General features: G+C 44.1%; 2 protein-coding genes and 1 pseudogene across 9 annotated transcripts; 2 read left to right on the forward strand and 1 right to left on the reverse strand.

Annotated features, from left to right (window-relative positions):
• Positions 1–1,619: 1,619 nt before the first annotated feature.
• Positions 1,620–21,733, forward strand: Prrg3 (proline rich and Gla domain 3). 6 transcript variants are annotated; one of them, XM_063279841.1, is made up of 6 exons: positions 1,620–1,757; positions 2,728–2,832; positions 6,279–6,316; positions 6,960–7,120; positions 7,506–7,576; positions 19,424–21,733. In XM_063279841.1, exons 3-6 carry the CDS (start codon positions 6,310–6,312, stop codon positions 19,533–19,535), a joined length of 351 nt encoding a protein of 116 aa, XP_063135911.1. In that variant the 5' UTR covers positions 1,620–1,757; positions 2,728–2,832; positions 6,279–6,309; the 3' UTR covers positions 19,536–21,733.
• A 4,630-nt stretch (positions 21,734–26,363) lies between these two features.
• Positions 26,364–27,986, reverse strand: Tuba1b-ps11 (tubulin, alpha 1B, pseudogene 11; annotated as a pseudogene).
• A 4,129-nt stretch (positions 27,987–32,115) lies between these two features.
• On the forward strand, positions 32,116–50,188 carry Cnga2 (cyclic nucleotide gated channel subunit alpha 2). Of its 3 annotated transcripts, none has more exons than XM_063279823.1 (7): positions 32,116–32,448; positions 43,327–43,587; positions 43,979–44,074; positions 44,931–45,101; positions 46,176–46,283; positions 47,706–47,812; positions 48,099–50,188. In XM_063279823.1, exons 2-7 carry the CDS (start codon positions 43,475–43,477, stop codon positions 49,496–49,498), a joined length of 1,995 nt encoding a protein of 664 aa, XP_063135893.1. In that variant the 5' UTR covers positions 32,116–32,448; positions 43,327–43,474; the 3' UTR covers positions 49,499–50,188. The 3 variants fall into 3 exon arrangements, with proteins under 3 accessions (XP_063135893.1, XP_063135892.1, NP_037060.2); XM_063279822.1 differs by having other exon boundaries at positions 43,359–43,587; NM_012928.2 differs by having other exon boundaries at positions 32,140–32,448; positions 43,452–43,587.
• The last annotated feature ends 21,014 nt before the right edge of the window (positions 50,189–71,202 follow it).

Below are 71,202 nucleotides of genomic sequence, written 5' to 3' on the forward strand. Positions count from 1 at the left end.
ACATCTTCTAAACTAGCAGTCAAAGTTGTTCGTGATGGCCTTGGAAGGCCTTGCATGATTCTTGCCTTATACTAGAACATATTAGATGAAACTCTGCTTTGGGGGTGCTTAAACTTGTAAATCTGTCTATCCAGAACAAAACAGCTCCTCCTATCCTTCAGTTTTCAGCAGAAAACTCTACTTTAGGGGTGCTTAAATTTTCTCCATAGAGCCAGTCATCACTCAGTAGCCTACATATTTGAATTCCTGCAGAGGGCTTGTGAAATGACCTCGAGGTCGTAATGTATGTTTAACTCAATACCATGTGCATTCTTAGGACCTGGAATAGCACCTGGCATATAATATCACTGGTCAATAAAAGATATATGGCTTTGGAATATCAGAGTAAAGCCCCTAAGTACAGTGATGAGAATAGAAAAAATTTTTTTTCCGTTTTCAAAGATGGAAAATGAAGTTCAAGATGTTGGCAAGGTTTGTTCCTTTTTGACATCTCTCTCCTTGGCTTATAGATGGCTGTCTACAGTGTCATCATATGATTATCCTCTGTGTGATTATGTCTTAGGTACACATTGTAATAAGGATCCTAGTTACACTGCATTAGTGCCCACCCCAAATTCACCATTTTACCTCAGTTTCCTCATTAAAGACATCGTCTCCAAAGACAGTCACTGTCTGAAGTAGTGTGGCAAGGGGAACCATGGAAAGGACTAAAGGACACAATTAAAACTATAATCTAACCAGTATATAGTGTGTACAGGGTGAGAATGTGCAGAGAAAATGAAGTAAAGATCAGTGCTTTGAGTTGAGGGTGAAGTGAGGCTTGAGAAGGATGGGCAGGAAGACTCACCAATTTTGATAAATGGGTGTCAAGAAAATAATTAATGTACCTGCCATAGGACAAAATGCAAGGTGGAGTAAGGGAGACAAAAATTGGGGAGAGGAGGGGATAAGATTGGTGAAAATGAAGGACAGGAAAGGACAGGGTGGTCAAGGCTGGCAGAAGGAGAAAGCAGGTCCAAACTCATGGTGGTGATTTTATAGTGAATCTTGACTCTAGTTCACTACTTCTGATCTACCAGGACTTAGCAAACAACTGTTGTGGAGAAGTCTCTGTGCTGGATGCCAGTGATGTAGAAAGATACATGGTCCCTGGTTCTAAGAGAGTGGATGCACCCAATGCACAGAATGCAAGCCAGACTTACTGTGTCTTAAGCTCATTTGTAAACACCAGGCCCCATTTAACTGATTACCTCAATGATCTTCCGAACAACACTTTGAGCAGGCACTCTTAGTCTCATTCCTATTTGGCAGATAAACAAACCGAGGCACAGAGATACCAACTGACTTGCTGAAGAGCACAGAGATATAAATGTGTGGTCCTGCCAAGAGGTGGATCAGGGCCATGCTCTTGAGGTCCTGTTTTTCCTCCTTCTCCTCTCTTGCCATGCACAGAGGCCTCATGCTTCCAGCCTCTGTAGACAATGTTAAGAATGGAATGGTCAATGTGGGAAGGGCTGGAAGGCTTTGCAAGACCTCACAGTACAGATCTCACTGGAACTGGGTAGGCAGAATGAACAAAGCGCCCTGATCCATAGTGGGAGGAAAGGCATCTGAGTGGAGAAGGAACTAGAGGTTGAGTGGAGAAGGAGCTAGAGGTTGAGTGGAGAAGGAGCTAGAGGTAGGCTGGCATTGCTGAAGCAAGCAGCTCAAGTTCAGGTGCTGGGAGGACAGTAGATGTCACATACTCTTTTGTGCAAGTAAGTACTCTCTACTCTGTCACCTTCTTTGGGGTTGTGTAGGCAAGGGCCTGGGTTTGAAATGAGCTCAGGAATATGCTGCTGGTCTGAAACTACCTTAATCATTTTCCCCAGTGACCATGACTCCATCTAACTCTCTTACCACCCAGCCAGAGCATCTCCACACAGTTGTTTGCACCAACCAAAGGCATTCTCACCCACAAGGCATCATATCTTTCTTCATGCAATATGCCCATGGGCATTGCTGACCTCCTGGTTTTCCAAGGTTTTTCTAAAGCTTACAGAGGCTCTCTCATGGTCAAGGAAGGCTCTTAGGGAACAGCTCTAGGGGTCAGGTGAAGAACAATAGGGTATATAAAAAAGAGAGAAGTGTAAGGTCCTGGGGCAACAGAGAATCAGCCCTGGAAGCTAGACCAATGGGGACCCTGGGACTTCTTTCCATCTTTGACTTATTCTGGCCCATTCCCATTAAATGCAGTGCCTAAGGGAGGATAGCAACTCTAGGCACAGGGTTGTGCTGAAAAGAGTCCTCTCTGTTAACCCAGAATGGCACACTGGGCACCTCCTATGCTTCCCAAGACCCATATCCTAATCATCTCTCTGGTCCAAATTCAATTCCTAGAACAATGCTTGTCTCCTACCAGAGCTTTCTCTAGCCAGGTAGAACCTCCCACAGCTGAGGTGTATTCACTCCTTGCAGGACTTTTTTTCCCCTCTTCTTTTCCCTCTCCTTCTAGCTGCAGACCAATGGGGGAAAAAAGCAGGCAGGATTCTTTCCATTTCTCAGATTTCTCCAGAGAAAAGCCTGCCATTCCCAGGCAGGGTGGGGGATGGATGTAAGTGAAGAAACTAAGGTCACTCAGTCATTAGCAGAAGGAGCAGGGCCTCAACTCGGCCTGTTCTTTGCGGACCCGAGGAGCCTCATAAGGCGTTCTGGGCCAACTGTCATGCTCCCCTCTCTTCTCCGCAGGTACCCAGGCTAGGCTGGCTGGAATGGCAGGTGAGCCTGGGTGGGGCCCAGGAGGCAGATCGGACTCTGCGGCTCCAAGACGCCTGGAACGCCGGCCTTGACAGGGCACGTAAAGAGCCGGGTCTTCGCAGGGTTTGCGCCACGAGGAGTCACCTCTGGGCCAGGGTGGAGGCCGAGGGTCCCCAGGGAGTCCCAGGCCCGCCGGTCAGGCCCCGCCCCCCAGCAGCACGGGCGCAGGCAGGGGCGGCGCCGGCGGAGTTGGGCGCGGGCGCGCAGTGCTTGGTGCGCGCCACCGCCCCTCCGCCCAGCTTGCTGGCCTTCCCCACCTAAGCCCTAGGTCGCTTCAGCCGGCCCCACCCCTTCTTCCTCTCCTGGCCCGGAGGCCTGGTGCGCGGTGCAGCGCGGCAATCGCGGCCTGGCTATCAGGGAAAGGCGGTTTTGGCGCTCGCAAGTGGCACGCCAGGCGCGGGGCGCGAGGCCAGAGCTGGCTCGGCTGAGTGCGGGGGGGAGGGTCTGGCGGAGCCCCCAGAGGAAAGCAGGGGCAGGCAGGGGGTGCCGAGGTAATGGGCAAGGCCTGCGCGCCTGGCTGCGGGGGGCGGGGGCTCCAGGCGCTCTTTGGCCCCAGGCCTGGCGGGCGATGGGGCGCCAGGGCCGGTGGGTGGGAAGCGGGACGGGGAGGGACTAAGGGAGGAGACCGCTGGGATGGGCCGGGGGCTTGGCCGACGGGGAGCAGGTGGGCGGGGACAGGGGCCCTGCTCAAAGAGGAGCAGCAGAGGGGTGGCGGGCTGCGTGCGCAAACAGGGCGGCCGCCTCCTGGGCCCGGAGAACGGTGAGGCCATTGGCTTGGATGCCCCAAGCCCGAGGGCACGGTTTGGTGTTCAGGGCCACTGAGCTGGGAGCTAGGCACTGTTGGGGAGGGAAGTTTATTTGGAGGTCAGGCAGGCCAAGGTGTTTGGATTCTTGAGTAGATCTTAGGAGAATAGTGTTGCTGGGCCAGAAGCAGGAGTTCTTTACAAGGGCGCTGGTGTCCAGCGAAGGTGGGTGAAGCCAGGCCCTTTCAGGGCCAGCATGAGTAGAAGGGGAACAAGAGACCCCAGAGTTTGAGTTGAAGCACAATTTGGGAGTTGTCTTGTGCTGGATTGATGAATCATGAGATTTGGAAATCGCAGAACCCTTTCCTGGCGAGCAGTTCTGAGTGATGGAAACCACAGGGGCCAGGATTTGGAGAAGTAGCTTTGGAGGCCAGGTCTTGGTACACCAGGTGCTCAAGGGGGCCATCAGTCCCTGTAGGAGGTACTTTGGGAGTTTTGACCCAGAGAACTGGGATTCAGAGGCCTCAGCCTGGGGTGGAGTTAAGGAAGGTCTTTGTGGTGGCCAGTTCTCTGCCTTCCTTCCTTTCTAGAATGTCAGGATTCAGCTGTGTTCCTGTGGGGAGTGGGTTAAAAATTCTTTCAGCATACAGTCAGCTGTACAGTATCCACCAGGGGCTGGAGAGACATATACATGCGTGACTGCAGCTGCATTTTCTGTCTTGGAGCCCTCGTGCTTCCTCACTGTTGCCATAGTAACTGCCTATTGATGGTGTATTTATAGGGGAAGAAGCAGGCACTACATTTTGGGGAGGGAGGGGGAAAAGCCCTCATAGCAGCAGCAACAGTGGTGGTGGCTACAAAATTGCAAATAGGGTGGTCAATGTCCTCTGAACTGTCTGGGGGAGATCCTGGCTTCTTTGAGGCTCAAAATGAACTAATGGCTTTTCCAGGCCAGGATAACACAAACTTGGGGCTATGATGTATGCGTGTGTATGAATGCACGGAAGTCCAGTGTTGGGTTGGGACCAAAGATGGCTGTATGTAAAATTCTTATGTAATTTTTCCGTGTATTTTTTTAAACTCCGCAGTTCACATAGGTAAGCAATGGGATGTGTTTGCTTTCTTATTAGTGAAAGCTTTGCTCATTCTTCTCGAACTGTGATGTGACAGCTTTATTTTTCTTTAACCAAAAGACCCTGTCCCTAATCCAATTCTTCCTGAATCCTTATTATATGGACCCCCTAGGTTTTTTTTTTTTTGATAGTACTCTTTTTGTCACTGAAACTTGAGGTATTTCAGTGAAGTAATCTGTTGGTATTTTTCCATTTGTTCTAAGGAGAAAGCCCCGTGATACAATGATAGTACAGATGGCTATTAGATCAGTTATTTCCCTATCATTTAAATTGTATTCATGGTTATATTCTCCTTATTCTTCCAGAGTAGAAGCCACATATTAAACACACCATAGGAATAAACTCTGGAATGATAAATAGAATACTTTATCAAGTTGTGTAGAGAAAAGCATATGCGCACAATAGCTGGGCTTCCAGAGCACTTGGATTTGGCCATCATTGTTAATACTGAACTTCCTGGCAGCCTAGGCAAAAAGGGTAGCATAATGGGTTACAAAGCTCATGTGTTTCACATCCCATTAGTCATAAAACATGAGCTTCTGCTTGGGGAGGGGAACTGAGGGGTGATTGCTCCCAGATGTTGATGGCTTAGTGCTTCCGAATATGTGTGAATATGTGTATGAGTAGAAGAGTAGGATTGTGTTAGCAGAAAAAGGCTTTATGGTGGTACTTCTTGATAGAGGCCTCTCCTCTAAGTTACCATCGCAGATTTATTGTATTGTGTTGACTTACTTGGTTGTCAGTTGTGATCCTGAAAAACAAACCCACATTCTTAGATATGCCTGGAACATGCTGTATGAACAAGCTATATCCCTAGACCTGTGTCTTCATGTTGATCTTTTAAATATGTCTACCAAGGTTCTCTGCTGCAGCAGTTTTTAATGCTAAGAGAAAAGATGTGCTTGCCTCCAGAGAAGTTCAACATCTTCTCTCTTTCTGGTGAAAGTGAGTTAAGCAGATTGTCTGAGTTTGGGCTCAGTGGATTGGACCAGGGAGTATAAGACTATGACCCTGCACAACAGATATCCATAGATTACTGCAGGTCAACCTAAGCTAGGCTGGGATATTTGAGATGGCTGTTGTTGCTGCATTAAGTTTGGTGTTCAGTGAGCATTTTCATCTTTGGAGGTGTCTAGGACTCATCTTCACCATCAAATTCAATTCCAGGTCTTGTCTCTATGTCAATTTGCTTAGCCTTGCCTCTACTTGACCTCATATCTGGGCTTGATTTCTAATCTGTATCTGGGTCCTTTCCATTAAGAAGGACAAAGGTTCATAAAGGTTCATTGATGGGTTAGGGAGTGTTAGCTCAGATGCTTTCCTTTCAAATTCACAGGAGAGAGAGAGAGAGAGAGAGAGAGAGAGAGAGAGAGAGAGAGAGAGAGAGAGAGAGAGAGAGAGAGCGCGCAAGGCTCTGCTGGGCTTTGGAGAGTGAGAGTTCTGGAGAGGTCTTTTGGGACAAAGCAGAAGCAACAGGAGTTAGGAGTGGCTGTATGAAGGTGCTGTGCCTTATGGGATGCTGCTTTGACCTTTTAGCCAGGTTGGTGGGAGGTCACATTCTATACCCCAGAGGGTTTCACCATGACTTTCTTTTCTCCCTTGACAGGCAAGTGAGACAGTGCAGCTGAGGAAGCATCATGGCTGGTGAGTGAATGTTTCTGGAACCATCTGAGTTGGGCAGGCTCATGCAAAAGCAACACATCCACCTTTTCAGCTTTTCTCTCCTTGAGTGGTTCTGGGGTACACTAATGCAACAGCTCATGGATCTTTGGACAGAGGCTTGCAGGCCAGACCTGGGAGCCTGGGCGTAGAGGGGCATCACTTACTGTGAGGAGGAAGCAGTCTCACCTTTGGTGATTGCTATCGTCCTCCAAAGTCACAGCTCATGCCCCACTTTAGTCTCACAAATGGCAGCTTGGAAGAGCTCTCATGGTAAGATCACTGGCATTTCTGTTTCAAGAAAGATACAGAAACTACTGGATATTTCTATATAAGACTACAGTACAGAGAATTCTTACTGGTCCTTCTTCCTATTCCACCTGAAGTTCCTTCTCAGTTGTGTCTCATTTTCCTTTCTATGGGGAGGGACCTTGGCCAATTTGGGACCCTGAGCTCCTGCTGGAGAGCACAGCATCATAGAAAGTCAGCCTTCCCATCAGTACTGCAATAGGCCAGGCTTTTGCTTGGAGTCCTGGCTCCAGGCCTGCAGGATTTGCCCTATTTCCTTCATTATTGGGCCAGTCTGGTTTGTAGGGACTGAATTGCTTCACTGTGGTTGTCTTCTCAGTGTTCCTGGAAGCTAAGAATGCCCATGCAGTCCTGAAACGGTTCCCCCGTGCAAATGAGTTTCTGGAGGAGCTACGTCAAGGCACCATTGAGCGGGAGTGCATGGAAGAGATCTGCAGTTATGAAGAGGTCAAGGAAGTATTTGAGAACAAAGAGAAAACGGCATGTACTCCCTGGGGCTGGGTTCTGGGAGGAGGTGCAATATTGGGAATAATGGGAATAGGTTTGAAACCTGGGAAGACTACCAACCCAGCCTATATTCTGCCTGTTGGAGCCCAAAAGGAATGCTGGGGTGTCCTTCTAGGTCTGTTATATGATTTGTGTGAACTTCCTCATCTGGGAGCTTTGTTTCTCAACGTTGGTGGATTTGTTAGACTCTCTGACAGTTCTCTCTGGCGAGTAAGATGGCTCAGGGTGGAGAAGGGCTCACAAGCCTGTCCTTGGTACAGGACTTGCTGGAGGCCTCAGATATCTAACACATGGATGTTAGGTAAGCATTTCCTGGTTCTGTCTTCCTCAGGATTGAGTGGCCCTTCTTCTTTTGCAGATGGAGTTTTGGAAGGGATACCCAAATGCAGTGTACTCAGTTCGAGATCCCTCGCAGAGCTCAGATGCCATGTATGTGGTGGTACCCCTTCTGGGGGTAGTCTTGCTGATTGTCATTGCCTTGTTTATCATCTGGAGGTGCCAGCTGCAGAAAGCAACCCGTCACCACCCCTCCTATGCTCAGAACCGGTACCTAGCCAGTCGCGCTGGGCACAACCTCCCCCGAGTCATGGTGTACAGAGGCACTGTGCATAGCCAGGGAGAGTCTTCTGGGCACCGTGAGACGGGCAATAACCCACAGATAGTTCTGGGGCCCAGCCGGGGAGGCAGAACAACTGTCAGGCTAGAGAGTACCCTCTACCTCCCTGAGCTCTCTCTCTCCAGACTATCCAGTGCTACCCCTCCCCCCTCCTATGAGGAGGTGACTGCACCCCAAGAGGCCACCAGTGAGGAGGCCAGTGTCTCTTACAGTGACCCTCCCCCAAAGTATGAAGAGATTGTGGCAGCCAGCCCCAGTGGAGACAAGTAGCTGAGCACAGGCCCTGGCCTGTATAAAAGCCTCTGCCAGAGGTAGCCTGCTTCCTTTTGGACTTCTGAAAGACTGTGCCACCACAAAACAGCCTTAGCCTCCTTGTTGCCAAATAATTCCCTAATTGTGGATTTGTAGAAAGTAAGTTGGTAGAAACAGTTGGTGTGTGTGTGTGTGTGTGTGTGTGTGTGTGTGTGTGTCTGTGTGTCTGTGTGTCAGGGGTCGGGGGAGGCATAGGACAAGTGCATGACCCCCCCCCATGGGAAGAGCTACAGACTTGAGAGTCCAGGTCTTCCAGACCTCCTCCACTGCCACCAAGTCCCCACTATCCTGTCCTCTCATTAGGGACCAGCTTCTCTTATGCCAAAGGACCCATCCCATAGCATTGATTGTGGTTAGAATGACCACAGGTTCATTCTAACCCTGGGGCTGTGGGACTGTCTGGGTACCCCTGTCTGTCTGGGTATCTAGGTCACAGAGAAGAGGGGGTCAAGCCAGCCATACAGTTTCTCTTTTCTCAACAGTTCCATTCTTCCTGTTCTCACTTATGAGAACAGAAATGATTGAACTAGGAACAAAACACAAATCATAACAAATAATGAACCATAGATGAAAACTATAGACCCTGGACCATCTGGAGCCCTCCAAAAGTCATCAATTGAACAGACCTTGGCACAGCCTTCCTCCAACACCCACCCCTATGCTCCTGACCAGGGTAAAATCTATGTGGAGAGCAACTTGGCAGGAGGACAGGGCAAGGGAAGGAGGAGGGAAGGGGACTGGGTGGCAGAGCTCCTTTTTCCAGACCAATCGAGGGGCCCACTTGAACTCTGTCATCTTGTTTCTGATGTGTACCAGCTGTGTTAAACCACTCCCCACTGGCATTAGCCCAGGTGTAGCCCTGGAGTACTCTGTTGTGGGGAAACTGATAACCCTTCCTTCATGGAGTCCAGGGCCCCTCCCTGGCTATTACAGACTGGCACAGAGAGCTCAAGATTCTTCCTTTGTGGGATTGATCAATCCATAGGATAGTTAAAACCATGAGCTCCACCTCCTTCCTTGGCACTGTGCTATCTGGCTTTGAAGTTTTAGGATATTTTTTTCTTTTTCTTTTTTTGTTCTTTCCTTCTTTCTTTCTTTCTTTCTTTCTTTTTTTTTTTTTTGTAAATAGGTGCATTGAACTTGAAATTTAGATTGTGATTCTCCTAATGATGGTGCCCTTACAGGAAGAAGTTCCGAAGTGTGTCTTAAATTTTTCTTGGTGGGGGAGCCCATGACCTAGGGTCTAAAGCCCACCTGGGGTTTGCTTTGCTATGGCCAGGGGCTGATCTGTTTTCAATGAGGCTTTGGAAGACAGAGGTGACTTGCTCTTTAACTGTTAGTGATAAAGTAAAAGACACTGTTGATACCATCTCTACCCGCCCCAACTGTATTCTCCTGGCCTCTATGCCAAATCATTTTTCCTCTGTGGTGCTTAAAAATATGTAGCACATTTTTGTGGGGCCCAAAAAGAGTGCATAGCGTGGGTCTGCTGGCAACTGCAATGGTTTCCAACCCACAGAGTTGACAAGCTTCCTTCTGTCTAAACAGCCATCCAAGGCAGACACTGAGATGCATTCCTTGAGCACAGTCCTGCCTTGAGGCCCCAGATGACTTCTAGAGGCTGTTCCAGAGCTAGTGACTTTCCCAGGGGTGTGTTTCTAGTCAGGCTTATATACTTGCCCCAGTGTGGCTGCCAGCTTGGATAACTCAACCCTGTGGCTCCCCTACCTCTCTGGCCCATTAGAGGCTGAAGGAGCTGATGCTTATGAAGTGCTTGCAGCACCATGGAACCAGTGAAGTTTGCCCACAGCAAGATTCTTTTAGAAATGAGTAGTAGCTGTAAGGGACTGGTTTTAGCAGAGGACTTCCAATGTCTCTGATGTTGAGTGTCAACCTGAGGAGTCAATCTCTTTCCATTTTACCTTTTGTGGGCCTTCCTCTCTCCCCAGAGGCTCTTCCTCCTTTCCCTCCATTTGGACCTCCTTCCTATGTTCCTTCCTGTTTTTATTCCTTTGTGTCTTTCCTCTTCCCCTTTCCTTCCTTCCAGTTTTTCTTTTATTCTTTCACTCCATTAGTCTCTTGATATTGCCTTTTCACATGAAGGGATATGGGGCTCAGAAGTCCCCTGCTTCTTTTTTCATGATAGAGATTGGGATCAATCTCATCTAGACACATTGGAGATTCATATTGGGAAGGTGAAAGCTATGGGGCCAGCCCAGCATTTCCCAGCATTTTGTTAAGCTGGTGCCAGACTGTGACCTGAGATACATGAAAACAGATTTACCCCAATGTGACTCATCCCCCAGGTAGCAGAGAGTCAGGCATAGGCTCCACTGACCAGAGTCGCAGAAAATATGTCAAGGAATGCTCACTGCCTTTGGCTTCTGTTGAGGTTTTGCTGTTGAGCTGCCTGGCAGCTAGAGGCTAGAGATATGTAGATAAGAGCAGGATCTGACTCCCAAGGCCTATAGAGAGTGACATGCAGCCCCTAGGGGCTGAGGACTGGATGTAGGGTGAGTGAGAAGCAGCTCCTTGGACGTGGCATGTGGGCTCTAGGTCAGGTGCTTCATAGCTCTCTTCCAGGTGACTTGTGCCAAGGCCTCTGCAATGGTTTTTACAGCATAGTATTTAGTACCTATAATGGGCATAATTCCTCAAGGTGCATACTTGGCTTTTATGAATGCCCTGTACATAACTTTTCGAACTCTGTCTTTGTATAGACATTGACTTGATACAATGCTAACACTCCAGTAGCCACATTTTGTTTAAGGTGTGTGTGTGTGTGTGTGTGTGTGTGTGTGTGTGTGTGTGCGCGCGCGCGTGCGCATGTGGGCACATTGTTTTTTCTCATTGCTTCTATGAAATGATAGTTGGTGTGTGATTCTATTTGTCCCAGGAGAGATCTGCTCTGAAGAAAACACTGTCTTCATCTGTGGGGCCTGGATTCTGTGGGATCCCCTCCCACTCACATGTCTTTTGGGCATGGTGACCCCTGCTTCAGCTCCTATTTCTGTAGATGTCAGCAACTAAAGGAAATCTAAGCACACCTGTGTGTGTGTGTGTGTGTGTGTGTGTGTGTGTGTGTGTGTGTGTGTGTGTGTGCGTGTGCGTGTGCTTGCATGATAGAGGGAGAGAGACAGAGAGACAGAGACAGACAGAGACAGAGACGGAGGCAGAGAATGAATATGTGTGAGACACAGACAGGTAGGGAATGAGTGTGTGTGTGTGTGTGTGTGTGTGTGTGCGCGCGCGCGCGCGAGTGCACGCGCACATAGATGTGTGACTATTGACTTTGAGAATGGTGGGGGCTAGTTATTTAGATATTTTTCACTAAAAATGAAAAGGCTTTAAAATATGACTGTCATTTGTTTTCAACCAAAACCCTTTATAAGACTTTTTAAACAAGAATGGCAACCCTGTCTGTCCCCTCCCAGACTGCCCATCACTTTGGGTTTTCAAAATGAAAGCACAAGAGAAAGAGTGGGGCGCACAGGTGCCTGGCATGTGCATATCCCTGCACAGCTGTGTTGCGCCCTGGCTGAGCAGTTCCACCCAGGAAACTGAGGCCTCTTCTGCTACTTGCCAATTCCACTGCCATTAGTGTGAATTCCTTAGGGTGCTCCAGCAAACAAGCATCTGCCCAATTGTTTAGATATTGTCTTTTTGGTAGTCCAAACATTAGGGATCAGGGACAACAGTGATTTTGTTTAAGCAGTTAGAGCCAGATGCTTCCTCTCTCCCACTGGATGGTAACTCCCCAGATCCCAGACAGAGTTGACAGATCTTTTGACAAGCAAATGGTATCCCATGAGAAAACCAAGAAAAAAAAAAAGAAAAAGAAAAACATTGCCACTGGATTGTCTTTGAATTCAAGTGAGAGGAAGATGGCAGAAAGAGGTTGAGTCGATCCTGAGCTGCTGGGCTGGGCTGCTTTTCAGCTTGACAAGTGCTGAAGCTCCATTCACAGGCATCACTGATTCCAAAACAGTCACATCTTCCACACAGAAATCTCCTAATACTAATCAGTATAATTAGCTAATTTTAGATTGCTGCAATCAAACTGCTTCCAACTACAGTAAAAGCCCATTAATTTGTGCACACTAATTCAGAACTTAGAGGAAATCCAAATTTGAGATAATTCACAGTAACTGCTCTTCTTGCTATATAAAAATATTTGAAAGTGTCTTCCCTTCATTCTGTCTTCATATGTGTAACAGAATCCTGTTTAAAATGGATACCCTTTTCAAAGGAGATGCTCAAGGTACCAAGGGTCCCTTCATTGTGCCTTCAGCTTGGAGTTTAGCAGTTCTTGTGTGTAAGGCTCTTTTTGTGCAGGGTGATCCCTTGTTCTCTCTTCATTGTGGGGATGTTAGATATTGCAGCCTTTCACTCCATGTCTGTGCTTATCCTGTGAATAAATTAGTGTGTAATCTTGACTGCAATTTAAACACAAGTATGTGTCTTTGTAAGTGTTCTGTAAAACAGACGTTGCACTAACTGACTGCCTGCTCTCACTCATCCCCGAGACTTCAGATGGTAGAGTGTCTCCTTTCCCAGGCTGTGGAAGGAGAAACTGTCTCTAGCAAGAATTTCTGTGACAAAGTCTCCAAATAGCACACACCCTTGGCTCCATGCCTCAGCAGTTGTTTCACTGTACTGCTATCTGACTGCTGAACGTGCCTGCCCTTCTCCAGCCTCCAGCGAGCATAAAGACTGATATCTAGGATTGGGACCAACCCTCCAGCTGCTTTTTGCCACCCAACCTGTCTTGCCTCTCTGATGCTGTTTTCCCAGGCCTGAATCCACCTGCTATTTCACTCTGTCATTGTGAATTTGTGACAGTGGCAACCCTGAGCTTCTAGAAGTGCTTACTGTGAAATGGATTAATTTTGGTACCATTTGAAACTGTGCTCATATTCATGTGTTGACTGATGTCAGCTGGGGCATCTGTTCATTCAGTCATATGTTGGGATTTCAAATGGGGCCTGGGGGCAACAAACCAACTTGCTTCTGACCTTTCTCAAGCACGCTTTCTGTCTCCCTTTTTACAATTGTTGAATTTAGCTGTTAATTTTGTCTCTTTCTGTTTAAGAATATAATGGTTAAAAATAAAGATCAAATGGCATCCAATTGTACCTTGTCCTGGTCCATCATAGATCCTGGAAGACTACCCATATTTGGCCAAAGGAAGGAAGTATGGTGGTCAAACTTGTGGAACCAAAAGTCAGATCGTATAGATAAGGAAACAGCCCAAACCAGTTTAGGAGCCAGTTCAAGCAGAGATAGTCTGGATTCTGAAGTTTGTGCTTACAGTGTGTAATATGATCTTCTGATCCATCCCCCTGTGGGATGGGGTTAGTAAGATCTGTCACAGATCTTGTTTAGCAACTTCCTAGTCACCTTCCTAGTCACCAGATTCCTGGTTAAGTGAAGTCTGGGCTCAGGTTTTGAAGCTCCAGGTTATTCTCCCCAAAGATAAATACCTTGGGGCTGCAGGCTATCACCTGCAAGGAAACTAATATATCAAGAGGCCCTGGACTTCTGAAGTGTCAAGAGGAGGACGCATAGGCTGTTTCTAAACTCTCACAGCTAGAAATTATTGAATACGTAATTTGTGATATGCCCTGTACCATTATGAACTGAACCAGTCCTCCCAAGACACGGCGTTTATTCTTTTTTAAGCCTTTTTAGATTTAAAGATTTTATTTACTTATTTCATGTATGTGAGTATACTGTCACTGTCTTCAGACACACCAGTAGAGGGCATTGGATCCCATTACATGGTTGTGGGTCACCATGTGGTTGCTGGGAATTGAACTCAGGACCTCAGGAAGAGGTTCAGTGCTCTTAATCGCTGAGCCACCTCTCTAGTCCTGACACTGGGTTTATAATCAACTCTTATTTCACATCCAAGGGAAGCATAGCCTGATTGGGCATCCCTTTGACCAAGGGCTTATGGGGAATAGGGGCTAGGTTCATCTCACAATTGTAGAACTTTTCTCAATTATCTTTCCTCATGCTATTCCAATGGCACTGTAGGACCTCCCTCAGAGAAAGGTCTGAGTTTGGCTTTCGTGTTGATTGTGCCTTCCTTCAGCATGTCCCTGCCTTTCCTGTTCTACTGTTAACCTCAGAAGTGCAGTAACCATGTAAAAGATTTTTCCACTTCATCCCTAGAGCATAGCATGGTGCTTGGCTTATAGTAAGTGTTCAATTAAAAGCAAATGTGTTGACTAGTCATGCTCTCTAATTAAAGTCTCAGTGCCATGACTTAACTTTCTAGGGCTGTCATCAAAAACCTGCAGGGTCTGGTGATTTATTTATATGAGAACTTATTTCCTTGCAGTTCTGGAGATCAAAAGTCAAGATGAATATCCCTGTAAAGTTTACTCCTTCTAAGGCCTATTTCCTTGAGTTATAGATAGCTCCCTTCTCCCTCTGTCTTCACACAGTCTTCTTTCTGTGCTTATCTGTATTCCTCTTTGGGAGGACCAGTCACGCAGGCTCAGGAGCATCTTAAAGAGTTCATTTTATTCACTTTATCACTTGCAAGATCTTAATGTTGTAACTCAATATATGAATTGGGGGTATGTTCAGTTCAGAACACTCCACCCATGACAGGGGGAGTCCTTGTGGTTTCCCCCAAACTTTAGCAAACCACACACACTCCAAAAAAGCAGTAGGGTGAATATCATGGCTTTTCTTTGATATTGTCTATCTGGCTATGTTCAAATCAGCTCTGGAACTATTGCTTTCCTGATACTGGTAGATACACCCAGGACAACTACCAAGAGTCCCCTGGGTTAGTGATGCTGGGAAAGGAAAAAGCTTTAGGATGATTTCTTTCCCTTGGGCCCCTCCTGGGATATAATGTGAGAGCCTAACACCCAAAGAAAAGACAAAAGGACCTTTCATGAGTTTTCTAGATGACAAATACTGTTTTCAAGATTCACAAGTGTAGGAACTCCGATAATAAGAGTGACTTCCTGCAATCTTGCCAAAGACTTCAAACTATGGGATTATTCAGTTCAACTAGTGTATTGATATTAAAAACAAGATTCCATTGGGGCTAGAGAGATGGTTCAGCAGTTAAGAACACTGGCTGCTCTTCTAGCTGGTCCAGGTCCAGGTCCCAGCACCGACCTGGTGGTTCACAACCATCTGTTCCTCCAGTTCTAGGGGATCTGACACTTTTACATTTTCTGGCCTCTGCTGGTACTATACACCTATGATGCATGCAGGCAAAACATTCATACATATGACATAAAGTAAAATAAAATAAAGCAGGAAACAAGACAGTGCTTTATATTAGGTGGGTGGTACTGTATCCCAGGAACTCAATGGGTGTGGCAGTCAGTGATGATACTTTAAAGCTGAAAGCACATAAAAGTTAGGTGCTGAGAGAACATTAGCAAGCTAGGCTTCAAGGTTCCAGAACGTATACAGTGCACCATGCCAGGTTCCAGCCACCATCGGCACTGAATACTGCTAGAAGTGAGACATAAAATTCCATAATTAAGAATAGACATAGAACTTGGAATATGGAGATGACCGCCAGGGCTGGGTATGGAGGTTCTATGAGAATGTCTTCATGAGGACATCATGATCAGCTCAAATAATTATTAGACATTACTGAGACAGAGAACATGGGAGTGAAATCAATGACAGGAGTATAATATATGAAAAACTCCAGGGTCTAGCAAGCCCATACTGTTATTAAGGAAATGGGATGCCAGGGTTGCATGAGGGAAAGTCCTGTACAAGACGAGCTACAAGGCCATTTAGGCCATGTTCAGAATGGATCTGCCCTAGTAAGAGTGGGAGGGTATAGAGGGGTGCTTTAAAGAGCAAGAAGACTTGTCCAGGTGTGCTCTTATCTGCTATATGGAGAATGGGCTAAAGAAGATTTAAAAAAACAAACAACCCACAAATGGCCAGGTAGGTAGCACAAACATTTGCAACCATCCTGACAAGAGATAGCAGCTAGAGGGGACAAAGAGAAATATAGTAATGGTAAGGTTTTGTTATGGCCAAGTGGCATTTAAAATGAACATTGTGAATATTTTGAAACCCCAGTAGGGTCTTGGGACCATGAATTTGTTACCTAAATGAGCCCGGTTGATTCTTTTGTTAGAATCTTTGGTTCACCCTGAGAGAACTATAACTATGAGGCAGAACCCTGAAAGGGAGCTGATAATTAGAAAAGGTAGGAAACATTCAGATTTAAAGGGTGTGTCCATTCACTGTGGGCAGGGTTACTGGAGGAGCAACAGGTTGGGGAAAACAGATTGGAGATTCATTGTGAGACAAGTCATGGGCATGACATGGAGGATGTGGAGCTGAGGAAAGCAACCTGGCTTGGGACTCCAAGACAACTCTGCAAAAAGGAGATTTATTTGCCCCAGAGGGACAGAGGGCAGGGAATGAGAGGTGAGAACAGAAGATAGGGAATGAGAAAGAAGATAAAAGGGAACAAGGGAGGGCAGAAGAGTATTTGTCCTAGGGAGTCAAAGGACTGCCCCTGGACATAGAGGAGAAAGACTTGGCCCATAGGCAAATGTTGGTTTTTAAAGGTAAAATAGGAAACCCCATGCTAGAATGAGCTGTTTAACTTTGATTTGGCATGTTAATTAGGTAAGTCAAAAGGTTTTTTTTTAAATTATGGTTCTTTATTGTTCCATCCTGTGAAGCCCTGTTTTGTTTAAATTTAATTTAATTTTACTTATTCACTTTACATCCCACTCACTGACCCCTCCTACTCACCTCCTCCCACAATCCTTCCCCCATGCCCCCTCTGCAACTTTAATTTTTTTCAAATCCTATTTTTATTGATGTTTCTTAAATGCTTTAACCTCACTTGTAGCCCACCACCCACCAGTGCTAGTGGAAAAGAAAGGATGTGGGGGAAGAGAACCTGTTTAGAAAGGTTCTTTGGAGCAACTTCTATTAGTGTTGTCTGGAAATCAGCAGTTTGGTTCACAGGTCAGCAGACAGCCACAGTTCAATCCGCTCGCAAACACTTCACAGAGACACCAGCAGTCCAGTTTGGTAGAGTCAGATTAGCAACAGAGGTAGCACTACCTAGCAGAGACAGCCAGGCTTCAGCCTGGAGGAACCAGGAGGAACACCAGGAGAAGTTCTTGTCTGTGCCTTTCTCGGGAAAGCGAAGATCAAGGAAGAAGGGAGAGCCATGAATGTTGCACAGCTAGCTCTATAAGCAGGCCTACGTCAGCCTCAGTCACTGTCCATTGAGTCCTGTTTATATCCCTCCAAACATCATGTGTCCTCCACGTGCTAAGCCTCAGCACGGGTCTTGCCTCAGCACATGCATCCAATCAGCTTGAGCCTGTAGAGCCCCAACAAAGGCAGCTCAACTATGCAATGCAAGGCAGACCAATGCATGTGTGTTGTTAGCAAAGAATCCTTCATCACATGTCCTTTCATGTGCTTGCTTTAGCAGAACATCCTCTCTCCTGTGTCCACTTCAGGAAAACACTCCTTCACATGTTTGCCCCAGCAAAACACCATCCAACACAACTGATTCTCCAAAAGACTTTTAAAGTTTCCACTTCACCCCTCCCCTTTTCCTCTGAGTGAGTGGGAGTCCCCTAGGTATCCCCCACCCTGGCACTTAAAGTTTCTGAGAGGTTAGGTACTTCCTCTCCCACTGAGGCCAAACAAGACAGCCCACCTAGTAGAACATATCCCACAGACAGGCAACAGCTTTTGTTGGGATAGCCCCTGCTCCAGTTATTCAGGACCCACATGAAGACCAAGGTGCACATCTGCTGCATATGTGTAGAGAGGCCTAGGTCCTGCCTGCGTATGCTTTTGGTTGGTGGTTCAGTCTCTGAGAGCCCTAAGGGTCCAGGTTAGTTAACTCAGTTGGTCTTCCTGTGGAGTTCCTGTCCCCTTCGGGGCTTGCAAACTTTCCTCCTATTCTTCCATAAGAGTCCCCAAGCTCCATCCACTGTTTGCTGTGGGTATCTGTGTCTGTCTGAGTCAGCTGCTGGGTGAGGCCTCTCAGAGGATGACATGCTCCTGTCTGCAAGCATAACAGTATCATTAATAGTGTTAGGAATTGGTGCTTGCCAAGGGATGGGTCTCAAGTTGAGCTAATTATTGGTTGGCCATTCCCTTAGTCTCTGCTCCATCCCCATATGCCTGCATTTCTTATAGGCAGGAGAAATTTTGCGTTAAAATTTTTGGGTGGACTGGTGTCTCTATCGCTCCACTGGGGTTCTGGCTACAGGAGGTGCTCTTTAGGTTCCATATCCCCAATGCTGTGAGTCACAGCTAAGAACACCCCCACTGATTCTTGGGCACCTCCTTTCTCCCAGGTCTCTTCCTAGAGATGCCCCCTACCTCCTTTCTCCCTTCAGTTGCAGATGTCCATTTATTTTCATAGCTATGGTAGCCATCTCTCCTGTCCTTCCCTAACCTGATCCTGAAGCCCCCAATCCCCTCCCCATACCCCTCCTTCCCAGTTCCCTCGCTCCATCTGCTTCCTATGACTATTTTATTTCCCCTTCTAAGTGAGAATCAGGCTTTCTTGATTGGGCCTTCCTTCTTGTTTAGCTTCTCTGGGTCTGTGGAGTGTAGCACGGTACCTGTATTTTATGGCTAACATCCACTTATAAGTGAGTACATACCACGCATGTCCTTTGGGGACTAGGTTTCCTCACTCAGGATGATATTCTGAAGTTTTCTTTATTTTCCTGCAAAATTCCTGATGTCTTAGTTTTCCAAAGCTAAATAGAATTCCACTGTGTAGATGGACCACATTTGCTTTATTCAGTCTTCAGTCGAGGGACGTCTAGATTGTTTCCAATTTCTGGCTATTACAAATAAATCTGCAATGAGCATAGTTGAATAAGTGTCTTTGTGGGATGTTGGAGCATCTTTTGGGCACAAGATGAGGAGTAGTCTAGCTGGGTCTTGAGGAAAAACTATTCTCACTTTTTCCAAGAAACTGCCAAATTGATTTCCGATTGGTTGTTCAAGTTTGCACTCCCACCAGCAATGGAGGAGTGTTCCCCTTGCTCACATCCTGGACAGCATGTGCTGTCACCTGAGTGTTTGATCTTAGCCATTTTGACCAGTGTGAGATGGAGCCTCAGGGTTGTTTTGGTTTGCATTTCCCATATGACTAAGGACTTTGAACCTTTAAGATTCCTCTGTTGACAATTCTATTTAGCCTTGTACCCCATTTTTAACTGGATCATTTGGTTTGTTGGTGTCTAGCTTCATGGGTTCATTGTAAATTTTGGATATTAGCCCTCTGTCAGATGTAGAGTTGGTGAAGATCCTTCCCCAATCTGTAAGTTGCTGATTTGTCCTTTTGTCAGTGTCCAAAGGGGGCTGTTGATTTCTGGACTTCAATACTTTGACAGCTTGACCTTGGCAATCAGTCTCAAGAGGAGGAGGTGGCCAAATAAGGAAATAGACTTTGGAGGCTAAAGGTAGGATTGTAACTTAAGGGTTTTTCAGCAAGGCAGAGGGAAAAGGGAAGCAGGGCAAGGCCTGGAAGAGCTATGCTTGCCAGAATGGTGATGGCTCAACCATACTGAGTCCTGAAGACAGGACTGGCCAGTTGTACTGGGTTGAAGATATGCTCTGGGAGGCCCCATGAGGCCACTGGAGCCATTGTCTTTGAAGGGACTCTAGCTGTCCTGAACATGGCAAGCATGACTTCTGTGCTAGGAACAGAATGTTTCATATTACATGGCTCTTTATCTATCGCTTGAAAGCTGAGCTCAGCAGATAGGCAAGAACAGTTACAGTTTGGAGCTGCTAGGATTGTGAAAACTGGGAGAACGGACTGCACAGTGTTGGGGAACTGAGAGAGGAAGGGTTGGGAGAAATATTTGAAGTGGTCTGGCATGGAAACTGGGAGGAGGGCTTGTAGGGAGGAGGGCTGGCTGGGAGTAAAGAGAACTGGTTATGGTTTGTAAGAAAAGGAGACATTAAAAGGAAAAAAGGAAAACCCACATTTTATGTGTGTGTGTGTGTGTGTGTGTGTGTTTCACATGTGAGAGAAAATTTCATGTTTGCTTTCCAAATCTGATGTATTTATTTCAGCAGAGTAACATATTATGAAACCAGTCCACAAATATCAGTAGCTTTTTTAATGTATCAATAACAAATACGCTAAGAAAGAAAAGACTCCCATTCCCAGTAGCCTCAAAAATACCATACAGATAATTTGACAAGATAGGCAGAAACACTTTTACCATAAAAATTTAAAATCCTGGTGAGACTGAAGAAGACACTAGAAGTTGGAAGACCTCTTATGCTCATGGATCACCCGAATTATTATCATGAAAAGGGCCCTGACACTTTTTGTTTTGTTCCCGCTGTTCCCAAAGACCTTCCTTCTCTATGTCAACTTCAGTTCTTTGCAGCTCAGCTCTGAGCCCTTTTGTTTGTACATCCTGTCTCTTTAAGGCTTCCCTGGGCCCCCTTCTTCCTGTCTAGTGGGGGTAGCAACCTGGGACTTGAAGAGTGACATCAGTACCAGCTGAAGAATTGTTTACTGGCCTATAAACTGCATTAGCTGCCAGGATGGTATGATCTGCTAGGTTCTTTTGCTTGAGCTGGGGGAGTGCAGCTCTCTAAGAGGGGCTGAGGGCAGGCCTTGGAGGCAGGAGGTCATTTCATCCAATGGCATTTAGGATTTCTCTCAAGACCTTTGTCTGAATTATTACATGGCATGATAATTAACATTGTAAGCTTGAAACTGCCTACTAGAATTACCTGGGAAGATAGATGGTCTCAGTGAAGGACTTTCTGCATTAGATTGGCCTGTGGATTGTCTAGTTTAAAGTAGTTTATGTAAGAATGCAAGAATCGAACTGTTGATATGATGTGATTAGCTGTTTGAAGCTGCTGAGTTGAATTCCTCCCAATAATGGACTCTAATTGTGAGCCAAATAATCATCCCTTTCTGCCTCAAGCTGCTTGTTGTCAGGGTATTTCATTTTCTGGGCAGAAATGAAACTAGAACATATAGGAACTCAAAAGAACTAGAACATATAGAACTCATATAGAACATATAGAACTCAAAAGAAGAACTAGAACATATAGGAACTCAAAAGAAGAAAGTGTTAAGATCACAATGGTCTATGAGGAGAGAGTTAGGGTCTGCTATGAAACCTGTTTTCTCCCAGTGCACATCCATGAAACCATAATACACAGTTTGAAATTCTGGTTTGGCTCAATCCTCCACATGAAGATGGGAAGCTGTGGTTTAGAGAATCAAAAGAAGCAGCTTATCCAAGATGCCCCACTGAAAGGATAAGAGTCACTTTCTGGTAACTGACTCCAGGCTTGGGTTTCTGCCATCTCTCACCACTGGCTGCCAAAGCAGGTGGAAACAGGAATCTGAGTAGAGAACTCAGTTTGTTTAACAGCTGGAAGAGGCTAATGACTAAGAGGTATTGTTGGAAGCAGGTGATGAGGCAGCCAACACAGACACACAGACACACAACACACACAACACACACACACAACAGAGAGAGAGAGAGAGAGAGAGAGAGAGAGAGAGAGAGAGAGAGAGAGAGAGAAACTTGTGTGGTTAGAAACCCTCTCTTTGTAAGAGCTTTCAGGGTTCAGCCTGAAACTTGCATGTAATTAACTTGATGTGTTTGATCCCAGCAGAGTACCACCTTAAGGAAAACGATGACACATTTCATATGAAGAAGCTTGGCTTGAAGGGAGAGTGTGCTTCACCCCATGAGTCCCTTTGTGAAAATAACATAGCTTGTATTTTAATAAAGATTCAAGCCCTCCAGCAGATAGTTCATAGGGAAGAAATGCAGATCAATAAACAAATGAAAATTGCTCAGGTTTATTCATAATTAAAGCATTATAAATCAAAGCAACAATGAGATAGATACCATTTTTTCCATTATAATGATGCCTGTTTAGAAAGTCCCATAATATCTTTTGTTCATTCTGCTGTAAAATAAAATAGGCATTTTATTTCCCTTGGTGGGTCCCACTTTGTGCAGTCTCCTTGGCCAGTACAAGTCAAAGTCATTAACACACATGCCTTTGAACCCCACAGTGTCACTTCCTCTTGTATGGCTTCATGCCTGTGAAGAAGAATGCCCAGAAACACCTAGGCTCACTGCTTTTTAGAAGCGAACAGCTCTGGACATTCATGGTGTTCACAGGTGAGGGGAGAAAGGTTGTAGGCTGAGTTGAAAAGAAATTTGATACTTCTGTTCTGACACAGCTGGGAAGCCCAGAACATTCTGTTCTCTTACAAAATAAGTTGGTTAATAGCACACTCCTCAGATAAAAGATTTTATTTGAGTGAAGTCTTTGCACGCTGCCAACTTAGATATCCACCTCTAAGCAAAAAGTGTTCTGGTCTCTTCCTTTGCATTTCCAGGGAAATCTGTCTAACTTCTATGCAAGAACCTCTTGGCTTCTTATTTGAAAGCCTACCATTGAAGCACTGGATTTCTGCAGCCCACTTTACACAGTGGCCACGGCCATCTTTCTAGACCTGGGTATGATGGGAGACTTGGAAGAACTATAGACCTTTGAAATTCCAAGATTAACACAGTAGACTCTGGAAGACTTTCAGAGTATTTGAATTAAACATTTAGGGACATTTAAGATGGAAATTATGATATAGCTAAAGCTACATAAACTTAGATATGTTCTATGTAACAAAATTAAAGTCATGCAGAAGATTGCGTCTTATCTCCCAGCCAATTTTGGCATCTAATGCAAGAGAAGGTACAGGAGAAGGTTGAGTGCTGGTGTTTCTGGGTGACCTTGGGAGCCCAGGAATGACAAAAGAAGCATCTCCAATCTTGCTTTGATTCAGGTGTTGGGTTGCTATGCCACCAGGGGGCAGTGCCTCCAAATTTACACAGACCATTGTCTCTGTTGCCAGGAAGCCCCAGTGGGGCAAGTTGAGTTGGCAGCCAGAGGTGAGGAGCCAGAGCAAGGAACCTTAGTTCAAGGCTATGTGTCAAGTCAGTGCAGCTGACTTCTGAGCTCTTCTCTCAATCCAGCCACCATGTAGGGAGAGAAAACTATTAGCTCCATTGTCTAAAAGACAGACTGGGAACAAACAATAGCATTGTTCTACCAATACTGAGATCTTGAGGATGAAGGGCAAGACCCGGTTGTCAAATAAACTACAGGATATCAATTTGCACTTGGATCCCAAATTAACGTGAATAATTTTGGTGTAAGTAGATTTCAAATGTTGCATGGAGCATGATACTGATGTTAATAATGACTTTTTGTTATCTAAAGTTCCAATTTATTCATTAGTATAGTTTTATTTGTTCAATCTGGCAACTGTGGTTGCACAAAAATGGAGACTCAGCTTCTAGCACTCCTGGGTTTTACTGAAGGCAATCAAGACCCACTTATAGTAATTTTGAGCTGAACAAGTGAGCTAGTGGGGGTAAGGGTTGCCAAGTCACATTCTCTATTTCCTCCTCTTCCTTCCTCCTTTTCTCCCCACCCCCTTTGTCTTCTCTCTTCCTCTTTCTAGCTGGGCCCAGCTGTGATTGATTCCTTTGACACATAACCTCTTCTTCCTTCAGTGCCTCTGGGACTTTAGAGCCAGGATTTGACCATTAATAATGATATCAGCCTACGGCACTACAGAGGAACATAGCAGACAGGATGTACGTGCAGATTTGTAAGTATATAGGAATTCTTTTAAACAATTGGCTCCTGGAACTTAAAAGGTGACTGGTGGGAACTCAGGCAAACATTGTTGCTGCAATCCTGGAGCAGAGTTTTGTCTTCTTCCTGGAAGCCTTAATGTTTGCACTGGATTCTTTGAGCAGATTGGTTGAGTACTAGCACCTGGCTGAGTGGCACTCCCTTCATGTAAAGTCCACTAGGAATATTAATTACAGTTACAGCATACCTTTGCAGACATATTGAGAGATGAGTGTTTGGTGGTCTCACTGGGGATCAGGACCTGACTAAACCGACACATTCAGCTGGTCTAATTAGTAGGAAAATTGAGGGAGTGCTGAAATTTACACCAGTGTACACAAGTGACTCTCTTATCCCTTCCTGCATCCTGCCTAGGATTAAGATCAGAGAAGGTCATTTGCTTTGCCTAGTGACTCTGCATTGGAGGAGGCAGGATGTTCTATACAGAGAATCTCCTCTGATAGAGGGCTATACCTTAGATTATTAGGCAATGCTGGGCTTGTGGGAACCATAATAAGCCTGGGACCTGACACTGATTTGGACACTTATGGATGCTTGGAACCTATACTGTCGCGTGCCCTATACTGTCGCGTGCCCAACGTCTCGCCAGCAAGAACGACGCGTGGACACCAGGATCCTTCTGTAGCAAAGTGTTTATTGCATCTTAAAGAGGAAGAGACCGAGCCCCAGAATGGCGCTGCTTATATACACCCTAATGTGGCGTGTCCACGCCTGATTGGTCGCTTACCCATGATCTCATTGGCACGCCCCGGGGTGGGCAAAGACTTGGCGCGAACACACTCTTGCACATGCGCACACAGCTAGTTTCCTGAAAGGAAGTCGGGCTGGCACAGCAGAAGCCAGCGCCATCTTGTAATGGTGAATGCTATCGCGGCTTTCCACACTGTACCAGCCTTTGTTTCTTCCTAGACCATGATGTAGGATGGGCCCAACCTACCCACTAGTAGCAAAATCAAGGGGTGGTGAATCAAGGCAGTTCCCACAAGCGGCAATTCTTGGAGCCCTATTTCTTCTCCTAAGTTGCTTACACAACAGCAGTAATGAAGGCCACCAGTTCCAACAACAACATACAGTGGGACCACAAGGTGCAAATCCAAGGATTGAGTGAAGAGAGGGAGACCTGGCTCTGCCTTCTTTTGACAGTATAAGTCCCTTGCATTCCTACCCCTGGAAGAGGAGCGCTTCCAAGTGTCTTCTCTGTGCCGTCTACCCTGAACACACTTATAAATGAATACCTGGTGCTGATGGCAAGAAGCTCCTCCGGTGTCAAAGAAGAGTTAGAAATGTCCACTTCTGAAAATCTGGGGACTGGAAACATTGAACAAAGCCAAGAACAGCTGGTGAGGCCAGGTGAGAATCCCTTAAACGGCTCCTTGGCTATAGTTAGTCATGTGGATCTATGTGTGCTTCTCCGGCATCCCACAGCTGTTGTGTATGCTGTTCACTTAGTCTGCAAGGCTATTTGGTTTGGTTTTTTTTAGGACTTTCAGTGTTAATTCCTGCTTCTGTCCTGCTATATTAGCTTGTTTGGGTTTTTAATCATCCATGGATCATTTGCTTATCTGAATTTACACTGATAAATTCTTTCCTTATTTGTATTTCCTATTCTCTCTTATACAGAGATAGTTGGTATTTGAGATTTTACCTGTTGATCAGGGATCACTGTACAGAATCCTAGGCCCAGTGCCCATAAATACATACTGAATTGTTAAATAGATGAATAGATAGACTGGGGTCAGAAGTGAGTGGGTACTGAATGATTTCTAAACCTTTGGGGCATTTTTCCTGCAGTCCCCAGTATCTAGGAAGTTCAGGCACAATGTTTAACAGTATTCACAGAAGTCTTTGTTCTTCTTTCTAGAAGTGACAGACCGTGGTTCCTGGTCTTTGAGGGGAATCCAAAGACATCCAAGGGCAGAGCAAAAGCCTGCTGGATCTGGTTCAGGTCAGTCATTTTGGAATATTACCGGATCTCATCCCAAGAAAGGGGTATTAATGTATGGTAGCTAGGTTAGGGTGGCGAATACTTAATTTTGGGGTTCCTGCCTGCCCCTGGTAGATATAGATAGAAGCTGATTGTTGGGAGGAGGAAGTAAATGAGAGCAGAATGGTCCACTGAAAGATCAGGGCTGTCTCATGCAATGCTAGGGCTTCAGGGCTGGAAATCTTCATGCCAACAAACATGCTGACTGGAGAATACACCTATAGTTGGCTCTCTGCATTCATAGGTCTTTCGTCCATTGAGTCATCCAACCATTAGTGGACAATATTTGGGGGTGGGGGTGGGGCAATTACACCTGTAGAGAATATATACAGACTTTTCTCTTGCCATGGTTCTCTTTACAATATAGCATAAAATAGCATTTACATTTCATTAGACATTATAACTAATATAAAAAATTCAATTATATAAGAAGATATGCTTGTGCTATAATATGACATTTTTTATAAGGGACTTGAGAATCTGCTGATTTGGGTAACCACAGGGCTGGGGTCTAGAAACAGTCCCCACGAGTACCAAGGAATGACTATACAATTTATAAATCTCCATGGTGTAAAGTGGCATCTTCTTTTTTTTTTCTTTTCTTACAGCTCTTACTTTGAGACATAATGGAGAACTTAGAGGTACACATGGAGAAGACATGATCACAGAAGGGAAACAGCACAGAAGCATCGATGCCTGCAGCTAGTGCTAGAGCTGGAGTTTTTAGTTTGACATGATACAGGGACTGGAGGAATGAACTAGTATTCCTCTCCTTCTTCCTCACCCTCACCCTCCACAGAATCCACACCAACCTCCTCATAATCCTTCTCTAGGGCAGCCATGTCCTCACGGGCCTCAGAGAACTCTCCCTCCTCCATGCCCTCACCCACGTACCAGTGCACAAAGGCACGCTTGGCATACATCATATCAAACTTGCGATCCAGGCGAGCCCAGGCCTTAGCAATGGCTGTGGTGTTGCTCAGCATACACACAGCTCTCTGGACCTTGGCCAGGTCGCCACCAAGTACCACAGTGGGAGGCTGGTAATTAATGCCAACCTTGAAGCCAGTGGGGCACCAGTCCACAAACTGGATGCTGCGCTTGGTCTTGATGGTGGCAATGGCAGCATTGACATCTTTGGGGACCACATCACCACGGTACAGCAGGCAGCAAGCCATGTATTTACCATGGTGAGGGTCACATTTCACCATCTGGTTGGCTGGCTCAAAGCAGGCATTGGTGATCTCTGCTACAGAAAGCTGCTCATGGTAGGCTTTCTCAGCAAAGATGACAGGGGCATAAGTGGCCAGAGGGAAGTGGATGCGAGGGTAGGGCACCAGGTTGGTCTGGAATTCTGTCAGATCAACATTCAGGGCCCCATCAAATCTGAGGGGAGCAGTGATGGAAGACACAATCTGGCTAATAAGGCGGTTAAAGTTAGTGTAGGTTGGGCGCTCAATGTCGAGGTTTCTACGACAGATGTCATAGATGGCCTCATTGTCTACCATGAAGGCACAATCAGAGTGCTCCAGGGTGGTGTGGGTGGTGAGGATGGAATTGTAGGACTCAACTACAGCAGTGGAAACCTGGGCGGGTTGGGTAAATGGAGAACTCCAGCTTGGACTTCTTTCCGTAATCGACAGAGAGCCGCTCCATCAGCAGGGAGGTGAACCCAGAGCCAGTTCCCCCTCCAAAGCTGTGGAAAACCAAGAAGCCCTGGAGACCCGTGCACTGGTCAGCCAGCTTGCGAATTCTGTCCAAGATAAGGTCAATGATCTCCTTGCCAATGGTGTAGTGGCCACAGGCATAGTTATTGGCAGCATCTTCCTTGCCTGTGATGAGCTACTCAGGGTGGAAGAGCTGGCAGTAGGTGCCAGTGCGAACTTCATCAATAACTGTGGGTTCAGTCTACGAACACTGCCCGGAGCACGTGCTTGCCAGCTCCTGTCTCACTGAAGAAGGTGTTGAAGGAGTCATCTCCTCCCCCAATGGTCTTGTCGCTTGGCATCTGGCCATCAGGCTGGATGCCATGTTCCAGGCAGTAGAGCTCCCAGCAGGCATTGCCGGTCTGGACACCAGCCTGGCCAGCGTGGATGGAGATGCACTCACGCATGATAGCTATGGGTTAGAAGGCGAGGGTGATAGAAGCAGACCACCGGGGCCCGGTTACCGTTCCCGACAACTAAGAGTCGAGGTAAGTAACGCAATGAGGCCGGCATCTTCTTTTAAATTACTTAAAATGAAGTTGAAGGTTTACATTCTTCTTCAGTACATAGCTTGGTCTTTCAAAGGATATCTTTATGTAAAGGTTCTACCAGATGATAGAGAAGTAAGTCACTGTGCTACCTTTGCCAAAGCATGCAAGGCTAGAAACTACCAATAGGCATAGTGTGAGTGGGTAGGAAAATGATATGACAACGTGTGACTCCTATGGGGTGCGCTGTTGATTCTGCCACAATGTGGGGGCTGAGCAGGTGACTTGGAATGGTGTTTCCTTTCTTTCTGTAGGGACATCAGGTGCAGATACCCTAGGGGCCAAGAGAGCAGAGCCATGGTGATGCCCATCTCCAGGAGTTTCCTGGCAACTTCCCTGGGGGGAGATTCCCTTATGAGCAGTAAGGGATGAATTGCCTTGTTCCTGGCTACCTAGGGAGGAACAAGCAGGGGGCAGGGTCATAGGGACTGGTGAGCATCCAGGTCAAGAAGCAGTTGCAGGTACCTGAAGTGTTGGGGTACTATTGCCATTTGGCCATTTGGGATCTTCATATGCTCTGGCAGACCCTCGCACTTCTTTACTACAGAAGGGAAAGACTGGTGTATTTATCCAAAAAACTTCCAGGCTTATCTGATTGCTCTATAAGTTGCCTATGACCACTAGCCCCTCTGACCCTTGTATCATTTTCTTCCAACAATCTGGAGGCAGATAAAATGGCAGAGATTTGCCTGGAAGAGCTCAATGGCCTGGAGATGGAAGTCATGAGAAGGCAGGTAAGCATCTGCTGTACATGTGGAGGAAGCATCATAGTGCCTTGGCAGCTATGAACAAAGCCACCCCCTGAATTTTTATAGCCCCTTTCATAATCATATCCTGTAACAAATGAGGTGGGGTCAGGCTCTTTTCTCTTTTTTTCAGGCCTCATGACTCGGGTACCTGTTTGTTGAATCCTTGATGTTCCTCTTTTCTGGACTCACTGGACAGGAACTGGGGAAAAGAAAAGGAGTTGGAGGGGGGAACAAAGGCAAGCAAGTTTTATTTTGTTTTAAGGTCATATTCATCCCTGACCCTTATGCATTGCCTATCCCAGAAGAGTGATTTCTGCTCACCAGCCCTGTGTTTGGTCCCTCTACAGATGCAAGTGATTTCTGGGTGGCTGTGTGTCCTTGAGGATCAGGATGTGACCTGGCGCCATAAGGAGGCTATGCTCTTTACTTTGTTGATGTCTGCATAGCCAACCTGTGGCTTTGGATGCACCAGTGAAGTTTCACATGGATCAAAACCCTGATGAAGACGTTCCCTTCATCCTCTTTCCTTTGTTCCCAGGGATACCCTTGCCTACTCCTTTCTATCTTCCAGCAACCCTTAGGTAGCAGTTGATTTATTTTACACTCTGTTCAGACCTCCTGACTGGAGATGAGCTTACACAATTGTGAGATTTTAGCTGCTGGAAGGCTAGGTAATCACTAGGTAGCATCGCACAGGTGTGTCTGGGTTGTGACTCACTCCTCTGAATGGATAGGAGGATGGTCCCAGCCCTGACAGAAACACCAGTGCTGTTAAATATTATCACTTGCCTCTGTCACCCAGAATATCTCCTCTTCCATCTTCTGTGAGCAAGATTTGGCTTTGTATCCCCCCCCCCTTGTTTGTTTCCATACCACTCAAGCCTTTGCTTGAAGAACATGGTCAATAAACACTTCATGACTGCAGCAAAACCTGGCACCAGGAGTTCTTCGTATAACATTTGCTTTTGGCAGAGTTAGGAAGGTGTGGGGGGCTAGCCCTCTGGTCCCAACCTGGGACTGGGTGCAGAAGCCCATCCCAGGGGAGAGATGGGCTTATGAACTAGATACCTAGAGGTCTTCCCATACCTGTCTATCCTAGAGGTGCCTTTTATTCTTCCTCATTCCTGTCTTTTTTTAATTGGATATTTTCTTCATTTACATTTCAAGTTTCCCCTCCAGAAACCCCCTATCCCATCCCCCGCCCCCTGCTTCTATAAGGGTGCTCCCCTACCCACCCACTCCCTCCTGCCTCCTCACCCTGGTATTTCCCTATTCCTCTACACTGGGGAATTGAGCCTTCACAGGACCTAGGGACTCCACTCCCACTGAAGCCTCTCAATGCCATCCTCTGCTACATATACAGCTGGAGCCATGGGTCCCTCCATGTGTACTCTTTGGTTGTGATTTAGTCCCTGGGAGCTCTGGTTGGTTGTTGTTCTTCGTATGGGGTTGCAAGACCCTTCAGTTCCTTCAGTCCTTTCTCTAACTCCTCCATTGGGAACTCTATTCTCAGTGCCACGGTTGGCTATGAGAATCCACCTCTATATTTGTCAGGCTCTGGCCTTTTTCATTCTGTCCCAACTGAGCTCCATAGGGAAAGTTCAAGGAAGAGAGGGGTATGACCAGACTGGCCAAACCCTACCCTTTGGGACATGGGTGCTCCTGTGCCTGTGCAGACAAGACATGTTTGCAAAAAGAAAGTCTGGTTGAAAATATGTTGTGAAACAAAGACTGCCTCCAGGGAGCAATTTAGCTGCGTTGCAAACAAACAGCCTGGTGACCCCTGGAGGAACACCTCCTGAGCTAGGTGAGCTCAGATCGAGTTTTTGCATGTGCTCTAACTACCTCTCTGCCTGCCCTGCAGGATGGCTGCTTGCTTGCTTCTGATAGGACTAGGAACCGGTTCCTTCTAACTGCCTGCCCCACCTAGGAGGTCTCCTAGATCAGATCTCAACTGCAGTCAAAGCTTTTCTGGTTGGCCTCTGTGACAGCCTGAGAGCTCGGCACTGAGCCACTCTGTAGGTTTCCTTAAGAGCTACAGGGACAAGATGACTTTTGATAGAATCTCCTGCTTGTACTTTAGGCTAATAATCAATCTGGATCATTTGCCCCCTGAGTATAGTCCCCTCTACCCCAAACTGTGACTTTCTGCAAGGAAAAGCAGTGTGTCCAGTGTGCATGCATGTGGGAAGAAACTCATTCCCACCTGGCAACAGGGGAGTGGACTCTTCTACAGCATGCTGCTAATCCTCACGAAAGTCTTCCATACTACCTAGCCTGGGATTAAAGGAACACAGCAGCTTCTTACTGCCTGGTAGCTTGTGAGTGTGTAAGGCCTAGTTTTTACTGCCTTCTGCATCACTAATGTCCAGAAGAAGGAAAGTGTTGGTAGAAGGCCAAGTGTCCCCAGAGAACAATTTTGTTTGGGGTTATAGGTTATACACTTGGTCTTTAAGGAGCACTTTCTATGCAAAACAGCTCCCTTGAAGAATGTTCATTCTAACTACCACTATTCTGTGGTGTGCTTCATTATGTGCCATCCATGTGCATAAAATATTCAATTGTGCATGCCACACATGAATATAGTCTCCTGAAAAAGGTAGACATTGGCTTAAAACTCGCTAAGTCCACCTGCCAAGCCCTTCCATGCGGCTTAATGTGTCCTGAAAACTCCCCATGCTGTTACATGCAGATTCTCTGCGTGCGTTTATTTGCACTAGGCTTTAATTTTAGAACATCAGTTAGAGATTTCATGGAAACCCACTTTGGAAGAGCCTAGTTGTCCCAAAACCACCTGTGCACTTGTGGAAACTGAAGGCTTCTAGCGGGGCCCTCCTCAATAGTGTGATTCTCAGTCACAGCCAGGCCTGGGCAAAAGCTGAAACTCTATATTACAACATTTCTTTCTCAGGTTGGCCTCTTAGCAGCTGGGGGAAGGAGAGAAGAAAAGAGTGGGTTGTGGGAAGTGGAAGGCATACAGTGGGGACCTAGTAAACCTAGGAACAACTTAGAATTCTGATCTCTTGAAAAGGAGCCAATGGCTTACTTGCTCCCTTTCAATTCCCAAATCCTAGCCCTTGTAAAGAGCTAAATCCATTTTCTCCTCTCTGGCTGTTCTTTCTTTTCTCACCCAGATTTCTCCCTGATTTAGCCTCCAATAAGGTGGGCTGTCTGGAACTCTGCCAGCACTTTAAGGCAGTGGTTTGGTGGCCATGAGCTTGCAGAAAGAAAGCTTTGTACCTGTCTGTGCAAGGGAGAGTCCCTAGGGAGCTTGGGAGGGGCCAGACAAGCAGCTTCCACAGACGGGCAGCCTAGTATCTAGTCCTCAGTTGTTGATAGCTACGTGTGTGCACAACCACATTGAAGATGGCTTCTCCAGGGGCCGGGGCACCCTGATAGGCTCTCAAGCTCACCTAGCTGTGTTATGTGCTCCATTGGGCCTCTGTCAGCTGCTATCAGACAGCGTGGGCTAGATCTCTGATTGGGAAGCTGCTGCTGTTTGTTGGGGTCTCAGAGAACCTTCCCTGGCTGGACAACAGAAGAAACAGGAAATCTCTTCAGCTTTCAGTGCTCATGAGCTCCCAAGAGCTTCTCTTTGATTGGAGCTGGTGTGGACAGAACAACAGATGTTGACTGTGACCTCAGGACTCTGAAACCATCTGACTGGTGAGCAAAGGTGGTGTGTGTGTGTGTGTGTGTGTGTGTGTGTGTGTGTGTGTGTGTGTGTGTGTGTGTGTAAAACTTTCCTGTGCCCATGGGCTGAGGGTTTCTATGGAATTCAGGACTGGAACTCATGAAGATAAAACCTGCAGACCTTAAAGCTGTGATTGACAAGGGCCCTCCTCTGTATGGCTCCTCAGCAGGGTAGAGGCAACTGGTTACTAGGGAAAATTTTTGAACCCTATCAAAGCAACCAAGTGAAATATTTGGACCCCTAGGCGGCTGGTGTCAGGAGATGTTGCACCAGACTTTCTCTGAGATATCTAAACTTTATTGTCTAACAGGAAGACGATGAAGAGAATGACAGAAAGCTCAGCTAGGCATGACTTTTGTAGGAGAGTGTGGAGCCTATACACCTTCCTATAATACCTTTCTCCTCTGTCTGTCTAGCATATAGCATTTCTGGGCCTCCAAGTCTTAGAGCCTGGGGAATATACAGCTTAGAGCTCTGTTGCTGTCTGTGCCATGGTAAGGGGAGGGATCATATGATATAGTGATAGTGCTGGGATTTCAACCTTTACGTTGGCTCTTGGAGGGTCACTCAGGCCTGCTCAATAAATCCTTAGATTAAAGCACATACTCCAGGCACCCCAGACTTGGGAGCAAGACTCTCTACCAGTTGGAGCATGCATCTGCCAGACCTTCTGATTGAGGGAAGGTTCTTGAGTCCAGCCATAGGCCTAAGGGCAGGAACAGCTCCCAAGGCTGCATCGGACTCCATATCTTTGTTTTGACTTTCTACCTGAGTCCAGGAAAGGATGTGTAGGTGCAATCCACATTAGACTGAAGCAAGACAAGTTGGCTAGTGATAGAATGCTTTTATTTCTGGACTTCCTGTCAACAGGACCTTTCTTCTTCCCAGATGAACCCTTTCCAATTTTCTCTGACTCTATTTTTTTAGTAGCTGCCTCCTTCAGGGAGAGTAAAACAGAGCTTTCATGGCACATATCTGTATGATTAAAATTGAGGTTCAACCGTAGTAGATCAAAAACAAGTACATCTTAGATCATGATTAGGAGATATTAAGTTTATAATATAGATGTGAGGCAAAGTAGACATGAGACAAGATGTAGAGCTAGAAAAGTGCAGAACAAGTTGAGAGAATTCGTTCAATCATTCTTTAACTCATTCATTTGTTCATTCATTAATCTACTACTACATTGTGTGGTTGTAACTGAAGCAGGTTTAAACAAAATAGGCTAAATAGAACAGAAATGTCCCCAATTTTAAAGGCTTCTTTTTAGGGTAAAGTTTTTCTGCATGGCTTTCCAAGTGGGGATGATAGTTGAGCTCAGGTGTGCATATATCAACTTACCCGTCATGGGAGGCGGAGAAAAGGAAAATCTGGGAATCTGACTGTCTAAATGTAGAACAACAAGGAGCCAAAGTCTATGTCAAAGGTGCAGATAAACTCTGAGGTAGCAAGTAGTCAGGAAAGATGGGGAAAAGAAGAGAGGTTTCAGCAGTAAAACAAGCAAGATTTGGGAGTTTAGTGGGAGGTATCAAATATATGGGTAAGTTTCTGGATTGAGGACATGTGAGGAAAGATAAGCTTTTCTCAGCTGATACATCAAAGACATAAGACAGGAACTTGATCTCAGAAATACAGGGTCATATCAGGTTGGGATATACATTGTCTAGGGGCCCATTGTCTGTTCCCAGCAGATATACATAGCCTGTAAGTACCTGGGGATATGAGGATAAGACAGTTTTCAGAAAACAATCCAATTGCTGGGGTCCAGGCTCCCCTTCGGCACGGTCTGCATAGCTGGTGCCAGGCGTATCACTCCACTCTCATCCTTTACTGTAAAGATGTGAAGTCTTGAAAAAGGCAGAGCAGACACACATTTGTGATACCAAAGAATCCTACACTAGAAGTGCCAGCTGCTGGTTAAAGGAATAAGCTGCAACTATATTCACTCATTAGGACTCTTTGACAAAGCCTACATGCTGTGCTGAGGGTTCGTTGTAAATAGAGTCAAGCAGTGTCAGTTTCATAGAAAGATTGTCTCAAGCCTGGTCTCAGAACAGCTAATAAAAACGAAGGAAGGCTCAACAGCATGGGCTTTCACCTGCCTAGTGGGCCCACATAATGAATACCTTACTTACCCTCCTTTTACCCTTAGCTCTCCTGGCTATCATCACAGTTGGACCCCAGACAATTGTTCCTCCTGGGTGGCAGTAACTTCAGCTCCACCCTCAAAGTCAACCTCAAGAACCTGCTACCCTTTGTAAAGTTTTGGCCCTAGCTTTCCCCTTGCTACTAATAAACAATTCCCTAGCATTATGTACTTTCCATGTTTGTCCTGTAACTGAATGTGCTTTCAGAGCCAGATTGTTAAGCTGTGACTCTGTGCTGTGGGTAGTATGACACCAGTCTATAGAGACTGTCATTAGGTTTAAATAAATTGATTTAAGTCAATGGCTTAGCACAAGGTAAATGTACAACAGAGTGACCTTGACCCTGAATTATGAGATTCCAGCCGCCTAATGGCAGATCCATTGCTTCTACTTGGTCTGCCATATAGTTTTGTGCTTGCCAACTTGCCTGATGCTCCACTGCTTACAGTGTAAATGATATGGCACTTGGTACCATCCCTTGCTCACCAAGGACTTTTCTACTACAATGACTGGGGTTGGCAGTTAATTTCTAGCTAAGACTTGGAGTTCACCTCTTTATGAAAGAGACCACAAACACTGTGGGAAATCTTTGTCTAGACCCAGTGTGAACCTGAACTAGAAGTCAGGGTAAGCTGGACTGTGAGAGAATCTGAGATATCTTGTCACTTAATGGGTCTTTTGAAATCTTCCAGAAGACATATCATGACTACTTTCCCTTACCCAATGGATCATGATCAGTATTTCCATTTTGTAAAAGTCTGTCTTCTGAGAGTCCACAAAACCTCATCAAGTTCTACTCTCTATGCCTCACTCCATCTGTTGGTCCCTATCTTCACACCACACTTCTTGAGTTCTCCCCTCCTTTCACCAATGTGTGTGACTTTTTTTCAGGAGGCAGTTCTAGCATTGGGTAAGGCTGTTTGCCACCAGGGTACTTTCAATAAGGATAGTATGGTCTTGATATGACCTTCACTATTGGACCTGGGAAACTTGGTAGAAAACTGGAGATATAGAGGAAGAAATTGAGCATATCTTTACAGAGTAGGTTGCATGTTATGCCATCCTGACGGCCAACAGTTAAAAATCTTGAAGTCCTGGCTACTCATAAATGTCTGCTTATCAAAGAGCTAAGGGGTGTGACCAAATTCACTGTAACTTGGGACAAGATTATACCTTCCTACAGGCAACTAGAGGAAAATTGTTGATTGAAAGTTGGAAGGGAAGCCTGAAGTTAGCAGAGACTCTTGTGTTATATTTACTGTACACATGATGTTATTTTTTTATGCTTGTCACTCAGTGTTTAATATACCTTATTTCACAAATTATCTTTTAAGATTTTCCCACTATCAATGAATTTAGACAATTTAATTATACTTTGACAAGGTGTAGTTTTCTTCATGGTGTGTGTGTGTGTGTGTGTGTGTGTGTGTGTGTGTGTGTGTGTGCGCGCGCCCGCGTGCATGCACTGCACTGGCATGTAATCACATGCCATTGAGCTTCTATCTGTACATTTATAGCTTCATTAAGTTTAAAAAGAACTTGGAAACTATTTTTCAAATTATCTCTTTAATTTCTTTCCCTCTGGGATCTTTATGGACACCTACAGCAGTCCATTGAACTTGCCCCATAGCTTACTAATACCGATTTGATCTTTTCTTGGATTCTTATAGCATTGGCATTGCATGACTTATTATAAAGCATCTAGAAACAGTTTAAAGTTGTGGAAGGGGCAGGAGAGATGGCTTAGCAGCTAAGAGTACTTATTGTTCTTATAGAGGATCCTGCTTCAGTACCCAGAACCTGCATGGTGCTTCACAAACATCTGTAATTCCAGTTTCCAGGGTTGCAACACTCTTGTCTGACCTCTGTGGTCACCAGGCATGCATGGCATTGTGAACATACATACATGCAAGCAAAACACCCATACACATAAAATGAAATAAAATAAAATAATTCACTACAAAACTGTTTAAAGAATATGGGAGAACCGGCATGGTTTATATTCAACTGCAGTGCTAGACCTTTCCTGCAAAGCATTTTCATATTTCTGTCAGTTGGGCCCTGGATCCAATTGCCTATGAGCATTAAATACCACTGTGGTGGGTTTTTTTATTCCATAAATTGTATTTGAAACCTCTAGGAGTCCTACAAGTACATTTAAACATATATTCCATATTAAAACATAAATTTTTGGAATATAGGTAATACAATTGCAATAACTTTCAATGTGTTGTCAATTAATTCACCAATTCTTATTCCAATGAATAACTTGTTCACTTCTCATTATGGAGAAATTATTGGCATATGTTCTCATTTTAAAGTGGATGTAATACATTATGAATTTTACCTTTTTGAATGTTGGAATATATATGTATATGTACATATATACATATGCACACACATATTGAAAAATATATCCCTTTGTTATGCAGTACATATTTCACACAGTTTCCCCTCCAATTACCTCTCCCTCAGATCTACTACCACTCTCTTCTCTCTTCAGAAAAGAGAGTGCCTCCAAGAGATAGCTAATTAGGACAAAACAAGATACAGTAAGACAAAGCAACTCCCCCATATCAAGGCTGGATAAAGCACAAATAATCAATAAAATTATTCTTAATAATATTCTGCTATTCACATGGATTGGTACCTCATCCAGTCGTCATCAGAAAGACTTCCTTGGGCAACAGATGGGAGCAGGTACAGATATTCACAGCCAGATACTATGTGGAGAGAGTCTAAATTTAAGGTCCCTCAAAACAGGTCCCTCCCCTCAGAGTTGGGGAAACTCCACTGAAGAGGGGGAGGGAAGATTATAGGAGTCAGAGGAACATGGATAACATGGCCCAACAAATCAACTAAGCAGGGCTCATATCAGCTCACAGAGGCTGAAACGGCAAGCACAGGACATGCATGGATCTGCATCAGGTCCTCTGCCTATATACTATGACTGTTAGCTTGGTGTTTTCCTGGGAATCCTAACAGTGGGAGAAGGTGTGTCCCTGACTCTTTTGGCTATTTTTATAACATTTTGGGGCCTTTTTGAAATAGTATTTTAGATGCTTGGGAAGAATGTAATGCATTTGGGTTTTACTTTTAAGAGTTTTCAATGGTATCACATTACTCAGTGGTAGGGATTACACATTCCTTACTGCTGATCAAGGCTCTTCTGGGTATTCTAATCAAGATACAACAAGGAATTAGCTTTTCCAATCTGACAGGTGTCATCATTCCCCATTTGAAGACTGAGACCTGTAATATTTGGATTTAACAGGACGATACATGTACTAAGCTGGGACTCTATTACATATTCAGCTCATCTACACTCCTCCCTCTGTGTCTTTCTATGTCTCTCTGTCTGTCTGCCTATCTGTCTGTTTGTCTTCTCTTCCAACATGCTGCTTGCTCTGCAGACCCTTGCTATTTTGGTCTCTTTGGAGTCTGCTCTCTCCTCAACCCAGGGAATCCATTAAAGTCCGCTTTCATTTCTTCCTCTATGTTATGGCCTAAAAAGATCACAGGAAAAATGAGTGTTGACTACAAGGCTTATTTTATTTGTTTTCTTCCTCCTAAGAATTACTGCTATTTGTTGCCTAATGTTTAAAGTCTTGCAAAATGTTGTTTCATATCTTTTCTTTTCTAAGTATGGTTGTTGCATTCTTGTGGGTGTACTCAATCTCTTTTACTCCATCTTACCCAATAAAAGTGTTGTATATTTTTTAAAGTAATCTATCTAATGTAAAAGAAGCATAAGGTGAATAAATAAGAGAGAGAGAGAGCGACAGAGACAGGAGAGAGAGACAGAGACAGAATCAGAGAGACAGAGAGAGAGGAGAGAGAGAAAGTTAAGGAATGAAGGAACAATTAATTAACCAAGTACCTAAAATCCATTCATTGGTTAACTACAATGCCAAGCCTTAAAGAAGTTGGTAAGTTGGATTAGGTTTATCATGATAGGGATAGTGATCTGGTGGTGATTAGAATGTGGAGCCTGTATGCTTTGAATGTGTAGTGGGGCAAGTGTAAAGGAATGGATAATTACAAATGAGTTGAACCCGTTACTAGAAAAATAGCTTTGCCTTTCTGAGATGCAGATTCATATGAGAAAATAGTGTTTGGAGGAAAAGATCAAGAGCTTGATTCTAGACATAATAATCCTAAGGTGCCTTTTCCACACTTAAAATGGTTATGCAGGTTTGGTCAAACTGAAGTTCAGAGAAAAGGCTGAGCTGGTATCAGAGATTTTCAAGTCATTGGCATTCAGCTATATTAAAAGCCACAACACTGGAGAGGAAATGACAGAGAGAAAAATATATGTTCCACTCACTGAAGAGCTGAAAAACTGAAGCTTTAGTGTTGAGAAGAGGGTGTCAACTCTTCAAAGAATGGGGGAGTCAGTGGGTAGGGAAGGAGGAGGAGGAGGCAAGGAGAGCTTATTGTTTCAAGGAGAGAGGGAATAAGTACTGACATGTTGCTCAAAAACAGAATAGAACATGAACAGAATGACTTTTTTTTTCTTTTTTTCGGAGCTGGGGACCGAACCCAGGGCCTTGCTAGGGCCTTGCTCTTGCTAGGCAAGCGCTCTACCACTGAGCTAAATCCCCAACCCCCAGAATGACTTTTAAGATGGACTGTGTTCCTTGGTTGTCTCCTTAGTTCATCTGTGAGCAACCCTGATGTTCTTGTAGACTCTGTTAGAATATCATCTCTAGCTCTAGCATCCAGCTCAGGGACTGTCTCCCAGTGGGTAATTGGTGTGTGTGTGTGTGTGTGTGTGTGTGTGTGTGTGTGTGTGTGTGTGTGTTAGATAAGTGAATGAGAAAATTGAACAGTAGTGAGTATTTTAGTGAGCTGTGAACCAGAACATCTAGCCTTGGTTTATGATGGATTTAGACTCTGTCTTTCAGGCTTTCATGTCACTATGTGATGTGAGTTTCACTCTGAAGAAACTCTGGAAATACTTTCAGCCAAAGTTCAAGAACTTCCTTGCTCCAGGATGGTTATCAATATAATCCTGGTTACTCACTTAGCAAGCTACTAGATGAGAAGAGGCCCAGAAGGACTTCATGATTGAAATTGGCCTTTTAAGAAAATGACATTAATGTGCCTACTCTAGGTTTGGAAAACACTTTTCTTGGAGATCCCACTCTTCACCTAAGATCCCCTGTCCAGCTCTTTTCTCTGCAGCAACTATGCCTTTCTTGCCAAGTTTCATTTTGTCCTTAAAGTCCTTTGAATTCTCTTATTCATTCTTATTGCAAATCTTTCCTCCTCCAAAGTTTGTAGCCAAGGCAGCTTGGCACCTACTTCATTTACAATGCTGGGGTTTGCAGAAATGAATTGTTTCTCACTACATCCCATTTCCACCTAAATCAGTCAGGACTTACTTTCTTTACTGTCCTTTGGTAGCCCTTCCTGATACACTTGCTAAATTTAATCTCATTTCTTCTGGCACCTGACCCCACATAACACACCCACTGTCATGGGCTCTACTTCTAGTGGAATTGGTCTCAAGCACAAAAATCAGTTTTCTACTGAATCCTTTCTCAAAACTGCTAAGCGTGCTTTGTTAACTCCTTGATGTAAAAAAAAATAAATTTTAACAATAGCAGCACAAAGAGAATCATTTTCAACCCTACACCCTCTTTCCATTCCCACTGTTTCTGTCCTTTCTCAGCCAAGATTGGAGACTTGCGATTACAGTTCTAGTTCTACCTCTTATCCCTCACCTCCTACTCATCACCTCCTGAAACAAAATGCCTTGATGCTGTTCTTATTGTTCTCTCACAAAGGACCTATCTTTCTCTCCAGCTTTTCTTCCATCTCTCATCTCAAGGGGCAGAAGCATGGACTCTTTGTGAAGTCCACTGGGCATTGGTCTTGAGATGTCCATCTTCTTTGGGATCTCTCTTCCCATGCCTTTTCAAGCCTTCTATATGTACCCATTGTTGTCTTCCTTTTGGTCAGCTACTTGGAATATTTGCATAACTGTAGCCATTTTTAACTCTGCCTCTATTCTCCATTCTTGTTCATTCATGATGTGAGAATGAATTTGTACAAGAGTAACTCTTGTCAGGCAAACTTTGACAGTGTCTAGGCCAGACCCTAGGGAGTGCCAACCTGTAAGAGCCTATTGCAACAGGCTTTGGGAGTCATAGTGAAGGCAGATTTCAGACAGATGCTTGATACTTTGAAGGAGGAGTCATTAACTCTTAAGGGATGTTGCTTGGATGTAATCAAGGAAGCAAATAATTATGGTGAAATCCAGGTTTCTGACTTGAGTGACTGGGCAGAAAGAAAGCCCTGTTAGGAAACGGGTAAACTGAAAAAGTGGCCAATTTATAAGCACATGTGGTAAATGTAGTTTTGGTTATAGGGGCTTTGAGGGTCAGACATCCCTCAGAGGAACTGGTTAGCAGGCAACTAAAGATATGGGTGTGGAAGCTGATTAGAGAGCTGTTGGTAACAAATGCCTTGGGAATAGATGACGACGTTGTTTTTTTTTTTTTTCAAAGTGTGCCATTGAGAACAACCACCTAACTAACATGTGAGCTGAGGCAATGTTTAGCTGCCTGTTCTGGTTCCCCTAAATAGATAGTTCTGATGAAAGGGCATGTGTGGTTGGGTGATGTCACAAGGGAGTCAGAAAAATAGGAGGGCCTGTTTCTGGTAGAGAAGTTGTAGAGAGTCACAGAGGATGAATATTGTTTAATGTCAAAAGCATAGAAAGGGAAAATATGTGTTATAGTGTCCTCTGATCTACAAGCTTGCACTTCCATACAACCGGCCTTGAAATTGATCAGTGTGAGTGGACCTGGATTTGTTTCTATTGCCTGGAACATTTTTGTCTCCATGGTCCGCTGCCTCCAGGGTCCAAGCAAGTACTTGTGGATGCTGGTTTCTGTCCCTCAGGTATCCTCATTATCATCCTGATGCCATAGTTCCACAGAGAGCACCAGGAGAGCATCTCTGAGGCTGTTTGACGTGACTGCCATCACCGTGGTGACAGCTTCAGATGCTGGAAGAAGTGGGAAAGGCTGCAAAGCAGTCAGAGTTGAGGACAAGTGCTGGAGTTCAGGCATGACCTAGAGTGTATCCTGTGGGGATGTATGTCCTCACAAGTTCCCCTATGTAACAACAGGAAGATCTTCAGAGAAATATGGAGGTTGTGTTAAGTCAGGCCAGGCCAGCACAAAGGTTTCTCTACACATCCTGATTTCTTTTTTATTGGCTATTTTATTAATTTACAGTTAAAATGTTATCCCCTTTCCCTCCTCTTCCATACCTCCTCCCGCTTCTTCTATGAGGATGCTCCCACTCCCACCCACCCACTCCTGCCTCACCACCCTTGCATTCCTCTCCACTGGGGCACCGAAGCTCCACAGGGCCAAGGACCTCCCCTCCCATTGATGCCAGATAAGGCCATCCTCTGCTACATATGCAGCTGGAACCATAGGTCCATCCCTGTGTAGTCTTTGGTTGGTGATTTAGTCCCTCAGAGTTCTGAGGGGTCTGGTTGGTAGATATTGTTGTTCTTACGGTGTTGCAAACCCCTTCAGCTTCTTCAGTCTTTCCCCTAACTCGTCTATTGGGGTTCCTGTGTTCAGTTCCATGGTTGGCTGTGAGCATCTGCATCTGTATTTGTCAGGCTCTGGCAGAGTCTCTCAGGAGACAGCTATATCAGGCTCCTGTCAGCAAGCACTTCTTGGTGTCCACAATATTGTCTGGGTTTGGTGACTGCATATGGGATGGATTCCCAGGTGGGGCAGTCTCTGGATGGCCTTCCCTTCAGTCTCTGCTCCACTCTTTGTCTCTGCATTTCCTTTAGACAGGAGAAATTCTGGGCAACAGGGATGAGAGTAGCTGAAATCCCCAACAAAGGGGAGAGAGAACTTGTAGAGACCATATCCAGAGGTTAAATATGGCCCCTAGTTGAGGGATCGGGTCACCCACCCACATCCTGATTTCTAACTGGATCTTTGGCTGTGTGATGACAATTTTGGGATCCTATATGTAGGCTCCTGCACTGCAAAGGATATTCTATCCTCCCTGCTATTTCCTTCATATCCAAGTATAAAGGAAAGCCTTCCCTGCCCAGTCTCAGACTTCATTGTGGTAGTCTTGACTTGCTCAACTCTCTAGGGTCTGAGAATTTACAGCAGCAATATGCAGTTGGAGATGGCTGTGAGTTCAGCAGTAGAAGCCATAAGAAATCTGAGAGCATGTTGACCATATCTGTCCACATCTAGAGGGATATATAGATCAACCTCAGAACAGAAAAAAACTACTCTGAGGCTCTCTGTCCCCATTCTTCCTAACTGTGGTGAGAGGCATTGTAGTAGAAAACCATCTTTCCAACTTGTCCCTGGCCCTTTCCTCAGCTTCTTTTTCTCAGTCTTGTTTGTGGACATGCCTTTTATTCTGTGGATATGTTTGAACAAACCTTCTAACCCCCTGACTAATTACTGCTATACCAATATGAAGCCATGGAACTCAGCCTTGCTTCAGCCTGTAAGGGCCAAGGAAATGATTCTACTCCCTCATGCTGGTATGCTATTTAAAATCTAAACCATGCTAAACTATATACTGTATTTTCTTTACTGTACCTTAGTGAAGTTTTTGGCACATGAACTACTAAGGTCCGTGGGTCTTGTTCTGTTCTAGTCTCAGTCTGTTCAGCTCTAACTCCCCTGCTCTCTATAGGTACTAGAGCCCACTGTTTATCGCTTTGTCAGGTGAGAGCCCTGAATGTACATGGATCAGTCTGTCCAGCTCTGACTCCCCTGCTCTCTACGGATACTAGAGCCCACTGGTTATTGCCTTGTCAGGTGAGAGCCCTGGATTTACATGGATGATGACCGAAAAATCCAATGGTGTGAAAAGCTCTCCAGCTAATAACCATAACCATCATCCTCCTCCTTCTATCAAGGCCAATGGCAAAGATGACCACAGGGCAGGAAGCAGGTGAGTCCATGGAAGTTGAATGACTGGCTTTCCTTCCTTCTTCCCTCCTTTCCACTTCCTATCCAACTCTCTCTCTCTCTCTCTCTCTCTCTCTCTCTCTCTCTCTCTCTCTCTCTCTCTCTCTTTCTTTTGCCAGACTTAAGATGGAACCTGAGGGTCTTGTGTGTAATAGGAAATCACTCTACTCCTCAGATTCAGATTGGGTGATTCCACCAATAACCCACAGTTTATACTATCTCCTTGGAGCTCTGACTTCAGTGACAAAGCGAGCTACATTGGCTGTAGGGTATCCTCAGAAGGGACTGTGATGAGATGATTGGGCATGTCCTAAGAGGAAAGACAACTCATATCGAGAGAACTTGTGTCAACTCTATGCCTGTTTTTTTTGCAGACCACAGTCTGTGGCAGCTGATGATGACACTTCCTCAGAACTACAAAGGCTGGCAGAGATGGATACCCCTCGGAGGGGGAGGGGTGGCTTCCAAAGGTAAGTCATTCACTTAAATTGACCTGCTACTACTTCTGTTCTTGAGACCTGTCAAATGACTACTAGGTCCCTCCTCTTAGCTGCACAAGGCTTTTTAATAAGACTCAATTTGAGGGTCAAAATCTTTTGGGGGCATGTAGAAAGACCCTTTCACAGGGGTTATATATCAGATATCCTGCACATCAGATATTTATATTACAATTTATAACAGTAGCAAAATTATAGTTATGAAGCAGCAAAAAAATATCATCTTATAGTTGGGGGTCACCACAACATGAGGAACTGTATTAAAGGGTCTCAGCATTGGGAAAGTTGAAAACCACTGATCTAGATGCTCTTCCAAAGCAAGCTGATAATAGGAAGGAGTGGCTTCCCTTCTTATTTGGCTGCATTAGAACTGGGAAGAGGAGATTTTTACAGAAGAAGGACCTATATGAAGGGTCTCAAAGTAGTAGGCCTTGTAGGGAAATCAGGAAGCCTGGGACAGGCTTTATACTGGCCTGGCCTGATTCTTTACAATCTCTATCTTACCTTGAAGATCTCCTGTTTGTGCTTCACAGTGAACTGGAAAGTCACATTACACAGGAAATCTTTGGAAAGCCATCCTCCCCCACAGGACGTACTTCAGATCATGCTTGAGTCCTAATACTTGCTCACAATGCTGGCCTCTTTCCAGATCTTAGCATACAGGAGGAAATCATGGCCCAATCTATTTCCCTCTTCTCTCCTCTCCCTCAACAGGCAGTGAGCACTCTTGGATAGATCTCATTTAAACAGCCCAGTTCGGTTTGTTGTTTGTTTGTTTGTTTGTTTGTTTGTTTGTTTGTTTTGGCACAGACTACTTTCTTCCCTCTAGGATTGTTCGCCTGGTGGGGGTCATCAGGGACTGGGCCAACAAGAATTTCCGTGAAGAGGAACCAAGGCCTGACTCCTTCCTAGAGCGTTTCCGTGGGCCAGAACTCCAGACTGTGACAACCCATCAGGGGGATGACAAAGGCGGCAAGGACGGCGAGGGAAAGGGCACCAAGTATATCTAGCTAGCCTTCATGGGGGGGGGGGGGTTCAAAGGCTCCTACACCTGCCATGGGAGATTCTAACCATTATCATATTCTAACCATTGTCATACCTAACCACTATGCCAAACTCTATAATAGTAGATAAAGAGCTGGGAGAGATGCTTATGTTTCTTTTTACCCTGAACCTTTCTATTGTCCTCACTCTCAGCCTCCACAGCAGCAGTAATCTCCTTACTGTGGGAAACTGGAATATATTTTCTTAACATAGCTATTCCCTTGTCAGACATTCTTTTGCTGCCCATGGAGTGAATTTGGGCAGAAGAGCTGCTCAGCCAAGGGCTTATCACCTTAGCCCTAGCTTCAGAAGTTAGTACATGATGATCAAGCAGGGAGGTATAGTCACAAAGTACTATGGAAGCCATGCCAATTCCAGCTTACCATGGTCACAAAAGCAGGTTTCTGAACAGGCTTATGAGTGCCAGGGACATGAGATTCAGATGATTGAGAATAAGACTGTGGGAGATGGGGAGGTAAAAAGTAGAATTGGAGGGTCTAATGTTTGAAGAATAAGTAGATGATAGTGGATATCTGGCCAACATTCACCATCTCTGCTTAGTGGAGGGAAAATGTTCTTGGCAAGTTAAGATCAAGCATCTGGGAAAGTGATTTGGAGGCTGAAAGCCAGAGAAGAGAAAGGAAAGATGGTGTGAAATCATATATAGATCACTAGCCTGAAAGTAGAGCTTTTTTCTTTTTTTCCAAAGGGACACTGGGAACAGGCTTAAAGGTCTTTTACCATCCTAAGGGCCATACTCCTCAGACCCCTGAAAGCCTATCTGTGCTGAAAGTTCTATCCTTGATATGGTTTCTGGGCAAGGCCCTTTCAGAGGACAAGGGAGACAATGAAATTCCAGTGACAGAATGAATCAGAGGCCTGCTATTTGTCCATGGGTCGCTACAAAAGGAAACCTTAAGACAACATACTCCTCAACCACACATCTTCTTAATTCATTGATGTTTTGGAGAATTTTGGCTTCTGAAACCTTGAGTTCTAGCACCCTAGTGACCTCTATTTGTCTCTTCAGAAAGAAATTTGAACTGTTTGTTTTGGACCCAGCCGGAGACTGGTATTACCGTTGGTTGTTTGTCATTGCCATGCCTGTTCTTTACAACTGGTGCCTGTTGGTGGCCAGGTGAGCATGGAGGGGCCTGGGTGGGAGTGATCACAGAAGCATAGTCCACAGGATGTGGGATTAACACCACAGCAATCTCAACTCTAGACAGACTATGCGATAACCCAGCACTCCTTCTGAATTTTCTGATTCTTGCTGATTTCTTGTATCTATTCTGTTACCTCAGTGCTTCCCTTAGTCACAATGCCATCAAGTCTTCACGTTGCTCCTCTCCCTGGTCCTTTGGTGTAATATTCAGATACTTTTTCATGCATGTCAGTACAGTCCTTGGTAAAGTCATCCTCCTGCACTCTCTCTGGAAAGCTACAGTCATCTTGCCTCCATGCCTTGGAGGCACACTTGACTCTTAGTACATCTGCCACACTTGTAACTGATATTCTATGTAGAAAGCAGGATCCTATTCCGCTACTATTTCTTCCAAAACCATGTAATGACTCCTCATTGTTCAAATGATAGAGCTCTAAGGTTATTCTTCAAGGCTGACTGAGCTTGGACACGTAGCACTGTACCCTGTGTCAGTCCTCCACTCAGCAAGGCTTGACTGAATACTTACTGGGTTTTGTTCTATGTACTCGGTGTATGATGATAAGCAGCACAAACATAATTGCTGCCTTTTCTGTGTTCTTAGACTGAACATAAACATGCAACAAAGGAAATGAGCAACATAGAACCAGGGACTCTAGGTAGCAAGTTAGTAGAGAATTACCCAACACCATGGGTTTGTCAGAGACTTAGCTGAGAGCTTGGTGGGAAGTAGTAATCTGTTCAAATATGTAAGGCTGGCAGAAAGGGCATTCTGGGCAAATGGAATAACAGGAGAGAGGCCCCTATCTCTCAATGGCCCAGTATGGCTGAAGATTGTGGTTCAGTTTGTTCTGCACATTGTGTGGGAATTTGGTTCTAAACGTGACCATTCTGTTTTTGGACTAGTACATAGTCAAATCTCTTCCTTCCTCTGTCCCCTCCCTAGGCTCTTCCCTGAGTTTTACCCATTCATTGACCTACTTTTCTGATTCAGTGATGTGTTCAATAGGATTCTAGTAAAGGAATGAATATTTCCAGTCAGCTGGTCTTCTAATGTCTAATTTCATTATTCAACTTTCACCTCTGATAACTTTCATTCTGGGGACCTGAACCAGGCATTTGACATATAGTCAAGACTAAGCTGTGTTCTGTTTCTGGAGCTCAGTTAAGAGCACAAGGACGATGAGCAATGGTCATTGGTGATATGTATGCAGTGATGCCTATTTAGTAATAAGGGTTGAGGTAAAAGTCACTAGCCATTGTCACCAAGCTAACTGTGACTTACCGACATCCCTGGTGGCCTCATGAAGCTCTCCTTGCAGATGTAGGTATACAGCTTAGGACCACTAGGGTGTCTTGCCAGGGTCTGCTAATGAAGCCAGCCCTGTCCTCCTACAGAGCCTGCTTCAGTGATCTACAGAGAAACTATTTTGTGGTATGGCTGGTGCTGGACTACTTCTCAGACACTGTCTATATCGCAGACCTCATCATTCGGCTGCGCACAGGTGAGTGAGCACCTGGGATGCAAGGCAGCAGCTGGACTCCAAAGTTCAAAAAACTAAACCCAAGAAGGTAGACCTCTGCTAGGATCCTCTTTAAATCTTATAGCCTCACATACTTATGGAGGTTAAATCTGGCAGTGGTTTCTTAGGAATCTTCTGATCTGCCTTGATATTTGGTCGTGGGAAGGAAGGAAGGAAAAGTGAACAGTTTGTTCCTTGTTGAGAATTATCTTATAGGGAGACATAGGATTGAGTATAAAAGTGACATGTTGGCTTTTATCTTTATCAGGCTTCCTAGAACAGGGGCTCTTGGTCAAAGATCCCAAGAAATTGCGAGACAACTATATTCACACTTTGCAGTTCAAATTGGATGTGGCTTCTATCATTCCCACTGACCTTATCTATTTTGCTGTGGGTATCCACAGCCCTGAGGTACGCTTCAACCGTCTATTACACTTTGCCCGTATGTTTGAGTTCTTTGACCGCACTGAGACACGCACCAGCTACCCCAACATCTTCCGAATCAGCAATCTGGTCCTTTACATCTTGGTCATCATCCACTGGAATGCTTGTATTTATTATGTTATTTCTAAGTCCATTGGCTTTGGAGTTGACACCTGGGTTTACCCCAACATTACTGACCCTGAATATGGCTACCTGGCTAGAGAGTACATTTACTGTCTTTACTGGTCCACACTGACCCTCACCACCATTGGAGAGACACCACCCCCTGTAAAGGATGAGGAGTACCTATTTGTCATCTTTGACTTCTTGATTGGTGTCCTCATCTTTGCCACTATTGTGGGAAATGTGGGCTCCATGATCTCCAACATGAATGCCACACGAGCAGAGTTCCAGGCCAAGATTGATGCTGTCAAACACTACATGCAGTTCCGAAAGGTCAGCAAAGACATGGAAGCCAAGGTCATCAAATGGTTTGACTACTTGTGGACCAATAAGAAGACAGTAGATGAACGAGAAGTCCTCAAGAACCTGCCAGCAAAGCTCAGGGCTGAGATAGCCATTAATGTTCACTTGTCCACTCTGAAGAAAGTGCGCATATTCCAGGATTGTGAAGCTGGCCTACTGGTGGAACTGGTACTGAAGCTTCGTCCTCAGGTCTTTAGTCCTGGAGATTATATTTGCCGTAAGGGGGACATTGGCAAGGAAATGTACATCATCAAGGAGGGCAAGTTGGCAGTGGTAGCTGATGATGGCGTGACTCAGTATGCCTTGCTCTCAGCTGGGAGCTGCTTTGGTGAGATTAGTATCCTTAACATTAAGGGTAGCAAAATGGGCAATCGACGTACTGCTAATATCCGTAGCCTGGGCTACTCAGATCTCTTCTGCTTGTCCAAGGACGATCTTATGGAAGCTGTAACTGAGTATCCTGATGCCAAGAAGGTCCTGGAGGAACGGGGTAGGGAGATCCTGATGAAGGAAGGTCTACTGGATGAGAATGAAGTGGCAGCTAGTATGGAGGTAGATGTTCAGGAGAAGCTGGAACAGTTGGAGACAAACATGGATACCTTGTACACTCGCTTTGCCCGCCTGCTGGCTGAGTACACTGGGGCCCAGCAGAAGCTCAAGCAACGCATCACAGTGCTAGAGACCAAGATGAAACAGAACCATGAGGATGATTATCTATCAGATGGGATAAACACTCCTGAGCCAACTGCTGCTGAATAACCATAAGTGACTATCCAGCCTTGGTCTGACTCCAGGAGTTAGAAGTGCTGTATAGAACTTTACATTTACACACATTATGCTCATGTCCCTCTGAACTCTCCCCAAAGCCATGCTGAGGCTTAAGGTTTTGACTACATCTTGAAGTCCCCCTCTAAGTCCAGCTAACAGTCAAGCTTGTGGACAATGCAGATCATGTGGGTTGAATTTCCAAGAGCTTGACCTCCTATGTCTGAAAAGGGATCAGAGACTAGCTAAATTGTCCTTCCTGGGGCTTTTCTGGTACTAGATACCTAGACAGTGTTCTCTGAAGAACACTGTGCACAATGCCTGACTCCCTTTAGTTTCTTTATATCTAGTCACTCCCTACTGTATTCTGCCCCAAATACCTTTTTTAATGTGTTCTCTAAGCAGCCTGTTTCCATGTACATGTATAAATTTAAGAATTGGCTGCAAACACTGGGCCCCCTAAACTGTCTCCCAAGGCATGCAAGGGCCGTGAGGGGAGTGGTAGGGTGGGTTTGAGTGTGTGTGCTCAGGGTCATACTTCCTTGTCAGACAATGTCACTATGAGAAGAGGTGGCTGGCAGCTTTGGCCATCACACCTTTATGCACACAAGTTCTGAAGAGTTTGTGAATGCTGAGATACTGTGAATTAGAGCCACTTAAAAGTTAATAAATTCTTTTCAGCTACTTGTGGTTATTGCTCAACTCTCTTTGCTCACATTTCTTTTCCCCTCACCCAAGAGTTCCCCCTGGCATGTATTTAGACACCTTACCATGCCCACCTGAGCCTTACTGCTCTTTTAGGACTCATGCATGAAACCAGATCTTTGTAGAAAATCCTTTTACCTACACCCACTCCCCCATTAGACAATCTCACATTTAATAAGCTCCCACACTTCTCAGAGTACTTCCTTTCCTGGCTCTTATATTGTGTGTCCAGTTTTGGAAGACTTAGTTCCCCTTCTAGACTGTGGGCTTTATGAAGGCAAGGTCAAGGCAGTCTCCCTCACTGTTTTAGCTACAGTACTGATGACATGTCTTCCACAGAGTAGGCATTCAATATTTGTTTGTCTAGAAAGTAAGGGGATGCTTAAGTGAATGAATGTGGGAAAGAAGAAATACAAGTGACTGAAAATCATATGCTTCTACTTGCAAGCAGCCACATCCTCAGAGAAGTACTGACTCCAGAGGAAAAGATATGAGTTGGGTATTGGTAGATAATCAGGAGTTGCAGGAGGCTATTGGATACCTTCTACATACAGACCCCCCAGTTTTCTGTTCAGCTGTGCAATTACCTCACTTGCTCACTCACTCACTCATCCACTTCCCATAGGAAAGCATATGTGAAATTTATCATCTTAAACATTGTATAAAATCTATCATCAAACCTTTCTCATATTGAAAAACTCAGTATCCATTAATAACTCCCTATTCCACCCAACTAATTCATGACAATGGGCATTCGATTTTCTACAACTGTGGCTGCCATAGGAATGTCATAGAAATCAGATCCTGTAGCATTTGTTCTGTGTCAACCTACTTCACATGTATCATTAAAATGCATCCATGTTGCACCACATGCCATCTTTCCTTTCCTTTTCAAAGGCCAAATATTCCAGTGTATGGATATACAGTTTACTCATTCAGCCAGCAACTGATGACTATTCAGTTTCTGCCTATGATTTGGCTATTGAAATACTGCTATAAACACAGATATGCAAATGTCCTGGAATCCTGTGTTTAGTTCTTTGGGAGACACACATTTCTTGAAGTGGAATTGTTGGGTCCTGTGGTTTCTTTTATTTTTAGGAACTGCCACACTGTTTTGTTCAATTTTAATTTTTTCTATATACTTGCCAATATTTACTTTCAGGTTTTGGATATGAGCCCTCCTCCTGGATGTGAGACAGTTCTTTATTTTGGTCTTGCCTTTCTCTTATGAGTTATGAATCTGTGCATTTTTCTCATGGTTTTTGGCCTTTTGTATGTCTTCTTTGGAAAAATATATTTTTGAATTCTTTGGCCACTTTCAAGTCATCAGATTGTAAGTGCTATTTCTGTATTATAGATATCTTTACCACATTTGCAAATATATTTCCTGTCCCTCAAGTTGCCTTTTCACTCCCTTGACTGTATCTTTCAATGTATGATTTTTAAATTCTTTTAACTGTGTTTCTTTTAAATTCAATGTAGTTTCTTTTCTCATTGCCTGGCTTTTGGTAAAAAGCCTTAGCGAAAGGCAGTTTCACCTGGAGGGATCTGTAACATCACACAGACTCAGGTCTTGAGCCTAAGGTGGTTCTAGTAGGGAGTTAGCACTGGCAATAGGTCACTGCTTTATATGTACTTTGCTTCACTGTTGTGCTATTATGCTGGAAAAAAGCCTGCACACCCCTCAGCTTAAGAGAGATCAAGCCAAGAGGAGGAGAATCCCCTGAATCTATAGTCCTGGACAGCTGCTTGCCATGTTGCTTGTTGCTAAGACAGCACTGAATTAATTTTTTTTACAAGCACTGGAACCTGCACAAGGTGTTATTCTTGCAAGATTAGAAGAACAATGGTGCCAGAAACAGGAGGATGGCTATATTGAAAACGCTTATTTTCCTATCAGCAAGACAGTGGTAGTTTATGGAGTATAGTTTACCTTCGACCAACTCATAGCTATTTGCTTTCACAAAGCAGGTCATCCCTCTGGGTCTCTAAGTTTAAAACACATACTTTAAGGTTCAGCTTCCCTTTCCCCATACATTCTTGTATTTCATCTTCCACAACATTTTGCTGTGCATTAAACGTCTATGCTCTCTTAATCTTGAGTGAGGTGCGTATGTCTTATGTTTGTGCATCTGTTTTGGGCATGGCACAGACATCCGGTGAGCCTTTGGACGTCAGCCTAGTCAGACAGTGTCTATTTCTGACCAAGCCCTATCCACCCCCTTTCCTCTGTTCTTTCAGCAAGATCGTGACTCTCTGCTGCTTGTTGCTGGCCGCCACCCACGCCTCTCTCTGTAACTGGCTGTAGTGTAAGAATTGAAATACATTTTCCATTGTGTGCTATGTTTATTCAGCACAACCTGATGTTCTCTGCTTTTAGTTTACAAATGTTTAAATTATAATGGTTTTATTTTCTTCTGGAAATATCCACTGAATAATTTACCCTATTTGTGCATGACCATCAACTTTCTTTTGTATTGGTAACTATAGAAAACAAAAGCCCCCCACTGACCCTCACTTCTCCCCTTTCTGTCTGACCCTTGTGTGTCACTGCTTCTCTTACAGACTGCCACTCCCATCCTGGCTCAGGCAGAGCTCCAGCCTCAGCAGCATTAATCAATCTGTTTCATAGCTAGAAACTGAAAGATAAATCCGCGTCCCATCCTCTCTTGGAGGGAGGTCAATTAGAATGAATCTCCTCATTGTTTAGTCCAGGAACAAGGATGTCCTCAGGTTATAGAAAAGGAACCCAACCACCAGAGGGCGCACTGACATCAAGAAAATGGGGTGGGCTCTTCTGTGTTACAGCCCCTTTATAGCACATACACAGACAACCCCTTTACAGCACACACAGACACACACACACACACACACACACACACACACACACACACACACACACACACACACAGACCTACCCAACACACCAATCAGGTCCTGCTTCAGCAGTTAGGTGGCAACTTTAGGGCCTCACATGGCTGTTGGCTAAGTCTCTTTTTCAGGACCTCTACAACTTCTACTCCTCTTGTTCTGGCCTAGGCTACCACCAGGTCTCTGCTGGATAGCTTCAGTCATATCTAAAAAGATGCCTGGCTTCTGACCTTGTCCTTCACAGTCCATTATTTGTAAGAAAATTATATTCTGTCACTTTACTTAAAATCTCTCAGTAGGCTTTTATCATTCTGATGATAAAACTCAAACTCATGGCCCCAGTTCTGTTAACCTAAAAGATATGGACCTGCCAGGGTCTCTGACCCTGCTGACTACATTTACAACCTACTTGTCTCAGCCCAGGCTTCTAGTCTCCTTTTGATTTCTCACACACAGCAGGTGTCTTTCTGCCTCTATAGCCTCACACTTGTGCTTGCTCTCTCTCTCCCTTCCTCCCCCCCCTCTCTTTGTCTGGGTGTGTTTCAGAGGTCTTGTCAAGACTCATTCTTCTGTCTTGAAACTCTACAGGATCCTTTGGAGATCAGCCATGAAAAGAATCCATGCTGTTCCATCTCAGCACTCTCTGACTTCTCTTTTGAGTACTTACCACATTCTTCATATCAGCACCCCGTACTTACCACATTCTTCATATCAGCACCCCAAAACAGGTATTTTGTTGGTTTCCTACTGCATCTGCAGCATCTATAGTGGCCATTGAAATGTTAGTGTTTTCTAACTGGAAATGTTGGTAGTCTTAAGGTAGTGGCTTCTTCTCTCTCCATTGAGTTAGACCCTACACCCTCAGCCTCATTTTCCTGCCTGTTCTTAGTCGTGGGTATACTTTATGTGCACATAACTAATGGGCATTTCTTTTCCTATCCAAGAACTCTTTTACAAGAAACTCATCTTACTCCTATTTCGTGTCTCCAATATTTCCCTGAAATATTCTTCTTTTTCTTTAAAGTCACCTCTTCAAGTCACCTCCCTGAATTTTGCTTTTATCTCTTAAAAGTAGATGTAGTCACTCTCACTAGTGCTTATGGGTGTCATTGACTTTTCCCCTTTTCTTCTTTGAGTAAAGATCTCTGAGAGTTTCATATTGCCTGTGTATAGCCTATTTTATTGGGTATTGTGGTGTGTGTGCTTGTGTGTACTGTTGTCTGTGTGTTGTATTTATTGTGGTGTGTGTGTGATATGTGTGGTGTGTGTGTGTGTTGTTTACTTATTCTGTGGAGGATTCTGCTGATGGCAGAGTTCTTCAACAAGAGCAAGGAGCTGGGATAAACAGGGCTGGGATGCCATCTGGTCTCAGCAGGAGGAATAGTGTGCCATGCTGGCCATGGGTTCACTTGTAGGTCACTTTTCCTCTGAAAAAGACTGAGCTGCCAGATATTAAATGATTTTGGTTCTTTCTGAGTTGCCTCTGGAATGACAATGTAACCCTATTTTTTCAGCACTTTTATGGTAGCTTAAGGTAGAGAGTGTTCTAAGAGAGTCCAAGAATGCCACTATTTTATTATGTGGACAGACTAACTTGTTTCTGAGAACCTTATACTGGTCTTGAAAGATGCAGTTTGACAAACCAGATAGAGTGTCAGACCAGTAAGCCAACTGAGCAAAGAAGTTGGAGCAAAAGGACAAGGGTCCCTGTTTATGGCTAGGAATGGGTGGAGCCTGTGTCTCAAGGAGCCTGTGTCTGATGGAGCCTGTGCTGGTGGTGGGAGAGGTAGAGCTTGAGTTGAATTCTTCTTGGGCTTCACAGATCCAAGAATTTTCCTTGCTTCCCTGGCTGACCTGTACAAATGGATTTGTCTTTTGGGCTCAGAGTTTCTTGGGGCCCTTTGCAGCCCTCTGGAGTCAGGAAGAGAGGCTATTTGTCCTCTTCTCTATCCTCATATCACATTGTTGAAGTGATAACTTCCAGCATGGCCTTTGGAGTTGCCAGTTCCTGTGGATCAATGTTTTTAATTAGATGGGTTTGCTTGTTTCTCCTTTATTGGATTGAGTAAGCAAATTAAATTGAGCAATTTGTTGTTAGGTCATTTAAGTGCCAGCTTGATTTCATAACCTGGTCTTGTGCCACATACAAGTCCTTCCAACTTCCCCTGGAATGATGGGACCAGACAGCAGCTAGAGGAATAGGTATCCTGAGGATTTTGGGAGTCAAGTCCATAGGACTTAGCCCAGCTCTCTTTTGTGGTCTAAGCATATAATTAAGGTGGGAGGTTCCAGGGCTTTATGGCCAGAGTTGAATGAGAACAGTAGTGAGATGCTACTAATCAGAAGTTTGGTTGTCTTATGTCATGGCCTCTGTTTCTTTGTTTAGTATATGACCCTCTTGAGACTGGCATTTGGTAACACTCCAGCTCTGGAACAGTGGGAAATGGCCAAGCGTCACTAAAATGCTACTGGTTGGTTTGGTACTGAAGTACAGACCTTGAGAGGTCAAGCCAGGTGGGATGAACATGTTGCTTGAGTAGAGCCAAAAACCACTTTGGTCTTGCAACTAGCTGAGGACCACACAGTTTCCCCGCGCCTCTAAGCTCCGGAAAGCTATTCTCTGTGCTGTTCTGTTTCTGGACGCAGAGTATACTGGGGGCGCTCTAACGCCACAAGTAGAGCGTGCCACAGGTGACTACAAGCCCTTGCCAGCTCTCCACATCCTGGGAGCCCTTCTGCATTACCTGGATTTCACTGAGGGGGCTTCACTAAGACCCTTAGTTCTCGAAGCATTTGGTAAGAACAGATGCAAGCACAGGGTGTAGCAGGAAGAAGTTTTGCAAATGTTGGCTTTGAAGCTCCCTATCTCAGTGTCTCCCGTGGTAGAGTTTTTCTCCTTGTCTCCTCCCTCCCCCATCCTCTCACTGCTGGGATCTCTGGCCACATATGCTAGCAGCACAAGGCCATGCTGTAACACTGTTTGTGACAAGTCGTTCCATTTCTTGTCCTAGAACATAGAGGACTTGTTTAGCTGTGGACATTCGCCTCTCTGATCTATTCCAGGAAGGGGTAGGGTTGGGTTGTGCTCTGGGAAAGGTTAGGGTTAGTGTCTGCTGTTGGAGGAGTAGAATAGGAGAATCTAGGCTATATTCCAGGCTCCTAAGAAGCAAGAGTGAGCAGGCAGGTCTGCAGACAGGCTGCCAGGACCTGTTGAATTCAGAGAGGCAGTGACAAGATGTGACATACATACAGGGACAATGGCTGGAGGGCTCCTGCAAGGGCTGGGGACAGGCATTAGGACTATAGGGCTGGGTAAATAACATTAACAAGGCGAGAATCTGAGGAGGCAAATTGGGAATGCAGACAGAGATCTGTGACTGCACTAGCTGTCTGCCTCTGAGTCACCGCTGCAGATCGATTTTAGCTCTGAGCACTAGGATATGCAATGTGCTTCAAAATTGCTGCTGGTTGGAGCCCCTCCTTGAAAAGAGGAACAAGCTGTGGGCACAGCAGCAGTGGCCCAGTAGTATTGCTTCTTCACTATAAGCCTCAGTTAGGGCTTGTGTCTTTTCACCTTTACCTTCTGAATAAACTCGGTTTCCATTTTCCAGAGATTCCTCTTAGTTCTACTTGATCAAGCTGCCTATTATTGTCTGTATCTGCTCAGTGCTTTGTTAAATTTAGATGCCAGCAAATGCTTGTTGAATGAATGAGGAACCAAGCGTGTTTCCTGTGTCTTTGTATGTGTGTGTGTGTCTGTGTGTGTGTGTGTGTGTGTGTGTGTGTGTGTGTGTGTGTATCTGTTAGGGGAGGGCATGCTACACATTGGAGAACAACTTTTGAAATTTGGTCCTCTCTTTCTATCACATGGTTCTAGGGATTGAACTCAGGTCCTTAGGTAAGAAGCAGGTGCTTTGTACCTCTGAATCATCTTGCAGACCTCTTGATTTATCAGTGTGTGGTTTTGTCTGTTTCCCATTCCATGTATAAAATAAAAATATAGTCTTTAGGAAACAAATTGTATTCACAACAGGAACTCATTTAGGCACTAGATGAGATCTTGATGACATGGGCCAGTGGGTAGGTGGGGGTGACAGTATGAGGTTTAATATTGCCCCCTGTTTTCCCTTATAACTGCAGGTTTTCTTGTGCATAGGCGATGTGGGCAACACAATGAGGGTCAAAATGGCTGAGGGCTGACAACTCATGCTGCATTTGACTTCATTTATGTCTGCAGTGCATCCTTGTAAAATGGACAGCCTTGGATGTGTGATCCCCAAACTATTCTGAGTCCCCAGATGGTATTAGCAGCCTCTTATTTTGAGCCTGGATTTCTGATGAAGTGTTAATCCAGTTGCAGCCACATGGACTAAGCATCAACTGCACACATTTGAGATATTTGATTTGATGCTGGTTTGAACTTGATTTTTGTGTATTCTCAAATATCATCATTTGTTAGATCATTTTTGAATGCTGTGAAAGTCATATCCATGTGTTAATATGTTTGCTTATAATTTAAAAATACATTTAATTTTAAATTATCATATAAAATATCAGGTTTCATTATGGTGTTTTTATACATAATTTTGTTAAACTTGAACTAACTTACAACTTCTCTAACAATTGATTCTTTCAACCCTCCATTCTTTTCTATTGCACTATTATATCCCTTTTACTTGATATCTCCTTTCCCCTCTTGTGGTCACACACACACAGCTGAAATCTGAATACAAGAACAGAAACATGATGTTTGTTTTCTGTGTTTGGATTATTTAATATATTTTCCAGTTCTGCCCATTTACCTGCACATTTCATGCTTTATTTTTCTTTAAAACTGAATAACTTTTTATTGTGTATATGCACCACATCTTTATTAATCAGTCCTCAGTTGGTGGATGTCTAGGTTAATTCCACTTCCTAGCTACTATGAAAAGAGCATTAATAAACTAGGATGTTTGAGTACTTCAGCCATAGGATATACAGTTCTTGGTTGTATGTCTAGAAGATGGTATTAATAGGTCATATGGTAGTTTATTTTTAAATTTTGAGAAAAATCTATATTGTTCAGGGACCATGATTTGCGGTTTCTCCATCTATGTTAATTGATAGTTTTGCAGGATACAGTACCCTGGGCTGGCATTTGTGTTCTCTTAGGGTCTGTATAACATCTATCCAGGATCTTCTGGCTTTCATAGTCTCTGGTGAGAAGTCTGGTGTAATTCTGATAGGTCTGCCTTTATATGTTACTTGACCTTTTTCCCTTACTGCTTTTAATATTCTTTCTTTGTTTTGTGCATTTGGTGTTTTGACTATTATGTGACGGGAGGAATTTCTTTTCTGGTCCAATATATTTGGAGTTCTGTAGGCTTCTTGTATGTTTATGGGCATCTCTTTCTTTAGGTTAGGGAAGTTTTCTTCTATGATTTTGTTGAAGATATTTACTGGCCCTTTAAGTTCGGATTCTTCACTCTCTTCTATACCTATTATCCTTAGGATTGATCTATTCATTGTGTCCTGGATTTCCTGGATGTTTAGGGCTAGGAACTTTTTGCGTTTTACATTATCTTTGACAGTTGTGTTTTCTATGGTTATCTTCTGCCTCTGAGATTCTCTCTTCTATCTCTTGTATTCTGTTGGTGATGTTTGTATCTATGACTCCTGATCTCTTCCCTAGGTTTTCTATCTCCAGGGTTGTCTCCCTTTGTGATTTCTTTATTGTTTCTATTTCCATTTTTAGATCCTGGATGGTTTTGTTCAATTCCTTCACCTGTTTGGTTGTGTCTTCCTTAATTCTTTAAGGGATTTTTGTGTTTCCTCTTTAAAGTCTTCTATCTGTTTACCTGTGTTCACTCGTATTTCTTTAAGAGAGTTATTTATGTCCTTCCTAGAGTCCTCTATCATCATCATGAGATCTGATTTTAAGTCCAAATGTTGCTTTTCCAGTGTGATAGGGTATCCAAGACTTGCTGAAGTGGGAGAACTGGGTTCTAATGGTGCCAAGTAGCCTTGGTTTCTGTTGCTTATGTTCTTATGCTTGCCTCTTCCCATCTGGTTATCTCTAGTGCTACCTGCCCTTGCTGTCTCTGACTGGAGCCTGTCCCTCCTGTGATCCTGGTTGTGTAAGAACTCCTCATAGTCCAGGTGTCTCTGTGATCCTGTGATTCTGGGATCCTGAGATCCTGGGTGTGTCAGAGCTCTTTGGAGTCAAGCTGCCTCTGTATCCTGAAATACTGGTGTGATCAAGCTCCTGAGATCCTGTTGGACCAGAGTTCCTTGGAGTCAAGCTTTCTAAGAGAGTTGCAGGTGTGGGTGGGGAACCAGAGCTCTGGATTTGCTTTGGGCACAGGAGCAAGCTGGAAGGAACTGGCAACTTTGACTGGGCAGGGGTTTGTGTTTCCCTGGTTCCTGTGGGGGTCCCAGTTATGCTGGGTGTTGGGAAAGATGTGGCATCAACTGTGATCTTGAGTGTGTCAGAGCTCCAGTGCTCCTGGTTGTGCCTGATCTCCTGTGAGTTGAGCTTCCTCTGTGATTCTGTGACCCTGCGCATTTCAGAGCACCTGAGAGTTGGACTCTCTCTGGGTGTTGTAGGTTTGCTCCAGGTGCAGGTTCAAACTGGGAGTAATCCATGCCACTGGCCGGGAGGGGATTCTTGTGTCCCTGGATCCCAGGGGTCCTGGTTACTCTGGGTGTTGGAGCAGTTGTGGCTTCCTTACCTCTGATCCTGGGTGTGTTAGAGCACCTTTGAGTCAAGCTTCCTCTGGTTGCTGTGGGAATCAGTGTGGAGTCAGCACCCAAGGTCTGCTCAGGGCACTGGTTCAGACCGGAAGGAACCTGTCACTATCACAAAAGGTTTTAATGAGGTTGTGCTTTCCTAGCAAAAAAGAAGAAAAGAGAGATGTGAAACAAGTATCGCTGTTAAGGATTCTGAGGAAAAGTGACCTTTGAAGAGTCATTCATGTTTGAGAGATGAATTTTAATCCATACTTTTACCACCACCACCACACACAGGGTAGGTCTCTCAGTTGTTTTAATTTGACATCAAGAGGGATGACCACATTTTTGGCATGCCCTGGAAACGAAGGAAAAGATTGCAATATTGCCTCCTCAAAATCCCAAGTCACTGAAATGGAAATTGGCTGCCATGTCAGAAAAGGAATAAGGGAGAGAAAATTGCCTTGTGAGCAATTCAGCTTGGTCATAAATATCCTCAATAATCCTTCATACTGTGCTGTGCTTTGTCGGGCATTGAGCTGTTTTTCATCCATCAGCCCACTCAGTCGTCAAGATGTATCTGTGAGGTAAATAGGCCTCAAATTAGCTACCGGAGAGGTAGGAAGACATGAGGATAGCAAGCAGACCTCACAATGTTAGTTCTGATCACTGCAGTCCATACCAAAAGGTCGTTGTACTGCAGTGGGAAACTGGCCTTAAGTGCCAAGAGTCTAGGAGTAGGCTTTCCATGAGGAGAGGAGAGAAAATATCACACTGGGACCTAAGGAGTTCAGACTGTTAAGCCTGTCTTACCTTTTACTAGTTTTTGAACTGTTTTAAACTATACATTTCAATGGCTTGTACTATATTCGAAATGATATGTAAAAGTGTGTTGTGGTGACACACATCCCTAATATTAGAACTCACAAAACTCAGTCAGGAGGGGTTCTATAAGTTTGAAGCCAAACTGGATTATACAGACATTTTCAATAGCCTGGAATACATAGGAAGACTTAGTCTCTGTAAATAAGGGGATTGAAAAGATGAATTATAAGTTACAATCTCTTACTGCTTTCCACAACCAAGTTCAGTTTCTAGCATTTACACTCATTCTTAGATTCCGTATCTGGCTACTTATAGTTGCTCGTAACTCTAGCTCCATGGGATCCAATTCCGTCTTCTGGCCTCCCTAGGCGCGCGCGCATGCACACACACACACACACACACACACACACACACACACACACACACACACACATACATACACACACACACACAAATTAAAAGAAAATTATCTAACCATCACAACTTTGTGATTCTGGAAAAGTTATTTAGCACACCAAAAAGCAGCCACTCATTCTATCCTTACTCTTTATTTTCTAGAATTTTATTGTTGAAACTTATTTGTGGACTCGGGGTGCAGAGCTGAATTAACCCCATCTACTGCTCCTTTCAAAGCTGGCTGCCAGCAATAACTGTGACATTGACAAAGTCTCTGCCATCTGAGTTTTCTCTTCCTACATATCCCACTCCCTACACGCTTTGCTCCCTCCATGAGTACGCACTCTAATGCATTTGAGATGAGTCACTGAATATGTATGCCTTCTTATAAAATAATTGTGCTGTTTTTGGGTATGTGTTTTTAATTTGCATAAATGTTATTGTGCTATAAATCTTGTTCCGTTTCTCACTTTAAAAACATCAGCACTATAATTCGGAGATCATTCCATGCTCTGAATATATCTGCTTAGTTCAAAATGCTGCTTAGTATTTTGCCAGTCTGGTCACTCAGCTGAAGTTGAAAAGGTCTGACCTCAGTCCCATGCAGTGCTTTGAGAAAGTATTCTATGTACGCTCTGATGGGCCAATGTTAAGGTAGATTCTAATATGTGGGTTCACTGGCTCAGAGTCCATGTATATTTAACACACTGGGCACCAGTGAGTAGTTCTCCAAGACAGTGGAGAAGCTCATAGACCTAAAAATAGGGCAGGAGAGCTCATACCTTGCTCTGGCTCAACATAGTACTATCCAGTGTTTCAATACCTGCAAACTTACTGAGACACACTAAGTATACCATGTTTCCTTTGCATGTCTTTAACTTCTAATTTGTTTTGGGATCTTTTTATAGGTTTGTTGTCCATTGAATATCTTCTCATATAGCTTATTTCCTTGAATTACCCTCTTATGTCTCTGATTCTATTTCTTATTTCATACACACACATATATTTGGACTTCTATGTTCTTGTTAACTTATAGGTTTTTGCTAATTTTTTTAAAACACCACACACACACACACACACACACACACACACACACACACATGCACGCACGCATGCACGCACGCACGCACGCATATGTACTGGATCCCATAACAGATGGTTGTGAGCCACCATGTAGTTGCTGGGAATTGAACTCAGGACCTTTGGAAGAGCAGACAGTGCTCTTAACCACTGAGCCATCTCTCCAGCCCCCATTTAAGTTTTATTAGTTTCTCATACATTATACCCCCATTGTAGTTTCCCCTTCTTCTCCTCCCAGTCTCTCCCCCGACATCTCCTCTGACCTAGATAAACTCCTCTTCTGTTTCCCTTTTTAAAAAATGTAGTCCTCCCTGGGATTTCCACCAAACATGGCCTAAAGTGATAACAATAATACTGGGTACAAACATTCATATCATAGCTGGACATAGCAACCCAGTAGGAGGAAAAGACTTTGAAGTGCTGACAAAAGAGTCAGAGATATTCCCAACTCCCATTGTTGAATGTCCCACAAGAACACCAAACTACATAACAAAGGACCTAGATCAGATCCATACAGGGTCACTGATTGTCACATCAGTCTCCACGAGCCCCTATGATTCCTGCTTAGTTGATTCTGTGGATCATGTTCTCATTGTGTCTTCTACCCCTCTAGTTCCTACAATCCGTCCTTCCCATCTTCTGCAGGGTTCCCCAAGATCTGACTAATGTTTGGCTCTGGGTCTCTGCATCTGTTCCCATTAGCTGCTGAATGATGCCCTTCTGATAACAATTAGGCTAGGCACCAATCTATGAGCATAGCAGATATCATTAGGAATCATTTTCATTGAATATGTTTTTCCTGTCAGTCATGTTTGGTTGTGTCCTGGGTCTCTGGGCTATCCATCCTCTGGTTCCTGTCTATGTAGGCAGTGCCCAGAATGGGGTCCCTTTGCTGGCATGGGTCTCAAGCTGGACCAGCCATGGGTTAGCCACTCCCACCATTGTACCAGCACTTCTTGGAGGAAGGCACTGATTGCAGGTCAAAGGTTTTGCGACTGGATTGATGTCTTAGTCCCAGTGCTAGGAACCTTGCCTGGTTCTAGAAGATGGTCAGTTTGTACTTCTTAACACTCATTATTTGGAGAATTTGATAGGGTCACCCTTATAGATCTAGGGAGTTTCCACTGCATTAGGTTTCTTTTTTTTTTCTTAATGTATACATTTTTTTCTTTCATCTTTATTAACTTGAGTATTTCTTATTTACATTTCAATTGTTATTCCCCTTCCCGGTTTCCGGGCCAACATCCCCCCAACTCCTCCCCGTCCCCTTCTCTATGGGTGTTCCCCTCCCCCATCATCCCCCCATTACCTCCTCCCCACAAAAATCATGTTCATTGGGGGTTCAGTTTGGCAGGACCAAGGGCTTCCCCTTCCACTGGTAGATCTCTCCTGAGAGACACAGCCAGAATACAGCAAATACATAGGTGAATGCCATCATTAAACCACTGAACTGAGAATGGGACCCCCGTTGAAGGAATCAGAGAAAGAACTGAAAGAGCTTGAGGGGGCTCGAGACCCCATATGAACAACAATGCCAACCAACCAGAGCTTCCAGGGATTAAGCCACTATCCAAAGACTATACATGGACTGACCCTGGACTCCAACTGCATACATAGCAATGAATAGCCTAGTAAGTGCATTAGGTTTCTACATCACCCCCAAATGCTCCCCAATTCCAGTTATCTCTTCCTGTACTCTCCCCTTCCATCCCCATCCTGTGCTTGATGATTCCCCACCCCTAACCCCATTCCTATTCCCACTCAGCCCCACTCCACCCACAAAATCTACTTTATGCCCCTTCCCAGGGATTTTCATGTATCCCTCATTGAGCCCTCTTTCTTTTTTTTTTTTTTTTTCGAAGCTGGGGACTGAACCCAGGGCCTTGCGCTTGCTAGGCAAGCGCTCTACCGCTGAGCTAAATCCCCAACCCGAGCCCTCTTTCTTACTATGCTTCTCTGGGCCTGTGAATTGCAGGATGCTTATCCTTCACTTTAGAGCTAATGTCCACTTACAAGTGAGTTCATGCAATGTTTGTCTTTATGGATCTGGGTTACCTCACTCAGGATGATATTTTCTAGTTCCATCCATTTGTATGCAAATGTCATGGTGTCATTGTTTACCAATGGAGTTAAACAATGCTACTCTATTTTGTAAATGTACATTTTCTTTATCCATTCATAGACGGAAGAACATATAGGTTCTTTCCAGTTTCTGGCTAGTATGAATAAAATTGCTATGAATATAGTTGAATAAGGGTACTTGTGGTAGGATATGGAAGGTCCCTTGGGTATAAGGCCAGGAGTGGTATATCTGGGGCTTGAGACAGATCAATTCCCAATTTTATAAGAAACCACCAAATTGATTTCCAAAGTGGTGGTGCAATTTTGCACTCCTACCAGCAATGAAGACACTTTCCCCTTGCTCTTCATCTGCACCAGCATGAGCTGTCATTTGTATTTTGACCTTAGCCATTCTAACAGGTGTGAGGTGGAATCTCAGAGTTGTTTTGATTTGCATTCCCTGATGGCTAAGGATGGTGAACATTTTTCAGTGTGCCTCAGCCATTTGAGATTTCTCTGTTAATCTCTACTCAGTTTTTAATTGGATTATTTGGTTTGTTGATATCTAGTTTCTTGAGCTACTTATGTATTTTGGAAATTAGCCTTTTGTTGGATATAGAGTTGGTGAAAATCCTTTTCTATTTTTTAGGCTGCAGTATTGCCCTGTTGATGGTGTTTGCTACCTTACAGAAACCTTTCGGTTTCATAAGGTCACCATTATCAGTTGTTGATCTGAGAGTCTGAGCCATTGGTGTTCTGTTCAGGAAGTTGCCTCCTGTGCCAATGTATTCAAGGATACTCTCTACTTTCTCTTCTATCAGGTTCAGTGTATTCTGGTTTTATGTTGAGGTTTTCGATCCAGTTGGAATTGGGTTTTGTGCAGGGTGATTCAAAGTGGTAGATATGTATCTATTTGAATTCTTCTATTTTCAAATTCCTGGCTAGACAAGGACCATTTGTTGAAATTGATTTTTACTCTATTATAAAATTCTGGTTTATCAAAACTAGGGTGTCCATAGATGTGTGGATTTACATCTAGGTCTTCAATTTAATCCTATTGATTGATTTGTCTGTTTTTATGACAATACCATGTGGTTTTCTTTATTACTATTGCTTTGTAGTACAGCTCGAAATTAGAGATGGTGATACCTCCAGAAGATCTTTGTTTTTCCATATGATGTATAATATTGTTCTTTCAAGGCCTGTAAAGAATTCTGTTGTAATTTTTATGGCGATTGCATTGAATCTGTAGATTGCTTTTGGTAAAACAGATTTTGTTGTTGTTTTCCAATAATCAATTTATTTATTCCATTTACATCCCAATAGCAGCCCCCTCTCTCTTCCTTGTCCCCTGTTACACAACTCCTCCCTTTACCCCTTCTTCTCTGAGAAGGGGGAGGACCCCTGGGTACCAACTCACCCTGGCATATCAGGTCACTGTAGGGACCTGGAACATTCTCTCCCACTGAGACCAGACAAGACAGTTCAGTTGGGGGTGCAGAATCCACAGGCAGGAAACAGAGTCAGGGACAACCCCTGCTCCAGTTGTTGGAGAACCTGCATGAAGACCAAGCTTCACATCTGCTACATATGTACAGGGGAAAGAGGGTAGGTTCAGCCTGTATATGCTATTTGGTTGGTGGCTCAGTCTCTGAGAGCCCCCAAGGGTCTAAGTTAGTTGACTCTGCTGGTCTTCTTGTGGAGTCCCTACCCACTTTGGGTTACTCAGCCCTTCCCCCAACTCTTCCACAAGAGTCCCCAGCTCCATCTAATGTTTGGATATGGGTTTCTGCATCTGTTTTCCTTGGCTGCTGGGTAGAGCCTCTCAGAGGACAGTTATGCTAGACTTCTATCTGCAAGCACAACAGAATATCATTAATAATGTCAGGGATTGATTCTAGAAGTCCAGCTATTGTTAAGTCAGAGACTATCTATACATAATCTCATTGCTATATTTATCTCCTAACTATCAGCACCAGACTTGGAGTGGCCTGAGTTTGCAGAGCCATTTATCTAGAAGTTACCTAAGACTCCTCTGTCACTCTTCTAGTTTACTTTACCAACTGAGAACACAGTTTGCCTTATGCTTGTCTTTAACCCATATTCCTGCTGTATGTGAGGATAGGATCTCATACACTTTCCTCTGAAGATTCAAAAACAAGTGACATTTCCATAAACATTGTATTATTTTATTTTGTCTTCTTTCTATAAGATAAGTAAAATTATACTGACTTAGTGATGATTAAGCCTGGTCCAGAGGGCCCCTGTAGCTTCCAAATTGGAATCCTCAGACCAGAGCCACAATTTTTTCTGGCAGCACTCCAGAGGCTGGAGTCCAATGGGTGGAGGGGCGTCTGGGTGTTTCTGACTGTGAAGAAACAGCTGCATGAAGCTCCCAAGGCATGCCAAGGGAAGATAATATTGAGTGAAATGAGCCATTTTAAGTCAAAGGAATGGAATGTGCCGCATTGATTGCTGACATTCTGTCTTATTCAGGGTTTCATGGTTGAGAAAGGGTGCTGGATAAGATGCTGATTGTGCATCTGCTCAAAGCAGGACAGCTTAATGTCATGGCCCAGACCACTTCATTTCATTGCATTTACTCAACATCTTCTAGCTGCCAGTTCTTATGCTATGCCTTGGGTGAAAGGATTCAGCAGTGAGTCACAGTTAGCTTCAACTTGAGCTTGAGCTTATAATGCAGTTGAGAGGTAGAAGCAGTAAGTTGTAATGTGGCAATAGCAACAAAGTTTTCACCTTCTTTCTTTGTCAGTTCTAGAAGCACAAGGATCTGCCCTGCTTACAACCACATTCACAGTGCTTAGTGCTTAGTGAAAGTTTCTTAGTATTTTCATGGGTGCCTGTGACCAATGAGTGATTTTATGTGCAATTTAGCCAGGCTATAGTTTATAAGTGTTTAAAAACTAATCCAAATGATGTTTTGCAGGTGTCCTGTGCTTAACATTTATAGTCAATCAGCGTGAAGTAAATAAAACTGTCCTAGAAAATATGGGTGAGTTTCAGCTGGTCAGTTGTGAGACCTTAAGGAAAAAAATAGTGTCCCTGAGAAAGAAAAAATTTCACTCAAAGCTTCAGTGTCAGCCCTTATTTGGGAGTTTCTCATCTGCTTTTTCTTAATGACCCATTTTATTTTATTTTATTTTATTTTATTTTATTTATTGGTTATTTTACTTATTTACATTTCAAATGTTATCCACCTTCCCAGTTTTCCCTCCACAAAGCCTTATCCCCTCCTCCTTCCCCCTGCCTCTATGGGGGTGCTTCCCCATCCACCCACCCATTCTGGCCTCAGTGGCCTAGTGTTTCCCTATCCTGGGTCATCAAGTCATGACCCATTTTATGAAGTTGAGACTTATAAAAATAGCTTCTATATTGAATGAGTCAACACATATGCATATATCTACCTATCATATTCTACTCTATCTAACTTCTATCATCTAAAATGTTATACTTCAGAGATGTAGTTTGTGCATGTATATGTGTATATGTATGTGTGTATGTACAGATATGTGTGTCTGTAAAACTCTTGGGCCCACACTTTTTTGTTATTTTTAAATTAACAATTGACATAATAGGTGTCATGATGGCTAAACCTACTTGTGAGCATAAGGTTAGGTATTTAGAGTGGAGTTGGGAATTATGTTGGTTTAGGAAAGTGACACTAGCGAGTTCTCCTCTAAGTCCATGACTTCATCAGCCATGCAGTTAGACAAGTTTGTGGGCCTATGTCCAATACGTTATCTCAAATTCTTAACTATCTCCTCCCCATTCTTCCTGCTACCATTTTGCTTTTAGCCATTACCACCTTGTTCTCATAGGTATCTGCAACAGCCTCCTAAAGTGTTTCCCTGTCATATTTTGAGTCATATTTTGGCACAGAATCCTGTGGAATCTTACAAATCTTGTAACTTTTGCTCCTTAGAACATTCCAGTCACTTCCCATATCATGATAAATAAATAGCAGTCTTCTCAATAGCCCTCAAACCCCGGTAGACTTGTGGCGTCATCTTCTGCATCTCTTCCCATACTCCGCTAGGTTCTGGCTACACTGATTCCCTTGCTGGTCATCAAACACAGATGTTGTCTCTTCCTGAAAGGCATATTCACATATTGATTGTTTTGGACGAGATCCAACCAATCCATCCTATTTCTGTTTTTCAGTTCAGACACTACAACTGCAAGAGGGAATTCCCTACTTTAGAACAGGTCAAAGTTTCTCCTAGAGGTATTACTTGAATCAGAGCTTTTAGCCCAGATGTCATTATACTTTTATTGTTTAATTTCTGTCTCTTTTTTCTTTTGTATCAATAAACTTACAAACTCTTCAAGTAGAAAAATGTTTACTTCATGTAAACCTATGATTACAGTACAGGAAACGTGTCTGGTACATAGTAGATATCCAAGAAAAAACCATTAAATTAAATCCTTAATTATATTCCACTTCAAAAACACACATGCATTTTCATATTCCAGGGAAAGACTTGAAGAATCCTTCTGTTTCTCTGCTCCTTCTCTCCATTTACTGAAGCCCAGGAGAATTCCTTTGGTTCCTAGTGATGCATGTATGAAATTGCCAACACCGAATGTTACAAGGACAGTTGATAAAAGTTAAGCAACTGAAGGCAATTCTGAAAGAAAATTGGGGGCTTGAGGGCTTGATTAGTGATTAAGAGAACTAGCTGTTCTTCCAAAGATCCTGGCTTACATTCCCAGTGCACACATGAAGGTTCACAATTGTTTGTAACTCCAGTTCTAGAGGACCAAATGCTTTCTTCTGACTTCGCTGACACTGGAAATGCTGCATGTTTGCCTGTATATGTGCTCCACAAACATCTATGTTGACAAAGCACTCATATACAATGATAATTTAAAAAAATTATAAATCTAGTAGGAAAACTGTTGGTGCTTCTGGGAGGAGTTTGGAAATACTCACAGTTTCAAGTTTCAGGTTTCCAGGTCCTGAGATCACTATGAAAAGAAACAGAAATGAGAGAGAAGGAGGGGAGAGGGAAAAAGAGAGGGAAAGGGAGAAAGAGATAATATGTACTAAGGTAATGAAAGAAAAACAGACTCACTGGGGTTCTAAGCTGTAGAGACAGTTGAGGCTCAAGAAGGCAGAGAGAGATGATGACAATGAGACCGGCTCAGAAGCTCACTCAGAGCTTGATACATAGCTAGTGTGCTGGCTTCTTCATCTTCTGACCAGTGACTTCTTTTGAGTTAAAGGGCTTATATAAGGTCTGCAGACGGAGCTTAAGGAGGTGAGAGTATGTAGGATAAAAAAGCCAGGAAGAATATAAGCTTCTTATCTAGTTAATTTACCAGTAAGATTTTTGTACCGATCCAGTTCTTTGCTTCATGTCCATCCTGTGCAAATGGCATCAAAAGGTAATGGTACAGGCATCTCAGCCTTAGAGTGGTGCCCAAGATAGTTAATGGCTGTTTGGGTACCTGCCAAAAGGCTTGCTCACTATGGTGTAGATCCACCACCAGCACTTATCTCCAGTCCTTGTGACCTTGACCTCAGTTTGCTTAGGGTCATCACTGAAGCATCCAGGGATCCAGCTCCAAATACAAATAAAGAAGCAGGAGAATCACTGTGAGTTCAAGGCCAGCCTAGTCTACATACCACGTTCTAGGCTAGTTAGGGCTACATAGGAAGACCTCATTTCAAGAATGAAAAGGAATGAAATTATCCCATTGGTAGAAAAATGGTTATAAACTTTCTAGCTTCCCACTGCTGCCCAAGAATGAGCCCAAAATTGAATTCCCACATCTCTCCCAGTGTCTTCCATCTGGTCTGGATGTAATTTGTCTATTGTGTGTCTGATCTGTATGTCCCTGATGCCTATGATGCAATAATGTGTGTGTGTTTGTGTGTGTGTGTGTGTGTGTGTGTGTGTGTGTGTGTGTGTATCTGTGCCCATCCCAAACAAATGGTTTTGCTCTGTATTTATTGAACAGCATAGGAAAGTGGTATGGGAAAGTAGCGAGTAATTTTTTATAGAAACCTTTGAGTTTTACAAGAAAAGCAATTATTTTTACTGACCCAGAATAACACTCAAAACCACAAACAGATGTTATACCCACATGTTGCTTCCAACATTATGGGATGTTTGTTGTATAAGGTTGCTTTCAACCTCCTAACTGGTTTCAGCAAATTATTACCACAACACACACACACACACACACACACACACACACACACACACACACACACAGAGAGAGAGAGAGAGAGAGAGAGAGAGAGAGAGAGAGAGAGAGAGAGAGAGAGAGACTAATCTGGATCAGGGACAAAGAATAGTATATAGTTTAAGACCAAAGCTGTGCATTTAGCTTAAAATGTAAAAGTTGATTGTTTTGCTTTGGTAATCCAAGGCATGGTATGGTTGGTTACATTGTTCTCTTAAAGGCATGTTAAACTGTAACATACTGAGTACATAGTAGCATAATGTGTTAAGTACATAGTCTTAAAGGATCTTAGGCATATTATTAACTTGGCTGCAAGGAATAGAAAAAGTTCAGTCTCTTTGAGAGCAACAGGCATTTTCAGGGAACTGTATTATCTTGAGCTAATTAACTGTCTGAACTCACAGTTCTCTACGCAACAATTTAAAGAAGATATCCAGGCATAATTGGAGTTCAACACTATGTATATGTCTTAAGACATGTTTCAGAACTTACGTCTGGAGCTTAATCAGTTCTAAATTAGATAAATGATTCAAATGAAGACATAGAGTAGTTTTGGTGAAGGCACAGAAAATATAACCATTGCCTATTGCAGTACCTTAGCCAAATTCAATAAGATGATTTTTATGAAGGCTGTGAAGAAAAGCATAAAAATGTTCCTAGTTTGATAGATCCTGAAAGTCAAAAGAGGCCCATAGTGGACTCTTATAGGACCAGTTGCCACCAAAGTCCATTGCAACATTACGGACATAGGAAGTAATGGGTGTCCTCCAGAGTCTGAATCTCAGTTCTGGACTACACACTTAACTAGGGAGAACAGACTAATGTGTATGAAG

This window comes from Rattus norvegicus, chromosome X, assembly GCF_036323735.1.
Source record: "Rattus norvegicus strain BN/NHsdMcwi chromosome X, GRCr8, whole genome shotgun sequence".
Taxonomy (NCBI): domain Eukaryota; kingdom Metazoa; phylum Chordata; class Mammalia; order Rodentia; family Muridae; genus Rattus; species Rattus norvegicus.

What these genes read in the sequence shown, in the direction of transcription:
- Prrg3 (XM_017600377.3), top strand. An exon ending in TTGAGAACAAAGAGAAAACG is followed by an intron (nt 7,121 to 7,505) that starts GCATGTACTCCC and finishes CTTCTTTTGCAG; the next exon opens with ATGGAGTTTTGGAAGGGATA.
- Cnga2 (XM_063279823.1), top strand. Translation starts at nt 43,475, where the DNA reads ATGATGACCGAAAAATCCAATGGTGTGAAAAGCTCTCCAGCTAATAAC. An exon ending in GGGAGGGGTGGCTTCCAAAG is followed by an intron (nt 44,075 to 44,930) that starts GTAAGTCATTCA and finishes TCTTCCCTCTAG; the next exon opens with GATTGTTCGCCTGGTGGGGG. An exon ending in TGGTGCCTGTTGGTGGCCAG is followed by an intron (nt 46,284 to 47,705) that starts GTGAGCATGGAG and finishes GTCCTCCTACAG; the next exon opens with AGCCTGCTTCAGTGATCTAC.